This window comes from Schistosoma haematobium, chromosome 4 (genome assembly GCF_000699445.3).
Source record: "Schistosoma haematobium chromosome 4, whole genome shotgun sequence".
NCBI lineage: Eukaryota > Metazoa > Platyhelminthes > Trematoda > Strigeidida > Schistosomatidae > Schistosoma > Schistosoma haematobium.
Genome location: NC_067199.1, coordinates 10,580,326 through 10,652,414, shown reverse-complemented (window position 1 = coordinate 10,652,414; position 72,089 = coordinate 10,580,326). Strand labels below are relative to the sequence as shown.

The window sequence follows — 72,089 nt, the reverse complement described above, 5'->3', positions numbered from 1 at the left end:
TGTGTGGCGCATATGTATTTGGTGCCTCCTTATACTAATATCTATGTGTTAAAATAAAATAAAATAAATAATAGTAATAATAATAATAATAATAATAATAATAATAGTAGTAGCAGTGGTAGTAGTAGTGGTATATTACACTTTTCAGTTGTAGATCTTCAGTTACATATTGATCAATATATTAAATTGTAATTTTTATCATTATACATTTAATTCAATTAATATTAAACAAACAGAACAGTAGAAACAACTATTATTATTAATGTTACCAATGGTAACTGAGATGACAAAAAGAAATATTGTCTTTATTGTTCTCAGTAAATTAAATGTCATCATTAATAACACCTGATCGATTTAATAATTAACAATTTTATTCACTGAATCCTGATTTGGTGTGTATGTTGATATAATACAATATAAATAAATTTATGGTTGAACTTATGTAGATGGGATCTAATAATAATAATAATAAATCTTTATTCAACACCGTATATTTGTCTACTGTAACGAATCGTCAGAACAATGATAATACTACTTAATTGACATAGATTCTTATTGGCTGATTTGTATTGTACAACGCTGTATACTGTAATATTTACTGAATTTATTGTTATTTGTGAGATAATAGAGAAATTCTCTTGCAAAGTCCCATCGATTTTCTAAATTCAGCGTTGAAGTAACATTCTGAATTATTTGTACGATCTATCTAGCGATATTAGATCGTATATTGTGTTAGAATTACCTTCTGTCATCAGCATTATGTACTTCATCTTAAACAACTCATAACAATGTTTCAACTAGAAGTATATTTGGAGTTGTCTTTTTAGATGTAATAGATTATAGAAGGATTCTTGATCATCAACAAATACTAATCTATGAAAATTCAACCAAGAATAAAAAGCTATCATGAAATACACTATCTTCCAATAATTCTACTTTAAACAGTCTAAAAAAGGTTTCAAGATGAACAGTAGTTGTGTTTCTAATTAAATATTCATCAGGTCTTCCTCTAATACACAGTAATATTCATATACTCCTTTAATATGTCTTTATAAATTCAGCCATTCTTGTGAAAATAGCTAGATTGGGCATATAATAAAGCAACTTAAACAATCGATGAGTGAATGTCTTTCAGCATAGTTTCGAAAGGACCATACAAAGAGAATAAGCAGCTCCATTTTATCATATTTGGTTACTGTTTGCCATGCGTTAGATAAAAATAAACTGTCTCGAGTGATCGACCGTATACCTTTGTTGTTTCCTAACAGGATTCAATCTTGTCTCTTACATATAATATAAGCTGTGTGAATTCCAACATACAACACTAATCTATGTATTCAGATAATATTTACAACACCCTTATCTCTTCCTTGGCCTGATAATCCTTAAAAATTGATTTTACTGATACCTGTTATTGGTGTTTTCATTATTATTACTATATTCAGTATCATGTGTTCGATTGTTCTTCTTCACATATGTTCCTCGCTATCTGACTACTTGAAGACTTCATGTTACGTCATTTTGGTAACCCTTAACGGTGACTTTTTTAATGTTTATATTTTTTCAAGTCTCGATCTGCTTTCCATTATGAGACATTAATTCAAGGCCTTATTATTCAGATCATGGCCAGTACTTATTATGCCTACCTATGTAATCGATTTTATTGTTATCATTAACTAACAAACTACCTTGATTGACTTAACATACTTTTTAGTATACGCATTTAAAATCATTACATAATAATGTTTGACGAAGATCTAGCTGACAACATTATGGTTCACCCATAGGTGTTATTCTAATTTTCTACAATGGGAATTTTTTATATCTTTATTCCTTATTAAGTGGATGACAAAACAATATTCACTTTCTGTATACCGTACTTCTCTTATCATTTTCATGATCCAATCTCTTGTTGGCCAACTGCTTTGTTCAAATGCTTGATATTTCTAATAAGAAATTACTCGTTTAGTTAGTAAATAATACAGTTGCAAAACATTTTCTTCACTGAATTGTATGTACTTTTGTTTCAGTATAATTAAATTACTTACTTACACCTGTTACCCATCGTGGAGCAGCATAGGCCACCCATTAACATTCACTATCCAACTCTGCCCTGAGAAACCCCTTTCAGTTGTTTCTAATCACTATTCATCCTTCTCATGTCTGCCTCGAATTCCCGACTGAATGTGTTCTTTGGTCTTCCTCTTTTCCGTTTTCCTTCAGGATTCCAAGTTAGCACTTACTGTGTGATGCAGTTTGATGGTTTCCATAATGTATGCTCCATCCACCTCCAGTGAATTTCCCTAATTTCCTCATCAACTGGAACCTAGTTTGTTCTCTCCCACAGTAGGCTGTTACTAATGGTATCCAACCAACGGACACTGAGTATCTTGAGTAGACGATCGCCTATAAATATCCGTACATTTTTGATGAAGGTTGCGCCAGCTTCGTACTGTAGAACTACCTCGACGTTCGTATTGAAGATTCCCAATTTGATATTGGCTTTGAGATAGTTGTTTTGAGTTCCATATGCTGTTCAACTGTATGAATTCTGTCCTTATTTTGCCAATCATTACATTTACATCTGCATCATATTCTCCCTGTTCATCGATGATGCTTTCCAGGTACGTGAAATTTTTTACCTCTTCCAGAGTTTCTCCATCAAATGTGATTGGGTTGGTGCTCTCATTGTCGTATTTCAAGATCCTGACTTTTCTATTGTTTGTGACATGTCCTACTACTGCAGTGGATGCTGCTACACTGGCTGTCTTCTCCTGCATTTATTGCAGCTTTATCTGACACCGGTCTTCACTTGGAAACCATATGTCATCTGTCCTCCATGCACGACTTTGTGATGTAGTTCATCATATGAATTCCGCCTGATGTTGACGATATTCCCAGGTGCACCATAGCGTCGGAGAGGGTTATGTGATATTTTCCTACCCACACTGTCGAATGCTTTTCCATAACTAAAATGTTGACGTATTATGATGAGCCCCATTCATTTGACTGCTCAACAATGGTCCCTAACGTCGCGTTTTTATCTGCACATGACCGATCCTTACGGAACCCACATTACTGGTCTCGAATTTGAGCGTCTACTGACGAAACGTTTGTGTATCCTTGCATGATGCTATCTCTACCCAAACTGAAGTAGGTTGGTCTAACATCGTATTTTGATAATATTGGTTTAACTACTTAAACGTGTTAAAGTAGTATAAAATATTTTGGTCAGAATGGTTATTTTTCAATTATGGAGTTTTAAGTATTCTTTGTATGAACTCCAGAAACTAGTATTATCTATAATAAAACGGGATCGTTTTCTTTCTAGATCCATTTTCATTGTTTTTAATATTGTGCTATTGATATTTACTTGTTTTTATTACCAGATTAAATATTCAATATTTGATTTTAGGGGGGGAGAAAATTGCTATCATTTTGTTGAATATTACAAAGAAGCCATATCTGAAGTATTAATTTTCGATTCAATGACGTTTTTAATTTATATCTGGCTATTTTTTAGCCAAATAGGCAAGTTAACTGGAACGAAGTTTTCAGAAATTAAATTTTTCGGCCACATATATCTGTAACTTGTGATAAATGAAAAACCTATAGAAAAATTCTCTACATAGTTCTCATAGCTTGCTGATTGTAGAGAGAGAATTGCTGAAAATCGGGAATCAATGGGTAGCCGCTTCTGTCCTATTTTCAACACTTCAAGAGAAAACATGGGCGGCTACTTATATTATAAATGATATGGAGCGAAGTCAATTCACAATGAACCGAATATTGTCTTCAATGTGAGAGGTTATTCATAGAATCACATGAAAAGAACATATGCCTGGTTTATGCTAGTAGATAAAGGAATGTTACTACCTAATAATCAAATGAGACTTAATTTCAATCAAAGGTTGTTCGAATACATATTTATGACATTCCTACTGAATGCAATCAATCTGTTTAATTTACGCTTCTCATCTGGAATGAAGAACACGGTACGTTGTAGTTTCCTTTCTCATGTCTCATAAATCTACAACCATCAAACTTTTGAGCATTTTAAATGAAGAACATCTTTCTATAAGTTTTTTGTTTGTTTATTTGTTTATAACCTCGAAATATGAACATACAATGGTAATAAATATGTACTAATGTGGTGAACGCTACTCACAAGAATATAGGTAATATGCTGCGGAACGTAGCGTCGAATTTACAACAACTGTCAGACAATGAAAAGTTTACGTGGATAAAAAGCTCGGCGTTGGTTGAACACTTGCAGTCCAGATAAGAAGACAGTTCAGATGACAAAACAGAACAAAAGATCCGAATGGACGATTGAATGCTATGTGTATATATTATGAAAATAATTTGTAACTAGCCGTCAATGTTTACTCCAGTATATAGTAGTTTTTACGGGGTCGAAAATCTCTTTACATGTAATTCTTGGTCTCAACAATTAAGTTTTTTGTTAGAGATAATCCAAAATGTAGTAACCCAACCAGATTTACTGCATGCTATGGAGCAAAATCAGGCAATACCTATACTTGCTGATAATCGCTGAATGAGGGTGGCTTTATATAAAGATTTATACTGTTTGGAAAGAACTCATCTCATCGACAGGTTTTCCATACAAAAACTTCTAATTCCTTCATTTTGTATCCATTTCTCTGCGTTCGATTCTTTTTGTTCGAAAGAACCAGGTTTGATTTTCTTTGTTTGGCTACCTGGCCCATTAAACGTCTACTGAATGACCCCTACGATATTTTGAGTTATTAGTTGGACGTCAAAATCTACTGTCCTTATTAGGGGACAAGTGCATCGGATAAGTCCCTGAGATGCTAGATGACCAGATTATTTTCAAGACCATCGTGTAATTGGATTTATTTTTTGTCAATCTTTGCTTTTCGGTATCTATGTAGCATGATGTAGTGTGAGACATTCCTAGTCTCGCAGTTTTTTCAGTTGGGGTTTGTACAGTATAGAATATTTATAAAGTATCATTTGGAAGTAAGGATCAACTGTATGTTTTATTTGAACAGGTCACGATGAAAAATAAAAAAAGAAACTCCACAACCAGGTAATGTGGTTTTTCCGTTTACTGGCCTACGTCTGGTTGATAAGACGAGCAGATTTTGGTATTGTATTAGGTCAGCATTGGAACGTTTGTGACAACAAATAAGCACCACATAAATTTTAGTAAGTGCGCATTTAGATAAGTTTACTATTTAACGGATGTGACGATTGGTCTTCTAACTCTTCTTTGTAAATTGAAAACCGTGTCTTACTAACAGTCCTTCTGATGACCGCGAGTGACATTAATTAGTGTATAAATGTCAGTGGGATGGAGAATCTTGGTTACTATATCTGGGACGTATAAATAACCGGTATGTCTGCCAGCTGCTGTCAAAGCATGTCGGTTGAACAGTTTCTCGGGGTTTTCGTTATTTTGGCAGTTTCGAGGGTTGTAGAAACCTCTTTTCTGTAGATTCAGAACGACTTACCATAGTTGCCGTGGTACTAACATTGATCATGGTTATTTGTTTCTCGTGGTCTGGAAATAGATCGTTAATATATTGAATTCTTTCGAGGAACCCTAAATCGTACGCAGTTACTTCGAGTTTTAAAGACACTGAAGAGATCTGTAGCTTCGTTCTGAGTCGACTAAGGCTTCCCCTTAACAGAACTAACCTGCGTGCTGAGGGTTTTGGTGATTTCCGAAATCTGATCTGGGGAGGAAGCTGGTTCATCAAGTGCGTTACAGGACGGGAGACGAGAAGGTTTTAGTACTTAGAACTTTGTGTGCGCGTCCAGACAAAATGAGAAAAGTTACACAAATATGTGAAAAACTAAAAACAAAAGTCATAATATATAAAAACTATCCACAACGTTAAAACAAGGAGCAGACTTAACACAGATAGTTTGGTGCACCAGATCATGTCAAGATCACCGAAAAGGAAGTCTTACATACTGTCCGAACCCTCTTCTTATGAAAGGATTCTAAAGCCAACGATATAAGGAGCATCATTTCTGCAGCGGCAAATAAATCCCCAACATAAATAATTCTGCAATTCTTTACTATTGTAGATCACCAGCGTAGATGATCTATGTCGAATGATCGGGGCCTACTGGAGTTAGACAAAAATGTTGTGACGAACCAGATAACATCGATGTCATACCTTGCGGTCAACACCTTACGTGGATTGCCCCATCAAGCTACTACAGACTCTTTGAAACCTATACAACACAAAGGATGTTATTACAGAAGTAATATTAGTTAAAGTAGATACAAACGAAAGTAAGACCACCACCGTATGGGCCAGTCCATAGAGTACAATTAGGTGGTGCGCGTTGTTTGTACTTGACGTTGACAGGGGTCGATGATCTGTTCGATATTCGGTGATCCAACTGCCGGGTGACCGGAAAGACCCTAGCTGAAGACGCTCGGGCGCACATCTACACCATGTCACGAGTGAGTACTCCGTGCTATGCATTCTGAATAACGATTAATAAGCTTAGCTCATATGCTTCTCGATAAATCAAATATCTTCCATCTCCAGAACAAACTCATCGCGAATCACCAGTATGATAGTTTTCCAGTGTCCAGAACCAAAAGGACAGCTCTAGCTACCGAGGTATCCCCGTCCTCATTGATGATAAAATGTGATGCAACTAACTATCTGCAACAGCCAAACCAAAACTAATGGATGAACAGTGAGGAGGACCACCCAAACCTACAGAGACGAGGTTTATTATGTCAAAGAAAAACCTCATACGACATAAAAAACCTTACAGACCTTTGTCATACTCTCAATTGTCATCCTAATATTCATCACAATATTGACGCTTCCCAACTCAGTGAGGAACCCGTTTACAAGGAGGATCATTGGCAAAGACCTGCCACAACACAGCAGTCTACTCATCAACACGTGCAAACGTAGGTTAGAAGACGGAATCGCCAAATTATCTATACGTGGAACTTAATTTACATGTTGAAAGTTATGCCCAGTCACTGCTAAGCATTTAATCGGTGCATAACTTCCACGGACACCCGATAAGCACGCCGACCCTTAGAGAAACTCGACCAAAATTACCCTGAGCATCCAGCAGTGTTACGTACCACATCACAAATACAGGACCATATATATTTTTGAGAGCGCTCCGATTAACTCCCGAAAAACTAGAGTTGGCCGAAACTGAATTAGAGCACATGAAAAACCTGGAAATTGTCCAGCAATCGAGAGTGGGGACTAACGGAGGCTGAAAACAAAAATCACCCACGATAGCTACTTCCTGCCGCACACCCACGATCTGAAGTTACTTCAAAGGTTACAATTATTTTCTCACAGATCAATCTGCCTAAAGCATACAACCAAGCTTCAATGGCTGTACTCAATATTGCTAAAAAATTTGTTATCATTTCTTCGTGTACGCGTAAGTTGACGGCCGCACGTTCGAACAAAGAATCTCATACCCAGCGTCTAGATCTTGCTTCCGAACCACTAAAAACATGGCATCACTGTAAACATTCGGATATGTCGGATCTCAGCCGACTCCCAGGGCTTTCTGTGGCACATCATTACTTCGCAAGGTATTCGGCCTCTGCACATTAACGTGGCAGCCGTTGCATACTATTCTTAGCCGACCAAGGTCAAGCAATTAGGCACGCTCTACAGTCTGGTAAGTTCGTATCGACGGTTCATACCGAACCGCGCGTCTCTCATAAGACACTCAACAGACCTACCTTATGGAAATACGAAATCCATCAATTTGGACGACATCACGAGAAAGCATTCTCCACAGTTAAGGATCTTATCGTCAAACCAACGTTTATCGCACTCCAGGACACCGAAGCACCCACTAGTATCTCAGTAGACTCATCCAACTCGGCAATCGGAGGAGTCTTATAGCAATGGATCAACCACAACTGACAACCTTTATCACTTTTATTGAGACGACTGTAGTTCACCGAATTGAGGTATCACACTTTTGGCAAGGAACTTCTAGCCATGTATTGTGCCATGCGGCACTTTCAACACTCTGTAGAAAGTCGAGAATTCACTCTGCTTACCGACCATAAACCTCTCATGCTTTTTCTAAGCTCATCTTCAAACAAGTACTCTCCTCGAGAGTCTTGACAACTGGACTACATTTCGCAGTTTACTTCAGACATACAACACGGTTCTGGAGCGAACAACGTAGTTGTGGACTCCGCGCCTCACATAACGTTCTTGAACAGTTTCCAGGAAACCGACCTTCTTAAACTCGCCCAGCTTCTAAAAGAAGACACGGATCTTCAGCACGAGTTATATTTAACAACCGTAAAACTGAATATAAAACAGATGAGAGCAGGTGAGGAACCTTGAGTTTGTGATACAACTACATGTAGGGGTCGTCCAGTCGTGCCGAAACATTATTGACGCAACATCTTGAATACATTGAACAAACTTTCTCCGCCAGCTGTTCGTGCTACCATCAAGCTCATCGCAGAAAGATTTTGTTGGCCTGGTAGGAATGAAGACGTGATGTAGTGAATGCGCTTCTGTTTAGTCTGTCAGAAGTCTAAAGTGATTAGACACAACAAACGCCCTTAGTCTCTTTCGCAACTTCCAACGATATTTTTGACCATGTTCACCTGGAAACAACTCTAACAACCAGAACAACAATTAACATACGTACATATAACGTCCAAAACAATGTGGAAGATCAGACAAATAGCTACAGAAATGAAGAGATGCAACTTAATGGTGGTCGGAATGAGTGAAATCCATTGAACCTAAGCTGAAAAGAAATGGTCTGATCAAGGAAAGATGCTGTTGTACTTGAGTCACGAAGAAGAACATGCTGAGCACACAGGGAGTTACTCTGATGCTGTTCGAAGGAGCAAGAAACGTATTTGTAGGTTGGAATTCTCACGGACGCAGGATCATCAGGGAATCCTTCAAAACAAAGAGGGAGAGAATCACATTGAATGTTATAGAATGTTATGCACCCACTAATGATAACAATGTTAGTCATTCAGTTACAACGTGCGACCAGGCACATACATGTATCGGTCCAAGTCGCCACACCTCATTAGCACAGCAAGACGAACATCGGATTCATAGGAGAAGTTAATATATAAAGGAAAGATTTTATGTAAGGATATAGTACAGAAAGAAAGCATTAGTTCGTAGAAAGAAAGATATGAAGCAATTTAAATTTCATAGTTTAAGGGTAGACAAAAAGTGAATACACCTACGCCATTGTGATCGATTCTGAGCCATGTCACTAAGAGTCTCCAACCATTGGTTACGATAGTCATGCGGACCCCAACCAAGTAGTCTGCATCTACCAACATGGCTCAGACTAGAGGTTAGTGTCTTCAAGCACTGATGCCACGTTTTGGTTTGGCCGCCCCTAACGTTCTTCCAACCATCTCCAACACTAGTCAGCACTGCACGTAGTGGTAATCGGTGTTCAGGCATGTGTTACACGTGGCCCAACCATCTCAGTCGATGAAGATTAACAACCTCACCAACTGACTTACCATCATTACCTAATACCCTAAGTCCAACCTCACTATTACTTACCCGGTGATCCCAGTAGATGCGAGCAGTGTTTCTAAGACATCTGCGATCAAAAACTAGTAACTTACGAGTACCGTCTACTATTAATGGCCACGCTTCGCAGCCATAAAGTAAAACAGAATGAACTACTGCTCAGTATACTCGTCCATTAATTGATAGATGGATATCTCGCCTTCGCCATAGGTGATAAAGTCGGCAAAAGTCAAACGAGCTTTTTGAGTTTGTGTAGGAATTTCGTCATAAACCTACTCAGTAGGGCTTATCAGACTTCCAAGATAAGTGAAGTTGTCGACGCGTTCGACTACTTCACCCCCTATCCATAATTCAGGTGTTGACGCAGGCCAGTACTGAGACAACAACTTGCATTCAGATGAGAAGAAACGCACCCCAAACACCCTGGCATTGTTACTCAGTGCTACCAAAAGACGCTGCATTTTATCAGCGTTTTCACCAAACAGGACTACGTTATCTGCGTATTCTAAGTCGATAAGTGGACTTTTCTCGTGTTTGCAGTTCACGAGTCTCTGTTGGGCACTCGGCAATTATTTAGGCTATTATTTTAGACGGAGTATCAGTCAAACTAATCCCTCTATGTTTATCATAGGATGATTTTGACCCCTTCTTATATTGGAACAATCGGTGATTGTGACCAGTCAGATGGGATTACGTTCGATTCACGAATTTTAGCTAAAATATTAGTCAACTTAATCGCGAAAATTGGACCACCATACTTGAAGACCTCTGGAGCCAATCCATCTGGACCAGCTGCCCTTCTTGATTTCGGATTAATTTAACACCTTTCGACTTACTTACTTACTTACTTACTTACGCCTGTTACTCCCAATGGAGCATAGTACCGCTCTAATAATAGACCTAATTATAGTATTCTGATTATCGTACGAATTAGGAATTCCAGGATTCACGCAATTGAATTAAGAAGACACAGGCACCAACGAATGTATTGTATTTAGAATTCGAAATCAAGCATTCAACCAGTACAATGGTATCATTAGTCCATTCAAACACCACAGCCGCCACAGCTTAAATAGAAGTATAAGTGTTTGTAATAGGTTGTACGTCTTCTTGTTAAGTTCATCCTGAGTCTGTCCGACATAGTATAAGATAAAAACTTTGTAGTATCTAAAATGTGCTCAGTTGTATTGGAATTAACAGACGAAATCGGAACAGACTCACCTGGAATTGTATACAACCAGCATGTCGGTTTTGTAATGAAATCATTAATATCTAGAATTCGAACCATAGATTTTTCAACACTATCCTCCCCCACGAAATAATGTTGGATCTTTATATCCCCAAGTTATGAATAATGTGGCTTCATTTAAAACATATTTCTCACATTGTTTAGAGTAAACATTAGAACTGTTTTTGTGATAAGGGTAAACGGCAGTTGATATGAAATCATCCGAAATGTAGTCAAACTCGAGGTCACTTAGTACTCGTGCTTCGCATTGAGCAGGTTTTTCACAAGGATCAAATGCATTATGAGGATAGGTAATATATGATATGACATCAGGATTTGATTCTTCTGAAATATTCTTATGAAATTCATTAGGACTGTCGGAAAAATCAGCATCTAACCAAACCACATCAGGTTTTCGATCATGATTAGGTTCATTAACATATTTTCTTCAGAATTGCAAGTAATTTCATTAGAAATATGTGAACCATTAGGAAAAGTCATACCTGGTACAATAGCATGAGAATTCTGATAAATCGGTTGATCAGGAACTGTTGTCTCACAAGAATTCTGGATTTCATCTAACTCTGAACTGCCATATGACTCTGCACTGTCTTTTGAAATCGTTGACAAAGATAAATGATCATCATGAATACTCGACTCAGTAGAATCAGAATTACAGGACTTAATATTAGTTGCAGTAAGATAAACAGTAGTATTACAGACTGACTGAATATGTTCAATATCACCACATTTAAAGCATTTAGAATTATGAAATTTACATGAATTAAAAGAGTAGAACTTGCCACAGAACAAACATTGACCAAACTTGTGCCCATCCTCGTGAACTGCATCGCAACTCCTCAATGAATTATCTGCATAACCTTGAGTATGCACTGGGTCAGGATGACGTAGTAATGTAGTAGAATTTTTTTATATCCTCATGAGTCATTTTATGAGATCTTCCTCCTTTACCGCATTCGAAATTTGTATAATTAACATAGTCTATCAGCAGTTCCTTGAGAGTTGTAAAAGGAAGCGAGATAGGCTTTTCCGGCATAGTCAGAATTCTTAATAAGTTGTATGCTTCTTTTCCAATGAATGTGAGGGAGTGTACCACAATATTAACATCCTCATCATCTTCCTTGGTCATAGCCCAGATTTCGAACCTTTCAAAGTAATCTTCGAAAGCTTCCGAAGTTGAATGAATATCTAACTTTTCCATTACAGGCTCCATCGCGACGCCAATATAATATTTTGAATAATTTGAATTGTATTATGAACTAGGAATCCCAGAATTAACGCAATTGAATTAAGTGAGACACAAGCACAAACGAATGTATTGTATTTGGAATTCGAAATCGAGCATTCAACAAGTACAAAGGTATTATTAGTTCTTTCACACACCACAGAACGTCAAGGTATAAACTGAATACACTGAAGCAAACAAGCAAATGAAGAAGATCATTATAGCCGACAAACAGAAATACGTGAAAGATTTAGCAACGACAATGGAGAAAGCTGCAACAGAAGCAAATATCAAACAGCTATGTGACACAACGAAGAAACTGGTAGGAAAATATAGTAAACCAGAGAGAACAGTCAACGACAAAGAAGGCAGGCCAATCGTCGAGATTCAGAAACAGAAGAACAGATGGGTGGAACACTTTGAGGAACTCCTGAACAGACCAACCCCACTAGACTCACCGCAAATCGAAGCTACACACACAGACCTTCCTATGGATGTCACCCCACCAACAATCGAATAAATCAGGATGGACATCAGATAAATCAATAGTGGGAAAGCAGAGGGACTTGACAATATACCAACCAAAGCACTAAAATCATACATATCAGTAAAAGCAAACAAACAAGATTTAAACTTCGCAGATAACCCGTCTCTTCTTTCCTATACACACGAACAAATGCAGATGAAGACAACTAGTGTGGAAGCGGCTTCTGCATCAAGAAGCTTCAGTATACACAAAGGAAAAGGTAAGATTCTGAAATACAACACGTAGAACACTGACCTAATGGCAAAACTCTGGAAGAGGTAAAAAATTTCACGTACCTGGAAAGCATCATCGATGAACAGGGAGAATATGATGCAGATGTAAATGTAATGATTGGCAAAATAAGGACAGAATTCATACAGTTGAACAGCATATGGAACTCAAAACAACTATCTCAAAGCCAATATCAAATTGGGAATCTTCAATACGAACGTCGAGGTAGTTCTACAGTACGAAGCTGGCGCAACCTTCATCAAAAATGTACGGATATTTATAGGCGATCGTCTACTCAAGATACTCAGTGTCCGTTGGTTGGATACCATTAGTAACAGCCTACTGTGGGAGAGAACAAACTAGGTTCCAGTTGATGAGGAAATTAGGGAAATTCACTGGAGGTGGATGGAGCATACATTATGGAAACCATCAAACTGCATCACACAGTAAGTGCTAACTTGGAATCCTGAAGGAAAACGGAAAAGAGGAAGACCAAAGAACACATTCAGTCGGGAATTCGAGGCAGACATGAGAAGGATGAATAGTGATTAGAAACAACTGAAAGGGGTTTCTCAGGGCAGAGTTGGATAGTGAATGTTAATGGGCGGCCCATGATCCTCTACGATGGGTAACAGGCGTAAGTTGCCAGAATTAATTGGGCACTTTTATCCCTTAACGTATTAGGGCCGTTTCACACGATGGCCGGAAGCATTAGCCATCAATGATATTATTGTCGAAACATTTACCCTCGCCTTCATCGAACGATGGGTTGAAAACTTCGGCTACCTCTGAGCTGTCACTGGAGACCGTGGACGCCAGTTTCAATCTGAACGTTTCCGTTGTCTTACTGCACCACTAGGAGTCATGTGATTCCGAGAGACTGCCTACAACACACAAGCTAACGAGTTGGCAGAACGATTTTACCGACAGTAAGAGGCTTTTCATAGTGGACTGACTGCCTTCCACTGATGTAACGTGATGTTTGCTATGCTATAAAAGCAAACACTACGGCTGAACTCGTTTGTTGCACGACACTCCGTCTTTCAGAGAATTTGTGGATCCTTCATCTTATTCAATGACTATGGTGTTACGTCCAAGTTTTGCTCGTCCCGTTATTGAAGTACGGTATATCGATCTACTTGCGATTTACGAACCTAAATTAACAATAAAACCAAACTCCAATTTGGGTAACGAAGTTTATTCGCAATTTACCAATAGTCCACCCACATGTCGTTCTAACAATAATTATAACAATTATAGAAACAAACCTTCAATTTTGTAGGTTCCCGGAGCAAACGTTCCCAAATACTAAACCAAAGACAAACCAAAATATCTGAAAATAACGGTATAAACAAACAAGTTCAGAAGTCGAGTAAAACAAATACATCCAGGAACACAGTGAAATTAAGAATATTTAACATAAATGTTTTAATCAGTCAAATATCTTCAGTTCTCCCGTAACACTATGGGTCTGAATTCTCACGCAAACAGGCTTACAAACTCCACGAGTTCAGTGAAACCTGATATAAATCGACTTACATCATCTGGTGTTTTCATTCAACCTGCTTCCCGATACAGTATACTCGTTTTTGTACGTCGTATTTCATTACGACGACCCCTCGAAACGGCATACGAAGAAACCCTCAGAGTCCTTCGTCGCAAACGTATATGCTATATAATCAATAAAACGAAAACAACAATAGCGTAAGCATTGACTACCTTAAAGCCGCGTACTCAGGAGGGAACCTCAATAATGCTTTTAATCGTATATAATCAAATAACACGAACCTCACAATTACTATGCCTTCCCTAATAACCAACAATCATGACCAAACTTCATCGCTATCCGTAAACCGGCTCACAACAGCGTGCTCTGAGAGAGGGGGGAAGTTACGGGAATACTTAAACCATTACTGAAGGTGGGATACGGAATGACATTTTGTTTTATCTCGTTTGTTCCTATTGATATAACAATGAAACAAACATTGTTTCTTTATTCACACGTTTTGTATCCTTACTCATGTACGAGTTCATTTCAACATGCATCTAATTTTCTTCTTCCTGAGGAAAGTTGGAAAAGATGGAAAACCGACGAAGAATACGATGAATAGAACTTTTCATTGTACGTTTTTCATTTCTGTTTTGAACCACATTGAGAAAAGACGACCAGATGCTGCTAAACATAGCGAGCTATCAGAAAAGTGTTTAACAACGGCAAGTTCGTTGGATTTAAACTTTTGACTGGCTACAACTTACGGTCATCACTACTCCACTAAGGGCGGCGTGGGCTGTAGTGGTGAATAAATTACCAAAGTAAATAGTTCTGTTAGTCTTCGACATTGATGCTGACTTCATTAGTTTTTCTGGACAAACCTTTGCTGCAGGTGATCGGTCACCCATCCGCACCAGATCACGAGTGGGTACCTCGTGCTACACATCCATTGCAACTGTTAGTCAGCTTAGACCAAGCGCTCCTCGATATATAGACATCTTGTCAAATAGATGTTTGAACCCCTCTATTTCTGACTCCTAATTTAACTGGGTAGGTATCCTTCGATTACAAAGATGTTGTGTGTTAATTGATTGTCTAACTCTGAATACCTGTGGCATCTTCATGTTAGACTGAGATGAAATATTAGGCAGAGGGTGACAATAAGCCGTCAAAACTAAAAGTTTGAAAAAGGTGACTTGACTCTGTGTAATTTTTCATGGAGGATATTTACGCCACTTGCCACAGATACACACTAATAACTCCTAGTGCTTCAAGTTACGAAATTTCGCTAGAAGTATAAGAAACAGTGTCAAATATGACCTTAAGACAAAGTGCAAAGTCTGCCAAAAATTCACCGAGTTTCTTTACATTGTAATGTTGGTTGAAGATCATACTTAACTGTTTAAGCCAACAATATACTGATGACTGATTTAAGCGGACTTCTTCATAAGACATAACAATATCAACTGCTTAGATAATCTCCAGACTATAGGACATAAGTCTTTGGTTAAAGTCACTCCATAATCAACATAACCTGTTTCGAACTTATTTTTGGTTTAAACCAACGTGCGTGTTGTTTAAATTCATACTTTCCTCAGTAGTTAGGCTGGGTTGAATTCCTTGGGGTTGTTTGGATACATTGTTATTATGAGCAAAATTCCCAGAAAAGGTGAGGGTTTAAGAGATCATGTGAAGTGTTTTTATGTATAAATATATTTTTAAGACTTCGTGTACATGTACTCACATTCTACCTGATCTTTCTTTTAGTCGTCGCCCTACAGAGCAAGAAGAAAAACAAACAAATTAAGAAAAATGCCCCGAAAGACAAATCTATTGGAAACAAATGGTAAGTTTTGTCCCTGTTTTTACGATCTTACTGGGTGGTTTTACTATCGGCATTTTGGAACGTCGTGGAACTACGATAACATGTCCTGAATAAAAAAATCGCATTTTGTTAATAATACAAGATACATAGTATCAGATGACTTATTCTACTGTGTTTAATGCGTTTTCCTTTGTAGTAACGGTGCCGTAGAAGACCGACTTCAACCACAGGACGACTCCACGCCTAAAAATGAACAGGAGCCAACATATTGTGAGTACTCACGAGATGAGGAAGTTTTAGAGGAGGAAGAAATTCTCGGCAGTGATGACGATGAGCAAGAAGACCCTCGGGATTACTGTATAGGTTGGTACTCTGTTTAATTAAGTTAATACAATCTAGGTGGATATCATCCAGTTAAGATCGGGCAGGTATACAATTCACGTTACCACGTCGTCCGTAAGCTTGGTTGGGGTCACTTTTCCACTGTATGGTTATGCTGGGATTTATGGTTAGCTCAATATTACATTGTACTAACATCTATAGTTCAAAGCGTTTCGTTGCAATGAAAGTAGTCAAGAGTGCTCCGCACTACACAGAAACAGCTCTTGATGAAATAAAGCTGCTATCATGCGTAAGTTTACGGTAAAAAGATAATTTGGTTAGGTCCGCGAATCTGCCCCAGATGACCCGTTCCGGAAAAAAACAGTTCAGTTGCTAGATGATTTCAGAGTGTCTGGTGTAAATGGGAACCGTATCCTTTTATCTTATTGCTCATTTACTCGTACACATCGGGTTTCCTAATAACGGCATACATTTTCACCATCTTTATTATGTGTAGGGAGACACCCTAACCATACATGGTCATACCCTTAGATGTTGAAACTGGGTCCATCCAGTGACTCGTTACAATCTGCCAATGTATGGGATGCTGTACGTAAAATCACCATGGTACCAATCAGCAGTAAGGTCTTGGCAGTTTTTGAGAATATCTGGCTCATCGCATACCTTCTGCAATATGTGCCTCCATCTCGCGTTGGCAAACCACTTGCCATAAGATCTCCATTCATTTTGCCAATTATATAAATCTTATGCACAGATTTCACAATGAAGCGCACTGATAAATTCCAACACTTCACAATCCTGGGTTCTCAGTAGTCCATGCATTTGGTTTGTATTTTAATTGCCACTTGTCGATAGGAAGTTAAATTCAAGCTACTTTGTATCAGCATATAGGAATTATCGTGTAGTAATTATTTCTAAGTACATGCTAACAACCACTATGTTTAAGCTCTTATGTTTTGTTTTTCTTATATGAGGTCTTCATGCTATGGATTTCTTAACCATTACTTAGATGTTTGTATGATCTTTGAGGTTCTTGGCCATAATTTGTTGAAGCTAATAATCAGGTCTCAGTACCGAGGCATTCCACTCGAAAATGTTCGTTCTATTATTAAACAAGTAAGTATAGATTATCTTATTTCCCCCTAATGTTCGTGGCTTCTAGGTTGCTGTCTGTGTCGTTTTCACGGTTTTGTTTTTAATGTGTTTTTCTATTATTGATGCTCAAGCGAAATTAGCTCAGGCTATGCCGTTACATATATAAGTAACTAGTCAATACACACACTTCGTTTCAAGCATCCCAGAAAGTTACACAACCGGTTAACTGGATTGTCAGTATAGCAAGTATTATTTTGCAAATGACGTTCTTGGAAATTCACAGATTTCATTAAGAAATATTAACCATGGTAACGCTAGAGCAACGTAGTGGCTGTATTAAATAACTGATTAGAAAGATGCGTGAATTAACTGCTGGTTACTTGAACCATGAGACTTATTTATTTGAGAAGTCAGAGTACTTCGGCACGTTTGATAAGCTAAGCGTATAATCATCAAGAGACTAAATCTGAGTGATATTCGGAATTTTCCTCATAGATAATCCTTGATAGAAAGTAGACATTTGTTGTTTTCAGCGTTCATTTTTTGAGGACCAGGTGTACTGAAACTGGTTTTAATAAGTCTCAGTATTTTGTAAAACAATTGTATCATTGATACAGGACGTGAAATAAGCTCTACTCGCAGCATCAGTAAAAGGCCACTAAGCGTAAGCTTACGAAGCGTTTGTGCCTCCCTGTAGCTTGTGACAATCACTAAGTTTATGATCCTAAGTTAGGAAATTTGCAGAAACTCAGTCCTCGCTCCCGAAGTATCAATACCATGTAAGCTGTACTGAGCGAGTCAAGCAGTTCGTCATGTGAATTTTCATCTTTCATTAATGTATGCAATTCTATGATAATTGCTCTCAAAAGGCAGTATTAGGTGAGGTTTAGGAACATTTGTGGAACTTTTGTTTATTCATCTGAACACAAATATTTGTACAAATAAAAATGCGCCACACAAATAAATGAAATTGTGAAGTGAGAGTGAATATGATCGTGAAACAAATGAGTAAAAATAAGCAAACGAGGATGTATCATAGGGAAACAGTTCATTTAGGAAAAATACAATACTAAGTCCTAGTTATAGCAAGGCCGCCACTTGCTCCTGTCCTAAGCTGTCTGATAATCTCAAGTCACTAAGTTGCATTGTCTATCGGACCCCAACCAGAGAGTCGTGATGGACCGAACACCATGGATTCCAACACCATATCATACAGTGAACAACCCAGCTTTTTCCAACCATTTTTGATATTGGCAAATAAAGCACGGTATTTTATGTTTGGTCATGATGTGTCCCGACCGTTGTTGCTACCTTGACGTGGTGGTCGGGCTTGCCTATCGTGGTGAAGCAACCGAGCTATACTGACTGGAACAACTGTTCCTCAAGGTCCTACGTCAGAAAGGTCGGTTGAAGAGCGGTAAGACTAAAAGCAACAAACCCAAGGTCCGAAGGCGAAGTCGTACTGCTGACTGTACAGAGGTGTGACGGCAGTAAGGTGTTTCCTTCAGACAACCAGCATGACAGCGATGCTGCCTTCCCACAAGGAGGGGTGGGGTTAGAAAAGGTCGACCCTAAAAACACACACCCACGAATATCCGTCTCCGGCGGTAGGGTCTCAACATGTACGAAGCTCACACAAAAACTACTCACTAAAAAGGTCTGTTGTGACCTACCTCAAACAGTTGTCCCTTGGCCACTGCAGTCACGCTCCCAGACTACCTCTAGACCAATTTCCTTTTCAGGTACCTCCAGAAAAACCCTTCCACGGTGTGGGCAGCCGGGAAGTGATAACCGCCCTCATACCTCTAACAGCACTCAAGATCACTGTATTCATGATCAACCTCCCTCTTCAATTCCTGTTATTCCTCCTACATCAACTTAAAACTCTAAACTTCTTTTTTCGGCTTCCCCCTCAAGTGTCACTATAGCCAACGATTCTAGTGCTCAAAACACTCCCAGGTCTACTGAAACCTCGCTCCACACTACACATTGGAGCCTTCAATGTACGCACCCTATGTCAAATCGGTCAGCAGGCTTCCTTGGCTAAAACCCTGGAATCTCGTACCATGGATGTATGCTGTGTTTCCGAAACACGCATACAGGATCCCAGTGTGGTCATTCACTTGACCTCACCTCGGCAAAACGGAGAGCCAACGAGATACACCCTACGTGTATCTGGTGACCCGACGGCCAGCTCTCGTTGACTAGCAGGAGTAGGGATAGCACTAAGCATGAGGGCGGAACAAGCACTGTTAGAGTGAATCCCCGTCAACAGTCGTCTATGTGCTGTTCGGCTAAACGGCTCAGTAAGAACTCGGAAGGATAGGGACACACGTCGTTGCTTTTCGTCGTTTCTGCCTACGCTCCCACCGACTGCAGCTCAGATGAAGTGAAAGATGAATTTTACAGAAAGCTATCTGAACTTCTTCAGAAAGCTAAACGTTCAGACATAGTACTCGTAGCAGGCGACTTTAATGCCCAGATAGGTAGCTTAAACCAAACAGAAAGATATTTAGTTGGGTATTTTAGTATACCGGCACAACGAACAGATAATGGTGGTCGTCTGCTGCAACTATGCTCAGACAATCGTTTATTTTTAACAAACACAAATTTTAAGCATAAGGAAAGACATCGTCTAACATGGCGACCCCCTACACCAAACCAACGATGGACTCAAATAGACCATATTGCCATCAGTCATCGTTGGAGAGGGTCGGTAGAAGATTGTCGCTCATTCTGGAGTACCTGCTTGGACTCCGCGCCCTAGTACGGGCACGCATCTGCTTGCGCCTCAATGGACGCAAAAAAGCCACATTAAAAAGACCCATTAGAACTGAGTTGAGTAACGAGAAAACCAAAAGTAGGTTCCAGGAACAACTGAGGTCACATTTACGTAGTTCTGAAAACGAGGCTGTTGCTTGGAAAGATATACAAACAGCTGCGGAAACAGCAGTGACATCTATTAGTGATTTAAACCAAATAGTTACAAAGAACCAATGGATTTCTTTCAAGTGTAGTGCACTGATGGATTCTTGTAAACTCATCCAATCGGGCTCTGAACAAGATAAAGAGCGAAAACAAATCAGATCTAGGTTAAGCAAAAGTCTAAGAAACGACCGTGAGCAGTGGTGTGCATCGAAAGCAAAGGAGATGGAAAAGACGGCAACTATAGGGAACACAAGACAGTTTTATAGACTAATAAAAGAAACTGGAACTAATAATTCAAGTGTAAGTAAGATTATTTCGGAAAAAGACGATACTCTCATCTGCTCCCAGTCCAGATGTTTGGAACGATGGGCGGAACATTTTAGGGAACAGTTCAGCTGGCCTTCAGCGACTCTACAACTACCCATCATCCCCAGACAGTGTGAATGGAACATTGAAGTAGGTCCCCCAACTCTAGCAGAAGTTCAAAAGGCTATAGTTAACCTGAAACGAGGAAGGGCAGCTGGTCCAGATGGATTGGCTCCAGAGGTCTTTAAGGATGGTGGTCCAATTTTAGCGATTAGGTTGACTAATATTTTAGCTAAGATCTGGGAGTTAGACGTTATTCCATCTGACTGGTCGCAATCACTTATCGTCCCAATATATAAGAGAAGGTCAAAATCATCTTGTGACAACCACAGAGGGATTAGTTTAACTAATATAGTATCTAAAATACTAACCTCGATAATTATCAGACGCCTAAGACTCGTGAACTGCAAACACGAGAGAACCAAGCTGGCTTCAGACCTGGTCGTGGCTGCATCGACCACATATTCACCATTCGTCAGGTTCTAGAACACAGGCATACTTATCGACGTCCGACAATGGTGGTCTTTCTTGACTTAAAAGCAGCATTTGACTCGGTAGTAATAGTGAGGTTGGACTTAGGGTATTAGGTAATGATGGTAAGTCAGTTGGTGAGGTTGTTAATCTTCATCGACTGAGATGGTTGGGCCACGTGTAACACATGCCTGAACACCGATTACCACTACGTGCAGTGCTGACTAGTGTTGGAGATGGTTGGAAGAACGTTAGGGGCGGCCAAACCAAAACGTGGCATCAGTGCTTGAAGACACTAACCTCTAGTCTGAGCCATGTTGGTAGATGCAGACTACTTGGTTGGGGTCCGCATGACTATCGTAACCGATGGTTAGAGACTCTTAGTGACATGGCTCAGAATCGATCACAATGGCGTCGGTGCATACACTCCCTATCTTCCCTTAAACTAAGAGATTAAAATCACTTCATATCTTTCTTTCTACGAACTAATTCTTCCTTTCTGTACTATATCCTTATATGCAGTCTTTCTCCTATATATTAGCACCTTTGACCTAACCACTCCTATGAATCCGATGTTCATCTTGCTGTGCTAATGAGGTATGGCAATCTGGACCGATGCATATATGTGCCTGGTCCTACGTTGTAGCTGACTGACATGATGTGTAAAGTCACTAAAGCCTAATCATCGTGGGATTCTCAGTGTCGTCGTTATCTAAACTGTTAGCCCATTAAAACGTATTATTCTTTTATGGTCGAAAAAATATATATTGTTTTAGGCCTTTAATAATAAAGTAACTAATACTTTGTTTAATAAATGATTATCTTGTCTTTAGACCCTTCAAGGACTTCATTACTTGCACACAAAGTGTCACATTATTCATACAGATATCAAACCGGAAAACATTTTAGTTTGTATTTCTGATTCTCAAATCCGTAGAATGGCAGCGGAGGCCCTCGATGCTCAAAGACGAGGTGTACAGTTGTCAGGTTCCGCAGGTGAGATTTGCTAGTAACAATTTATTAATTGATTAGAAAATGGAGCTTAACTGTATATATGTACGGAATAATCTAGCGAGTCAATTTATCATATTCAGTAGTATCCTAAATCTTCTGGTGGATTAAACTACAGCTCTTAACGGGGTTGTAATACTGCGATTCATAAGTTTCAATACCTAACTTTTCACTATCGGTAACACGTCTAGTTCATGTTTTAACTATGTATATTCAAATACGCGATTGATATAATCGTTTCAAAGCCATATACACAAGCCTGTATTTAATTACTAGACCGTAACATATTAAAATGGGGAGAATTGAATCTTAAGATAAGTCATTTTGTAGTATACACTAACTACCAAATGTTTCATAAAGATATTCTAGTTTTTCATGATTCGCATAATTAAGTTTTATTTTCTCACAGATTCACTAGATTGTGATAGCATTAATTATTAAACATTTTGTATAAGCCGTTATTGTTTGTTGCTTATAATCACTAACAATGAGTCCATTAACGTAGATATTGTGTATGTTTAACAATCATTAACTCACATAATACTCATCCGTCCCCAATCTACTAACCATAACTCCGGGATGGTCGCTTGTATTTTATATTACTGAAACCTCAAAAGTCACGTGATTGTATTGTGCTGATGCGGTGTCGCAACCTGGACCGATGCACATATGTGTCTGGTCCTACGTTGTAGCTGACTGACTGACTGACGTGATTGTATACGTAAAGTATGAGACCATAAGTCACCATAACCAATAGATTTCAATATACATATAACTGAAGTATGTTTAGCATAAATCTAAGTAACTGCTTTATAGTTAATTCACCAATTTATGAATGATACGAGATGTAATAGTTAGTGAGCCAAATAGTTTAAAATTAGGATTTTATACAAACACCGTAAACCATTTATTTAGTAAATGTCATTGAGATGTAGACTAAGTCCTCAGTGAATAACTCAGTTTTATGATTCAGAGTTGATAACAGTAGTGCAAGTGCATTCATTATTTATCGTTCCTTGAATTCATCTCCGAGTAGCATCATCCATTGTCTTGTCTTTCTCATTGTCATTATATTGACTTTTCCTTTTGTTAACTTGGTCTCGTGGTGTCAACTTGGTATTGCATCTAACTCATACTTGTACTAGGCTCCATGGATGATATGGTTATCCTCACAACCCTAAATTACTGTTTGCTAACTATTCCTCAAATGAACTTATACACTGTTCACACTTTATTGAAAACCGGTCACTTAAGTAGATCTTAGGGGTGATTTTATCCAGGGTTCTCAAGTTTGTGTTCACTTACTGATTTTCTCTGTGGTACTGTAGAACTCTTGCGTTGTAATTTTAATTCATCATAGCGTAAACTTTCAGGTCACGAGTTAATTTCGTTTTATCTATACTCTTGCTGTCCTAACTTATGACTACTCTAATCGTTCCAAAAATTTGCGCATTTCGCTGAATATTTAAATGCTGACATAATGAGTAACTCATTTATTGACACCTACAACTGTTCAAGCTGTTCGATCATCGTTGTCTCCGAAGGGTTGCTGACATCCAGTGGCAACACCATGTTAGTAATGCAGAGGTTCGGCATCGTGTGTTCGGGCACAGGCGATAATGCAATTGGTGTCACCATCTTGAAACACCGACTTCGGTGGCGTGGACATGTTCTACGAATGTCGTCCCAGAGAATTCCACGTCGTGCATTATTGGGAGGGGTGGTCAGTCTATGACATCGTGTCGTGGCATGAAAGAAAGCTGCAAAGGACTGGCTTCTATTGGTCCTTCACGACTCCCTGGTTGGGGTCTGAGAGAGATGGTGCGACACAGTGGCTAGAAACGTTATCAGATATGGCTCATAATAGAAGCCAATGGCGATCCTGCTGTAACGTTCTTTTACTTTCTTCATAAAAATGGTTGCTTCTTTCTTAACTGAAAGATTTCTGATTGCACCTTTTCTTTTCCCCTATTATTATTATTATTATTATTATTATTATTATTATTATTATTATTATTATTATTATTATTATTATTATTATTATTATTATTATTATTATTATTATTATTATTATTATTATTATTATTATTATTATTATTATTATTATTATTATTATTATTATTATTATTATTATTATTATTATTATTATTATTATTATTATTATTATTATTATTATTATTATTATTATTATTATTATTATTATTATTATTATTATTATTATTATTATTATTATTATTATTATTATTATTATTATTATTATTATTATTATTATTATTATTATTATTATTATTATTATTATTATTATTATTATTATTATTATTATTATTATTATTATTATTATTATTATTATTATTATTATTATTATTATTATTATTATTATTATTATTATTATTATTATTATTATTATTATTATTATTATTATTATTATTATTATTATTATTATTATTATTATTATTATTATTATTATTATTATTATTATTATTATTATTATTATTATTATTATTATTATTATTATTATTATTATTATTATTATTATTATTATTATTATTATTATTATTATTATTATTATTATTATTATTATTATTATTATTATTATTATTATTATTATTATTATTATTATTATTATTATTATTATTATTATTATTATTATTATTATTATTATTATTATTATTATTATTATTATTATTATTATTATTATTATTATTATTATTATTATTATTATTATTATTATTATTATTATTATTATTATTATTACACTTCCTTACACTAATCTGTACGTTATTGTTCTTTTTCTTTTTTTACGTTCCCTACCTTTTTCCCTACTCTTCAAATCCTCATTGTTTTGTGTGGTGCATATGTATTTGGTGCCCTCTTGTACCAATATTTATGTGTTCAAATAAATAAATAAATAATTTTTTAGTTACATCGGACTTATTCATTGGTAAGTCACTGCTAAACATCAGCGAAATCTATGTAGGGTTTTGCACATCTTTTTTAGTCTGCTACCCAAGTTTCTCAATTATAATGTGGAGGAATTAAGTGGTTAAGACATCCAAGTTTCCGCACTAGATCTCAGGTTCGAACCTTCTCTGTTCACTTCAGTCTGGGCACCCGAATAGTATCATTATTCATCACAGATAAAGTGTAACAAGTCGAGTACATGAATCTACTTAATAAATTAAACAAATCCATGAATCTCTAATTGATTGATGATTGAGTTATAACCAATGCCATGTACGTCAATTTTTTTAGTGCTGATCGAATTATATTAATCAAGTTCATAAATTTTATAGATAGGATAATAAATACCCTTAGTAGGTTTTAACATATGCTCTTCAAATACTGTTGAACTCCTATCCATTTTCTTATACAGTGAGCACTGCACCCAAAGAAAAACAAGATAACACGAAGATGACAAAAAGTCGCAAGCGCCGTCTAAAAAAGCAACAACGAAAACAACAAGCACTTTTAGAACAGGAACTTGATGAATTAGAGGAATTGGAATCACAGGAGCATGAACGTCGTTTGTTGGATATGGGACTGATTCCTGCTGACAATGAACAGAACCATGAAAAGCCAGAACAAGTAGATGAAAAGCCTAAAAGGGACTCAGAAGTATCCCCAGAACAGTCATACTCGAATGAGGCTAATACTACTCCCCCAACAGCAGACTCATACAATGCCAGTCCAAGCAAAGATTGTCATCCTACTACAAATAACACTGGTAAGTTACTGTTTTATTCATTCTATCTGTAAAAGACAACTAAGTTTCAGTCGTTTCATAATTGTCGAAGAAATTACTTACGGCTAGATTTTAGATTTGTAAAGACTTCATGATAGTGACTTGCTCTATGGTCGTCTTAATAGATTCTTAGTGTATCATTTTAAGCTTTCAGTTGGTTCCTTCTATGTATGGTGTAAATCAGGTGTTACGTAGTAGACCAGTTTGAAAGCTGATTTACATGTGTTTAATAACCATAAATTCATTTTTTAAATAATTGAAGATTAAGGGTCTCTTGTGTAACTGCTGAGATCAATGTCTCCACCAGTAAAAACAGTGAAAATAACAATAGGTGGACCGAACTGAAGTAAGACTAATGTCCTGGTTTTTAAAATCGATAGATACCATCAAATTTAATTTTGGAAACAACTGGCCATTGAAGTGAGCACTGATGGAGGAAACTTTTAGTTGCGACTACTTCATTTTAATTACTAATTGCTGTTAGCAAGTTAACTCATTTGTTTGTTTTATTTTTCACTCAATTTCCTGATGTAAAGCTTAACAACCTATACCTAACACAATGTTCCTTTACACCAATGTACTGTTTAAGTCGGGTTCGTTTTAGGTTTTAGTACTGTGTTGTTCTAAAGTAGAACCCAAGTATTAGTCATCGGAAATTTCACGAAGTTTAGTCCGGATTCATCTGTTTATCTTCAAGTCTAGGATCGGTTCTAACTATTGATCGACTGTTTACTTTTAGCTTTATGACAACGACAAAATTCATATTTAAGAGCTAATTGTTAGCCATCACAGTTTAATTAATTAATCTGGCAGTAAACGATCTCATTGATGTCTTATTTGTTTGTCTGTATATAATTTTTTCAATGAAAAGTAATGTTTGAAATGTCTACGTTAAAACTATTGTGTTCATAGGTTTTTGTATATTTTGTGATGTAACAGTCATCATATAGATTGTTAATAATCTATCCCAACTTTTGAGTCATCTTAAAATTGGTTAAACTGCTGGTATCATGAATTTACTTTCAATTTTTCGGAGGCTGTCACGTTAAAAATAAGTTGAATAATTAAATTTATATCTCCTGACAAGTGGCTCTTCTCACAAATCAGTTCTATGACTTAACTGTTCATTTTTTCCTTGCCTCGACGATATCTAACAGTTAGTAATGCTGTAATATCTAAGTCCCAATATTCGTTCTGTCCTATCCAGCTGAAGTATTATTTTGCAATCAAACTTAATGGTTTGCATATCCAACCGAATCCAGCAATATAATCCGGTCTAAGAACAGCCATCGTGGTTCACCTTACACCAAAGATCTCTGATATTTCGTTAACTGGTTAAGACCATTCATCTAAACTATTTGACGATTTCACCTCATCAGTAGTTTGAGCAGTTCAACTTCGAAAATTCTTGTTATCTATTGTTAGTTTGGATGTGTAATCAGTTTTCCAACTGTTTTACCGTTATTGGTGGTTTTTGTTATTTCTTTAATCGACAATTTAGTGTACATGCATTACGTGCAAATAATTTATTCTTTATGATGCCCACCTATTGCCCATTTTACTGGATCAACTGTACTTAAAACTTGTTCGCAAGGCTTGTTACTGTGAACACTCATATTACAGGAATCAAAAATACGTTCATTTTCATAAAGTAGCTGGCACTCATATAGTGCTGAAATATGCAACGCGAGGTAAAAAATTAGTTTTCGACCTCCTTTAATTCCACATAAACCAACGAAATCACGTAAACTCAAGTCCCATGACAGAACTAACATTCCCAAAATCAAGTGTTCAAACAAGATCGAAATTCTTATTATCAGCCTTTTTCAAAATAACATTCGAATCGCTTCACACCTCGTCTTATTTCAGTTATAGAAAAACTCAAAAATCCCATTAAAAGAAACTAGTAATAAAAAGATTCAACAGGTATATTGAGGCATATTTAATGAGAACATTTTCTCTATCACCGAAACTTCTTGTCAATAACTCAGATTGCTTAACCCTTGATCAGACCACTTACTAAGACTCCATCATCATGTCTACAATGTAGCCGCCTAGCATACAAGTAAAATACAGACCACCTAGTCATCTGGTTAAGTGGATATTTAATTACGGAATATAAATCCCCGGTAATTGATTGGATAGTAATATTCAAATTTTTAGTGCATAGCTTCATTGTCTCTTACAGATCTGTAGGTCGTGACCGTAAAACAGCAACGTCAAGACTTGCTTGCTTAGATTGGGAATGAAGATTGCAGCTATATCACTAAAAAGTTCATTAAAAGAAATAAGTCTAACAGGTGCTTTAACAGAACAACGACTTAAAGTAAGGAATACTACTTGATCGTCTATGTAACCCATTAGAGATGATAGGAAGCTCCCTTATTCTGTAACAATTTACTTCCATGATATAATGATAAGCAATATGTGTTTCCAAATCTGTTCGTCGCAATGTTCGTATAGCAACTACCCTCAGGTGTTCCAAGAAATCGATTTTTTCTCCTGATAAGCTTCCTATTCCCGTTCGTAGAAAAAGCATAAAAACCCTTTCTTTCTTTGTTTTCGCCTGTTCTGGTAGTTGGTGCAGTGTTTATGGATACTGCGCGTGCTGTTGTCTCGGTGTTAGGCTACGCAACCTCCATCCCATTCAAGGCTTGCAGCAGTATTTTGGAGGACAAGACAGCTCCCATTAATAACCCTCCTAAGATATCGTCCACTCAAAACGACGAGCAAAATCTTTCATGGTTAGGCAATCAGAATGGTGTCCCAGGTTTCATCAGTTATGGAGACCCCAAAATTAAGATTCCTAGCCCACTTCAACCTGGACAAAAGCGTACAGCTTCCATTTCTGTCGACTTCACTCCATCTGAGTCTTCAACTGTCTCCCATGCAGATGTTTGCAGTTCTCCGCCATATCGCTTATTTGCCCACCTTGCTTTCTCTCCTCTGGCTGATCGACTAGTCCGGAAGTTATCCTGGCCATTTATCTTCAGTGAGTATTTTATTCCACATGTACATCAATGCATCATCTGCTTGCTTCACAGTTGATGATCCGATTCCGATTAGTTGTTTTATGTTACCCTGGTAAACTGCGAATGCAACTCGTGATATCGCTTCAACAGTTCTCCTAGGTCAGTTTTTCTAAGCACGCACAACAATACCAAAGGACTTGACGATAAGGTGTTTTAGTCCATATTTCAATACTATCTACACACAGAATATAACGATAAAATGGAAATCAAAGTGAAGTTATTGAGAAACTACAGAGGACTAAATGTTAATAAGAAAATCCAAATAGGGAATTCAAAACAAAGTGGTTCGATATTCAAGATTTAGCAAGATGAAGATGCAACTGCTCTACTTTAACTGATCCCTAGTCAAAATTTGAGTTTTCTCCTAACAGATTCGGAAACTTCATTTAATCAACACTGATAACATCAGTTGGTAAATTTGTAATACGTTACTAATGTGCAATACGTGTAAATGAATACGATTAACAACTTCGATCACAAGAAGTATCGACCGGTCACACTACACACCATACTTTTTAATTCTCACTATTATTTCCACAATATAGTGCTTCTCATGCGGATTAGACTATTCAGTTTTTCCACTCAATTTGGTGCTTTGTACTTGTTTATGAAAAGTGAATACCTCACTCTTAAAAATTTTAAATCTGTCGAAACATTGTCCATTTTGATCCTCAACAGTTCATCCAAGTTTGTTAATCACGACACTCAAAAAACTTTTATTCTTCAAAATTACTCCTGTTGTGAGGTTATTCATCTGATTTTAGTTGCCTATCATCCTTACATATTGATAGCTTTCGTTCTTATGATGGTTATTTTCAGTGCCATCCATTGCCCATTTTTGAGATGTTTTATGTTCTAAGCATTACAGCTCTGATATTATTGGTCAGACTGTCGTTTTGATGTTCAGAACATTCCTTCGCTAACCAAATATTAGTTAACTCTTACGGTCAGCATACTAAAAGCTAACAAACTGTCTCCTGTTGATTATCAATGCAGTCGTGTTTTAGGGTTTTTGTAACCTTATCGTTTTCCCAGCAACCAGTAATATTTAGTTATATGTTTGTATTGAGGTTTCCTCTAATATTTCCTTTATACAATAATACTCGTTAAATTTTAAAATTAATGCTTTGTCTCTTTTTGCATATAATTACGTCAACTTCCCATGTTTTATTTTAAAATCCTAATTTTGTACTTTTTTTGCTTTGATTAGGGTCACCCGACGTCTCTACAAAGCCACCGTGTAAAAATGACACAGACGAGTCAAAAGATCATACTAAGCATAAACAGAATAAGGGTCCAACTGACTTGTCGGAAGAAAGTGATCAAGTAAGTCTTATAATATTCCTTATCAATTGTGGTATAATCTTCACTCTATCAGATAAACAAAACATTCATCTCTGTAGCTTGTGATGCAATTTTTGAATATATATCAAAACTAATCACACTAAATGTCAAAAGTGCCTCAGTAATGCCTGTTACTAAATCACTGAATATCCAATTTTCTAATTTTTAATAAGCGGTCATATTTCAAACATTCTCCTACTAAACTGGTATCAAAAGTCATGTCACAATCTTATTTGCAACTGATTAGTACAGCAGTGTGCCAAATTTTGAATCATATCATAGGATTTCCGTAATTAACTCATGGACCTAAAACCAGGTCATATCTTACAATTAAAACTACAACCCTTGTCACAGATGGTTGTAATACGTGGATACATGTAGCTTGTCATGATTATTATTCACCACAAGGCAACCACGTCTACTCAAATCTTTTCATTCGCTTTGAAACTGAACGAAAATTGTGTTAAGCTAATGCTTAATGTCTTAAATTTAATCTATTTATTCTCTGAAGAAGTGGCTTACCACTGAGTCACGAAACGTCGGAAAATCTGATTTTTCTTCTACTCATTTGGGATATTACAAATATGATAACTTATTTATAATGCCTTCAGTGGTTTCAAATTTGTGTATTCAAGTTTATATCTATTTAAGAAATCAATGACCCATGTGTTGATCCCCGTGGTAGATGAGAGAAACTAAGATCACGTCTCAGGTTAGACGAATAAAGCTAGCCTCACACAACAGTCACCCATAGAATTATATATAGAGTTATACAAGATCTATCAGTCATCTTTGTTGTCTCCTGATCAAATCTATATTCTATCTTCTGAACTATCCATCTAACCGTCGATATCTTTGTGTACTTTTAATTTACATACAATCGATTATTCGGCTACAGTTTATAAGAAAAATGCGTCCTTGCATCTGAGGTCGAAACGTTAAAATAGCTAAAAACACTTTAACTAAATACCAGTTCCTTTTTAGAAAATCTAAACGATATGGACTTTAAACAGTAAAGTATTAACTGGGGACCAAATACAGTAATTATCTTATGTTGTAAATCTATAATTTTATATACTCATTCAACTTACAACGTAGAGTTAATCATTTAATTATTGAGTAGTCAAAAAACTTGGATTTCTTTCTCTGCTCTTAATGCAGTACCTATTACTTACAACTTATTTTCAGATCGAGGTATTGCTCTATTTTGTGAAATCATTGATTTATTGATTTGTGTTGCATAGTGAATTTCGGAATTTTTGTTTGATCTGTGAAATATTTAACTGGATATTGTATGATATTGCCTTAAATATTCGATTTAAGCACATATTCTTTAACATTCTGATAGCTTTGAAGTGTCATCCCTTTAGCTTCCCATTATAATAATAGTAGTAATCATCATTATTTCCACTTCTTTGCTTTTATCCTCGACTTATTGATACGAAGTCTGGGATTTTAGTTTAATGCTGCACCTAGTTCAGACGTTTTTTATCTAACCATTAATCCATAGACGTCCAAAAAACGTGCTAATTAAATAAAGTCAAGCGAATAAATAAATAAAAATTTTGAGCTCACAAAACTTTAGTGTGCTTCAGATTAGTCAGGCATTCTGTTCTATTTGGCGTATGATTTGTTGATTGAATGTTTCAACATACGGTTAGAAATCGTATTTAGAAAATGCTTCCACTTGATCCATAAGTATTGAAGGTGTAGGCTGTGGAGATTTTTAGCGTTAGTGTTGACAAGGATAGACTATGATGAAGGAAAAAGATAGTCCATTGTAAGAATTAACATGTTTCTGAATTATTGTGACTGGTCACGCTTGGTTTTTTTCATTTTTATAATTATCTTCAAATTGGTTTTCATTTAGTTTATACAAGAAGACAACGAAAGTGGAGTGGCTGTTCGTCGTCGAGTTAAAAAGCTTCCAGATCATTCTGGTGCTGCCGATGATAAGGCTGATATTCCACTGGCTCCTGTGACTGAACCACAGAAAACGTCAACTACTGGTAATCGTAGGTCCGTAATCATTCAACCAGATGGGCTTTTGGCAGCAGCTGCAGCATCAGTGATGTCTAGTACTTCTCATTCTCCTCCGGAGTCCTCAGCAAAAGATGATCAAGGTCAGGTCAAATCGAATTTCACGAACTCGAGGTCAAACGGAACTGAAGGAAATGAAAGGAAACTTAATTCGGAGTCCAAATCAAGTCTGACAGTAAACAGTACTGGTGAAGGTAGTTCCAAACGGTTAAGTTTGGTTACACCATCTAATAACAATGCAGTTTCTGGTCAAAGTGTTTCAAACAAACGTCGATCACTGCTTTTCGAAACTGTGATACATGAACCTGATGCCAGTAAAGAGGTGAATTTTCCTAGCAATCTTTCTTCCTCAAGGAAATTGGTTGTAACTGAAGATTTAGTATTTATAATACTGGAATATCCACATTTAAAGAGCAGATGTTTTGAAAAAAATTCTAAACAAAATAGATTGTTTTAGCACTTGAAATTTAATACAATAGGTTTGTTTAAAAAATTCATTACGACAGTCAAAATATACTAGGACCCAAAACAATTTTATTACATTAAAATCAACTGATCTAAGTTAGACAATCATCAGTTAGGTACTCACAACGTAGAACCTAGTACGTTTATGCATCGGTTCAAGTTGTTATGCCCCACTAGCAGAAAGGGATGGAACTGCCAGGCCAAATTCCAGGATGGTGAAGAAAGTAAAAGTATCAGTGGTAATACAGAAGATTAGAAATCGGAGATACTATTCGAAAAGGAATTATAAATTAGTGAAATAAAGACAAAAGTTTTACGAGGATTCCGAAACTTAGAATTGAGAGGAAAATGGATACACCTGTGCCATTTCAAATAAATCGAGCGATGTCATTCAAAGCCTCTTACCACTGGTTGCAATAATCACACTGACCCTAACCAGGTAATCCATACCTATTAACATGGCTCAGTCTAATTGTCAATGATTTCATGAACTGATGCCACGTTTTGGTTTGACCACCCCTCGCTTTCTTCCAACTTACTCCTATACCAGAAAACATCGCCCGTCGAGGTATGGAGTGGTTGGGGATACGTGACACATGTCCCGACTACCTCAGTCGATAGAGATTTACTACCTCATCGATCGATTTCCCATCTTTACCTAATATACTATCCCTAACACAGACATTACTTACTCAGTGGTCCGAAGACACCTATGATCGAATATTAGTAACCTACAATTGTCTTCTGTGTGTAATGGCCACGTTTCGCAGTCATAAAGCAGAACAAAGCGAACTGCTGCGCATCAAACTCGCCCTTTATTTGTAAAACATATCTCACCTATTCCACAAATGACGCAAGTTGCCAAAAGCCAATCGAACCTTTTCAATCCCTGCCGAGATTTAGTCAGACACCCGACCACCAGTACTGATACGTCCAACTACTTCAGTCCCTATCATTAATTCAGGCGATGACGCAAGCCAATCCTAATGTAAGATTTTACATTTGGAGGGGGAGAACCACATATCAAACGTACTTGCGTTGTTATTCAAGTTGATCAAACCGCATCTTGTCATCGTCTTCAAATAGAACTATATCATCTGCGCATTCGAAGTCAACAAGTGAATCTCTTGGTAGATGAATCTTTGAAAAGTTAGACTATAGAGTATTATACCTAATAGCATATCTGTGATGTTAAATAGAAATGGGGAAAGCGAACAACCCCAACGAACACCAATTTAAGTAACTAATTCCGATAACATTTCTCCATAAGCTCTGAATCGACCAGTAGTGTTCGAGTAGAGTGAGCCTGTCCAAGGTTTATGTACTTATTTGGTACACCGTTGAATGACAAACACTGCCACAGAACCTGACGATCAACGGAGTCAATCACCACCTTAAGGTCAAGGAATACAACTACTGTTAAATGTCGGAAAGTATGTCTATGTTCCAGAACCTAGCAAAGAGTAAGTATTTGGTCTGCATCCGCGTTCAGGTCTGAGACTAGCCTGGTTTTCTCTTCATGAGCTCTAGTTGGACGTCGAAGTATTATTGAGGCTAAGAGTTTTAAACACTGTATTATTAGTATATGGTTATGGAGATTAGGTTGAAGGCGTTTCAATATAATAGTTCACAACTTTCAATTATCTGATAGTTGTCAGCTTGGGTTATGGTTGTTGTTACTCTTGCGCAGGTGAAATGCCGACTCGTTCTTTTAGAGTCATTTATTCGACTTTATTCATTGTACTGTGTTTTGTTTATTCCGCAGCCGTGTGATATTGAAGTGAAAATCGCCGATTTGGGTAATGCATGCTGGACTTACCGTCATTTTACTGAGGATATTCAAACTAGACAGTATCGAGCCTTGGAGGTTCTCATTGGCTCCGAATATGGACCACCCGCTGATATTTGGAGTACGGCTTGTATGGTATGTGTTTTTTATGTTTCGTCTAAATAAAGATTTATATCAGTTCTTTTTAATAACTCACTATACAAGTTACATAGCACTTCAGACGTACTCGTTTCTGCTCATTACCGGTACATTGAATCTGTACAAAAGTACTCGATACACTTGTGGCAATATGACGAACTTGGGTGTAACTTCTGTAATTAAATTCAAATTTTACCAAACAACCAGTTTTCAATTTATTCAAATACTCTAAATCATCACTATACCCACAACACAATTACATTTACTTGGTTATCATCAAACTGAAATATTATGTAAACTTGTGGGAAGAAGATTTGCAGTATCACTTGGGAGAATGATCTTTTTACACATATTCCAATGTATAGACAGAACGTAATCAAAAACAAATACATTTCTGATTCAAGACAAAAATCATTTTTCTTATATTTATTGTTCTAAAGATGACGTACTATTTCAAGGCGAAACATAACGTCACGTGGCTGTCCATCGTGACTGGATTAAATCATAGTATACAACAATATTCTGGCAACAGGAATGGTCAGCTGATATATATATATATATATATATATATATATATATATAACGGCTTACCAAAACCTATTATTAGGTCAGGGATTCAAGTCTATTTTAGAGTATCAGCAGGTTTTTAAGGCATCACAGATATAAATAATTGAAAGGGCCGTCACAGGTTCTCCCAATTCTATTCAGTTCAGGTTATCCATATGATTCAAGTGAACCGTCAACTACATCATCGACTAATAACATTAAGTCACATTCCTGCCGTAAGGTCACAACGTAAAGTGACCGCCATACTTAATTCAATGATTACATGCTCAGTATATGCGAATTATCTCGTAATACATCTAATTTCTATTGCATATATCTCACAAATTGCTAGGACTGTAAAGTTTTGCATTTTTTTAAATTTATCCTCTAAAATCAATAATTACGATCAGCGTGGTATCAGCGACCATAAGCAAACATTATTTAAGCCTTTCAAATTCTCGCTATCGAATCTAATCCATCCTTTTTTCATCAAATAATCAACTTAATGTATTCTATCCGTGTTCTACTAATCAAACTAACAATTCAATATAGTTTATATCCTTGATTGATTCGCGTCAACCATCTTGTGAAAATTTTGCTGTAAGTCAAATATCCATCAAAGCAGAAAGAAGATCCTTAGATATTCCAGAAAGCCTTTGCCATTACAAGAGTTGATTATGTGTGCATCCAGTTTGCACAGAAAACTCTCAATCCGTAAATATTGCAATCAATATATATATATATATATATATATATATATATATATATATATATATATATATATCAATACATGCCACAGATAGTAAATATCTCGTGTCTGATGTTAACACTGATTTCAATTTTGTTCTCTGTCAACGTACGTACAAAGATCTACGTTGTTACTGACTGACTGACTTTGTCACCCAGTTTAATTACAGTTGACTTCTCAATAGACTATATTGATATATAATACTTCAATTACCTTTTTCTATTATAGGCTTTTGAATTGGCTACCGGTGATTATCTTTTCGAACCTCATTCTGGCGAAGATTATACACGAGATGAGGACCATCTAGCACATATCATTGAATTATTAGGCCCCATACCTAGAAATATTGCTCTTTCAGGAAAATACTCCCGTGAGTATTTCGATAAACGAGGTACGTTAATGAATTCTCTTTGCCAAACTTAAAAATAGTTTAGTATCAATATGTATTTATTTTAACTGCTCACTTTAGATTCAACCTGTTCTTAACAAAAATGAAAAAAGTTCACATAATTGTTATTTAGTCATTACCGTTTCAGTTATCCATTAAGACGATGGATTAGTGTTTAAAGCACTTTGTTTTCAGTTATCAAGTCACAATACCTACTTCTGTTTGAACAACCGCATAGTATTACTAACCTCCACAGACAAACAGTGGGATTAAAAACCGAGTACATTATTCTTTGCTTGGTCGATAAGTTACATTAATCAGTACTTTTAAGTAAACCATGAGGTTATTATCTAATTGCACAAAAGAATAAAGGTTTGTTTAGTTTTATTTTGTGTTCTTGTCAAAGGTTAACATAAAAATTGAAATCACAATATGAACTTTCCTTTGATTCCAATCATCAGCTTGTTTACGTCATATACATCGCTTGAAACCTTGGAATTTATTTAATGTCCTCACTGAGAAATATGATTGGCCACCAAGCGAAGCGGCTCTTTTCACCAGTTTTCTGGAACCAATGCTCGCGTATGATCCTAATAAAAGAGCGTCCGCGTGGGATTGTTTACAACATTCCTGGATAACTGGTCAACCGTATTCTCCATCAGTTGAGGAAGGCCTACCAAATCATATCCCATTTGGAGTGAATATACCAGATCCATTGATGGGTGACGTTTTATCTAATCCTAGTACATATTACCATCCACATGTCAATCAACCAAATATTGTAGATCCCGCAAACACTGCTGGCTTGTGTTACAGTCAACACCCACACTTAAAAAAGCAATACCCGACAGTTCATTGCGTTGCTCCACAATCTAGAAACAGTCGTTCTGTCAACTACATACCACCTGAACTATCTTTCAGTGGAAATGTCAACCCATCTGAATATCACTTATCTTATGGTTCCGAAATGGTTGTGGGTGGGGAAAGTGTGCCGAATCGTAGTATGTGTGTACCAGATTCTCACTTTCAACCGTGGTCCTCAAAACTCATGGGCTCAAAACGACTAGATGTTGTCAGCAATGTGGACGGCACAATAAATTTAGATGTAAGTTTTTTTTACCCCCCCCTGATGTATTTCTAGTTTATACTTAACGTTGAACAGGATTCAACCATTTTGATTGAATGCCGATTTATTTCGTTCGCCTAATCTGTAATCCTAAACCTTGATATTATCCACATGGAGGTTCTATTGACTACAATGGTCATTTTATCCAAGTTAATAGAATAAAATTACATATTTACCAATTCTCACAGCTTATGACGCAAATTAAATAAATGCCTAGTATAATGGGCTGTTGAAAGTGATTTATGAAAGTAGGAGATATACAAGTATAATCATAAGAGGCTTCGAAACATTGCTCAATTATAATAGGACCACTACGTAAATAATCCTGAGGTGAAATGTAAGGGTATCTTGTAAAAACGTACCAGTTGATAAAGTTGTTCATCCTCATCTCAGGCACCTGGTACCTGTGTTACATGTTTAGCTATCTACTATGACGCGTATTATTGGCTATCGTAGGCACTGGTTTGATGAAGGTTCGAGAAACTAAGCAAAAATGTAGAACCAGTTTTGAAGTTACATTGAGACATGAGGATAGGTTCATAATTCTCAGGTAAGGTCCCACCGAAACCGGGATCAAGATTCGTCCCAATTGGCGTAGCTAGATTCGTTGTTTATGTCCCAAATCTGTTATTCCACACGCCCCATACCCTTTCTAATTTCATTCGTTCCCATATTTTTGTGTTTAACATTTTACAATCATGGATATTACCATTATCTTGACACCGCTCCTAATCTCGTTAACCCCTTCTCTCCGCGCTGTTATGAAATGTGGTCACTTACACTAATGGATGCCAATACCAGGACATATTCTGTTGATTACTGGACTGTTTGTTCTACACATGTATTCCTTGCTTAAAAGCTTATATCTACAGAAGTCGAAGAAATCATATTGTAAAATATTGTTAATGAGACAGTTCGGGACTGATAAACAACTCTTAGTAAGTTGTTTTAGTATTATTTATTGAAACGTTTGAATAATTCATTACCCCCAGTAAGACAGTCAAAATAGATTTAGAGAAGCCACACTGAATGATTTTTTGATTCAGTGTTTTAATGTCGATCTTAAAAGTATAACATTCATACTGTTTTCTTTAAATTTTACACAGTTAAGATAATGTTCTAACTGTAATCGTTGTATATTTTTCAGACACGTTCAGATATACTAAAAAAGGAATATGATAATCGGTTGCTACCATTTTTATATATAAAAATATTTCGTCCCATTGATCGAATACTTTTGTTTCACTGTACTTGAAAAAACTTAGTATTTACCTAAATCCATGTTTACACCTATTAATTTCAATGACTTCATTGAATCGAAAGTATATAGAAAGTTCAGATATACTCCTATACTTCCTACAAGAAATCACCATTTATTTGATTGTTCAGATCTTTGTTTGACAGCAAACCAGTCATTCCATGCGTTTATTTCCATGAATATATTATTCTTTTGTCTAAATCCATGTCACTAGGTGTGTCCGTTTTTTCCCTTTCTTTTACAAGCCTGTTCATGTTGGAAATTTCATACACAGTCTACCAGATCTCAGTCCTGCTCCTAGCGATGACGATTATGACGAAGAAGATGACGATGACGACGACGAGGATGATGATGATGAGACCAAAGAAGGTGAAGAAGATGAGGATGAAAGCGGAGATGATGAGGATCCTCGGATGCATTCGTTACACCATCATCATCGTCAGCATCATCATCATTCTCATTATTATGGACATCCATCTAATGCATCATCTGTTTATCAATTTTTGGATCCCCCTCATATAATGCCAGTAGAATCTTCTGATCATTCTCATTATGCTGACCCTTTAGCTATGGCAGTAGCTGCTGGACTACCACCTAGTAAAGCTGCTATACTAGCTTATGCAGCACAAGCTCTTGGACCAGATACTGTTTGGGCTGGTTTAGCTGCAGCAAAAAAACGTCAACAACAACAGCAAGCGCAACCAATGAATAATACAGAAGAGACAACTTCCGATTCACTTACTAATAATGATCATGTAATATTAACTACCTCAACTATAAAAACTGATGATGATGGTACACCACGTAACACTGATTCGTTGCAACAACAAAAGAAAGAAATAGATAATGAATTACATAACAGTGGACTTGATGTAGAAGATGTATCTAATTATTTCTCAACTTCACTTGAAGTACGTTCTGCTACAAGTTCTACAACCGAAGATATATCTAATACCCCCGACTATGTGAATAATATATCAGATATAAGGAATTTTGATTCTGAATTACAACGTACAGTGAGTGAAAATATCACTCATCAATATACTGAACCGACAGAAACACTTACAGAAGCTTAGTTTTCATATTCCAATTTATCTGATCTCTATCTCCTGTTTTGTGAGAACCACCTATAGGCTTTCATTTTATTACTCTTATCTTAAAGCATATTCACTACTATCTCATAAAACAAAACAATGACGTTTGTAATTTGGATGTTCTTGTTAGAAAAAGATTTTCATCTTATTTAATGATGTCTATTATTATTATCATCATCATCATATTGATATCCATAAATTGAAAGTTTGATGAACACATTCACTAAGTAGTAATGGTGGTGTATCTGCCAATTATGTCTTCTTTTTTGTTTTTAGTTTACATTCATTGTTTCCCTCGACACGTGGTTGGTTTTATACATCATATAAAACAAACAGCCTCGTAAACTTTCTCTTATATATATATATATATACAAAGATGTTTCAATGTACTTTTCGCTTTTATCTAATCCAACATATCTACCCTCTCTCATAATTTATTTGAAATATATTGCACCAAGATCAGATATAAAACCTGATATATATATATATATATATATATATATTGGTTTTACTAACTACTGTACTATTCTTGTCAATAATTTTGTCATTTCTCTTCATTTTTCCCTTCATGTACAACAACCTGGACCTCTAATTGTTTTAACATTGCGAAATTTCCAGTATTTGTAGACATTTCTATCGGCATAACCTAGGCCTTATCTGTACCGATATATATATAATTCTCATTTAGGTTAATCATTTTGATCCTAAACAAGAAAATACCCTTTGCATATTTCATCGTTACAAAGCACCGCCCCACCCTTTTAACAGTCCAATTGTACGTTTTAGTTGCTCAAATTCTTTCTAGCAACTTCATGCGGACTGTATTGTAAACTATACTCTTGTCATTAGTTTTTTTGTGTGCTTCCATTTTCACAAAAATCGTTTTTTGTTTGCGCGCGTTTGTATATCTATGAACATATAGCCACTGCTGCGCATGCCGTCCCGTCTATTGTGTTATCAAGCGAGAGAGAGGCAGTCAGTTCTGTTTTGGAAACTTTTAAGATTTAACAACTATTTGCTAAAAAAGATTATTACTATTATCATCACTATCAATACTATCACTAACTGACAGCTGATATCATTTTCTTTTTTTCATTATTCCTATTTCTGCAAAACCGCTGAACTATTCATATTTCAACATTAGAAGACTTACTCAAATAGTCATGTTATGCATTTTGAAATTATGTGATTTGTTGAACATTACACTAAAACTAATGTCATAAATAGAAAATATGTGATCTAATGCCAATTTATGCGACTCGTGTTTATACTTTGTTCTTGTTGTAAGTAAATATTCATATGAATGCGAAAATGCCTTAATTCCACTGCTATTTCATTTCTTTATTAATCCATACAATAAACAACCAATGATAGTAGTGGAACTTATTATAAACTATTTGAAAATAATTGGTCAGTTTTTGTTCCTAATTTTCATATATATATATATACTAAGTTATGCACATACACGAGTACTCATGTTCCACCATTTGTCCCATGTTTGAAATCGTGTTATATTGCCGGAAAAATTGATGATAAATATGACTTCGAAACTTTGTTAAGTTAGGTGTAATTGTTTTTTTTCTTGTGTGAGTGTATCTGTGTACCTACATTATCGACTATCCTTAAACAGATGTTCAAACGAATTCAGTTGTACAATTTACTTGGTCATAAGATTTCATGATAATTGATAACAACTCTGTTGCCATTCAAGACTTCGTGATTCGTTTTGTTTTCTCTGTTGATTTTGTGTGTGTTTGCTCTATCTTAACTAGTCAATTGTTACCCTAATAACTATACTCCAATCAAATTGGTTCGATCATTAAAATACGTCATTTCCAACTGTGCAAGAAATAGATACGTAAATCTGTCTTCTTTTTATGAATCTGGTTTTATGGGAATACTTATTTTTTTAGTGGATAATGGATACATGTTCAAGTTCAAACCTGGTTATAGTTATCAGAAAAAAATGGATTTATATTGTGAATGCTTTTAAAGTGGTAACGGATTTTTAGTTCTATACTACGTTTATTCTGCTGTCTTTGGACGGAATATATATAATCTATAATTATAACATGATCAATAAAGCCATCACATCGCGCTTGATCAGAAATAAAATTAATTCAGCTAAATCGCCGAGTACGCGCTTGTAACCTGGACGTAAAACAACTTTTACTGTAAAGGCAAATAATGTTACTTATTTAGTTTCCTCTGACATTCCTCGTAAAGAAGTGTCAGCCCCCCCAACAACATACTCTACCGGACCCTGTTCTAGACAATCCTTTCCAGCTGCTATTTGTCCTGATGTCTTCTTCCTCTTCCGGAGGCCGTGTGCCGTTCGGTCTTCCTCTTTTCCGTTTCACTTCAACATCCACTATCTCCGTTTTTGTTCAACTTCACAGACCTACTGCTGGAAATAACATTCTCGTCGACTGAACTCTCGGCCATTGATCTCCTTCCAGGAGGTCCACTTATGAACTAGAATACGCAGATGACATAGTCTTGTTAGGTGAAGACCCTGATAACATTCAGTCTTTTGATAGCACTGATCAACAATGCCAGGGTGTTTGGGGTGCGTTTCTTCCCATCTAAATGCAAGTTGTTGTCTCAGGGCTGGCCTGCGTCAACACCTGAATTACGGATAGGGAGTGAAGCAGTCGAACGTGTCGACAACGTCACTCATCTTGGAAGTCTGATCAGCCCTAATGGGTTGGATTCTGACGAAATTTCTACACCAATTCAAAAAAGCTCGTTTGACTTTTGCCGACTTGCATCACCTATGGCGAAGGTGAGATATCCATCTATCAATGGAGGGACGAGTATACTGAGCAGTAGTTCATTCTGTTTTACTTTATGGCTGCGAAGCGTGGCCATTAATAGTAGACGGTACTCGTAAGTTACTAGTTTTTGATCGCAGATGTCTTAGAAATATTGCTCGCACACAGTCACTAACGTCAAGTCTTAGCCATGTTGGTAGATGCAAACTACTTGGTCGGGATCTGCGTGACTGTTTTAACCTATGGTTGGAGACTTGGTGACATGGCTCAGAATCGATTACAATGACGTCTGTGTCTACACTCTTTGTCTTCTCCTAGACCGTGAATTTAAAATTGCTTTATATTTCTTTATACGAGCTAATTTTTTCTCCCTGTACTATATCAATGTACACAATCTTTCTTTTATATATTACTGCTATTGAAGTAAGTACTTCCATAAATTTGGTGTTCATCTTGTTGTGCTAATGAAATTTGGAAACGTGGACCGATGCATATATGTGCCTGGTCCTATGTTGTAACTGACTTGTGAGTTAATGCTTGTTTTGAGATGCTGTTTGGTGATTCCCACAATGTATATCCTAACGCCTCCACTGTCTTTTAATTTCCTCTTCATCTAGAAGCTGGTTTGTTCTCTCCCACAATAGGTTGTTGCTGATGGTATCCAGCCAACGGTTATTTCGCATTCTGTGTAAAGAATTGTTTATAAATTCTTGTACCTTCTTGATGGTTGTGCTAGTTTTCATAGTTTAGCTCCGTACAGTCGGACTATCTTGACTTTAGTATTAAAGATTCTCATTTTGATGTTGGCCTGCAAACAGTTGTTATGGGTTTTATAATGTCTTCAACTGTAGGAATGTTGTTCTTGGTTTACTGATTCTTGCCTTCAGTTCTGTATCGTGTAGTTGCATACAAGCTGTGCACTGTATTCATTGCTTCCCCTGCATGAGGTTTTTTCAACTCATTCAACTACTAAAAGAAAGAAATGTCGAGAATAAGCAGCCCTGTCTGATACCCATCCTCAATTAGAATGCATATCAGTTGTCCTTCGTGCACGACTGCGGAGTGGTCTGTTTTGTATGCTACTTATATTGACAGACATAAGTAGTATGTAACCAGTCCGAATTGGAAAACGTAGGAGCAGAAGGCTAAGAAGATACGGATGGGATTGTGAACTTAAAGAATCATACAAAATGTGAAGAATGAATAACGGAAATTTGCGAATGAAGTATTCACTTTATGGTTCATATATGCTCTGTACTTTTGTAATAAAACGCAATTGCTTATCCCTATCTCTGTTGTTGTTCACAACAGTCCGTCCTATGAATATTGTATGACGTTCATAATCCTCTATAAGTTTTCCTATCCATACCGCCAAACGCCTTACCATAGTCAAGAAAGTTTGACGAATTCCATTCACGTGATTGTTCAACGATGATCCGTAATGTCGCCTTTTGGACTGCACAACCGATCCTTACGGAATCCTGCCTGTTACTCTCGAAACTGGGCATCTACCGAACCTTCCATCCGGTTCAGCAACGCTGTTGAAAACGTTTGTTCAGATCGTGTTTCTTTGGTATCCGGGTGAGGTGTGTTTCCAGTCACGTCGGCACGTGTTCCACCTCCCAAATCTTCATGAGTAGAACATGGAGCATGTTTGCATTTATTGATATGTTTGACTCTAGTGCTTCCGTCGGCATATTGTCAGGTCTCTGCTTTCCCGCCCTTGATTTATCTGATGTCCATCCTGATTTATTCGATTGTTGGTGCGGTGATATCTATAGGAAGGTCTGTGTGTGCAGCTTCGATGTGCGGTGGGTTTAGTGTAGTTGGTCTATTCAGGAGTTCCTCAAAGTGTTCCACCCATCTGTTCTTCTGTTTCTGAATCTCGATGATTGGCCTGCCTTCTTTGTCGTTGACTGTTCTCTCTGGTTTACTATATTTTCCTTACCAGTTTCTTCGTTGTGTCACATAGCTGTTTGATATTTGCTTCTGTTGCAGCTTTCTCCATTGTCGTTGCTAAATCTTTCACGTATTTCTGTTTGTCGGCTATAATGATCTTCTTCATTTGCTTGTTTGCTTCAGTGTATTCGGTTTATGCCTTGACTTTCTCTGTTCCTGTTCGGCTGTTGTAAATTGTTATCTTCTTATTCTTCCTTTCTTGAATCTTGTTCAGGGTTTTGATAGAGATCCATTCCTTATGATGATGCTTCTCGCTGCCCAGAACCTCCTGACACGTTGGAGTTAATGCTTCTTTGATCTCTTTCCAATTGTCCACCATAGTAGTTTCCTCTTCTTCTTTGAGTAGATTTTGTAATGCTTGGTATCTGTTGTTGAGAGTTATCTAAAGTTGATTGAGTTTATCAGTATCTGGAAGGAAGTCTGTATTGAATGCTGTTTGTCTAGTTTTCTAGTGCTTATTTCGCTTCAGTTTCATCTTGGCAACCACCAGTTGGTGGTTATCTAAAGCGGTGTAACTGAAATCCGCAATTTAGACATAGTTAAAATGAATTGGTTATTCTTTTTTAAACTAAATACTTATTAATGCAAGAGGATTTGTAGAAATCGTAGAATTTCCCTAGTTTATATCATTGAGTTTATCTTGGTTAGATCACTACTGTAGACTGGTGAGGTTCAACCATGGGGGGCCCGGATTGCTCAGTGGTAACGTCTCTGACTGCGATGCTAGGTGACACGGGATGGAATCCGTCAGGGCGCACCATTTCCCTCAAGATTACAGGTATACCTTGTTGACGAGTGCCAAATAGCACGAAAACCGGGTCCAAGGTTTCCGGTTGACTACCACCAACCTATCTCAACATAGTGCACGCAGCGTCCAGTCACCTAGACCAGTGGCCACATTGTAACTTGGTCGATAGCATTCGATCTGCACTAAGAAGGACTTGACACACATGACATTGATCACCACACAGTGACCAATCAACTGTGATTAGTCCTATTATTTGCCCCCAAATGCTCTGGTATGACCGAGAGCGGGTTGGGCTCGCCCTCACTCTCGAAATACTCTCACACGGCCACGCGTATACAGCCTCTGCCAGGGAAGTCCTACTCCCTGCCTTCTCGTGCCGGGGGTGTTGTTTACGAAAATGAGAGTACGAAAAGCGAAACCACGTGCATTTTTCGTGGTATGAAAGAAATCTGCAAAGGGCTGGCTTGTGTTGGTCCTTCACGACTCCCTGGCTGAGGTCCTAGAAATGGAGCAACACAGTGGCTAGAAACGTTATCAGACCAGAAGCCAGTGGCGATCCAGCTGTAACCTTTTACTTTCCTCGTAAAAAGTGGTTGCTTCTTCCTTAGCTGAAAGATTTCTGATTGTACCTTTTCGTTTCCCTCATTATTATTATTATTACGCTACCTTACCTTATTGTGTTCGTTATTGTTCTTTTTTTAACGCTCCTCACCTTTTTTTCCTTCTCTTCAAATTCCCATTGTTTTGTGTGGCGCATATATATTTGTTGCCCTCTTGTACCAATACTTATGTGTTCAAATAAATAAATAAACAACCATGTGGGATGTGAGGCAGTTATCCACCATAGGCGATAAATGAGGGTTGCGAAGCACTGTAAAGTGATTGCAGTTATACTTACACACTATTGAACGCTTGTTCAGTGGTCTAGAATTTAAACGTTTGCATGAGACCAAATACACCGGGTTCAAACACCTGATATGCAGTCGTGAATGAACATAGCTGAAGAGTTCCATACTAGTACGAGATACGAAGTACGGCGTACCCAAACACGATCGAGTGCTGATGCGTCACTGAGCCCCTTCTCCTGTGGGTAAATCCAGCAAATCTAACAAGATCACTGTCATTCTCGATGACTTAGAGATCCTTTTATCCGGGGGATTCGTGTTTATCAACACAAATAGCAAAATACAATTCCTAAAGTTTAGTTATTTTAATTGGAAGGTGTTAACATCTGTAAATGGTATCATATCACGTACTAATATCTAATGAAGTACTTTTGAAAACCACGGTAGCTAGTAACGTTGACCTGTAAGTAAAAAATTTTCCATGGATTTTCGCTGTATCTCCTACAAACGTCTCACAATAAACATAGTCGTTTACCCATTAATGTTCAACTTCAAGATGAGTTTACTAAGTTTTTAATAGGTAGTCATGGATGGTAGAGTTCTCCCACAAATCCTAATGCTTGTTCCAACTAGCTATCCTAAAGTAGAAGTGTTTCAGAAGTCCCAAAAATATCTTTTAACGAGGCCCAGTAACAGACAACTCGCTGTCTGATCAGCGTTGAATAGAATCTCCCCAGAAACATTTAGACAATACATAGGGGTGTGCTACGGTTTTGATTGGATAATTAACTATGTGGCTACTACAGCTAGTATGGTTCGAGAAGATTCTAGAACCTCAGGGCCGTTTGAAAAAGTAAAAATAGCCTCGCTTTTCTATACGTTAACGAACTTTGGAGTAAAGCGTCCCTTCACACTTTCCACCTTTTCTCTTGTGTTCAAGTTGTGTAGATTTAGCCTGCGGTTACTAGAAGGGCTTAGAAAAACCGATTCAAACGTTCAGTTGGAAGACTTATCAACAAGACTTTTATTCCCAAAATTTAGTGGAAGTGAATATAACTCATGGGTTTAATTGTGTGCGTCTTCACTGACTCAGACAGGGACAAATAGACTCTAACATAGTTCGAATGAAGAACTCACACAGTCACTATGGCGTACCCATGCTTGAAGTCTTACCTACCATACGGCCTTCAAACATCATGTGATCTGCCTGGCGTCGTCAGCACTATCACTTCCATCTTTAACTGTAAGTTCTACTCTATACATTCAATCGAGGTGAGGGCACATCACATATTTTCTTCTTATTCAAATAAAAACAATAAATGGAGTTGGCAGAGGCACATGATTTCAGACATCAAGTTTCATTCAAGTCATTTTAAGCCTTACAATTCCTTTAAAATTATTTATCACACATCTTTATCATTTTACATTAGTATGAATCGTTTACAGAAAAAATATTCTAATCGAATTTATCTTGGGAAATTCCTCTCGGATCATTTTTATCAACAAACTAATTTCCACTGCTTCATTGCAATTTTTTAAATTCCATTTGTCACGAATTACCTCAGTCGAAGTATTATTGTAAGCGAATCTCAACTGAAATCATTTAGTATCGAATGCAACATACACATTCCATAACTCTTCACAACGCCTCATCAAACAAACTTTTAAAGTTAGCTGATTAATGCTTTGCGTCAAGTTGTTACTAATGTCACTGAATGATCGTTGAGCTAGATGGCAAACTGATTGAAGTCGTAATTGTGCTATGGTATAACTAATCCATTTGTCTTGATGTTCCAAAATTCGATCTTAGGTTTGACCTATCATGAGTGGTCTCATAATAAGACGATGCATCTATCCAGTGTTCTCTGGTTCTTCAAAATACCCAAAATTAAGTTATTACACGAAGAATACAATCTACAAAGATGATCAATATCCGCAAAACTCAAAACAAATTGGAATCACGTAATATTTTCTGAATTCATTTATTATTTTTAGTTCGCTCGTTTCTCTTCTCTCTTGTTTTTCTCAAACTTTGTTTCATTTATCAGACGACCGTCCGTTGATTGTTTTTTTTATCAGTTCCTAATTATAGTAACAGTAATTATAGTAATTATTATTTATTGTAATTTTATCAGTTTTCACAAGTGATACGAAAGTGTGCGATAATATCTCCATTTTTATTTGGATACATTTTTTCTGTCATTGGTCTATTTCAACTAGTCGAGGAACTTGCGAAAAAATAATTGGGGAAGTTAGTATCACCAACTATCTAACGATGACATTAATAAATCCGACTATAATATATGATCGGTAAGGATGGTAACTCGAAAAATAAGTAACATTAAGAACTGAATTTAGCTAGAAACAACTATTGAAAACTAGGAAGTACTGAACAGCATTTGATTTGGTCGGTAATTAACACACTAGTAAACTGAAGATTCTTGGGTCCGATTTCTGATGAACTACTAGATTATCAACTCTTGAGGACTTTAATACCAAGCAGGGTGAAGCAGGTGTCTAGTGCTTCTTAATGTTCGACCATTTTCTCGGTAATAACAGTTCATGATGTACACTGTATGTCCATTAACAATAATGATAATAATAAAGCCTCTAAATAATTTGAAACCAATTTTTATCAAGAAATGATATCATTTGGATAACTACTGTAAACAATGATGTACTTGATATCTTTTTCAGCCTTTTTCTGTAAATCACAAGGATATTCAGTCAACACTTCACCAAGTTGGAGTTTGGAAGTTTTTAAACTCATTATTGAATAACAGCAATCGTTTTCAGTCAAGAATTATATATTCATTAGTTGAAATTTTATCTTTTCAAATTCTATGGTAATTCTGAGAGCAAAGTACCACGAGGTCTGCTGCAATTCCACCTACGAAAATAACCTTATGTCCACGAGCTCTAATACTGTAAACTCTGACTATTGGTAACCCGCCCTTCGCCAAACTATCAATCAGAAAAACAGATAGACTAACCAATCTGCCTTGAATCGGACCAATGGATTATTAATTTGGATTTATAATTGTAGAACCCGATAAGAAATTATTGAAAAGAATATTTTTCGTTCATACAATCGTGTTTTAATATAATAGGCATTTTTCGGCGATTACAATCTGATATGAATGGTGAAATAAAGAAGCCATGACAAACAACGGAAGCTGTTGTTGAGGACATTACTTCACTTAATTCAAGGCTTGTAAAATACTTATATTTAGTTTTATCCCTGGTTTATTCTTTAAACCTTGAACTTTCGTTAGACTCATGATTCACTGCCGTACCCTTTCCTATTCCAAAGGTATTGTAATTTAAACGTAACTTTTTGTACTCAATTTTTCTACCCTAATGCTTAGTTTGGACATAGTTGTATTTTTCTGTTTGTGCGTAGTGGTAGTTTTAGTCATCTATGTATCTGTATATCTTTTTACACTATTTGGAACTAGGAATAAATCGGATAGTGTTTCAGTTGGCTCGTTTTCTCTCTATCTCTGGCTTTTCAACCACTCATTTGAAAGATTCAAAAGAACAATACAAAATGAATTTAAACTTCACCCCATTGCACAAGCTAGTGGCTACCAGGACTCAGTAGCTAAGTGGATTTTGAGATGGTGTTTGGAGCAAATGGTACTGGGTTCGGGTCCCAGAGTGTACATTAACTCTGGGATGGAAGAATATTCGGCTGATGAGTCACAAATAGGACGGGAAGCGCATCCTGGATCCCACCTCTAGCCACCATCCATCATTGCTTATAAGGCTTATGACTTAAGGCAGTATCGCGGTAATCCGCCAATAACAGGCTGATCAATTGCAGTCCTAAACATCAATGGAAATATTTAAACGAACAATACGAAATGAATTCATGTGAAGAATAGTTTTATTCTCCCTGACTCGAGGTTGTTATCCTCGATTCGGACTCACGTATTTCTAGTCCAAGGTTGAGCCAGTTATCCTATTGTGTCAAAGTCTTAACCTAGATAGCGACGAGTGTATTATTGTGCAGACGTATCAAGGACGTAACACAGTGACGTTGAATTATCTTGTATCATTTAGACTCAGAAAATCACGTGATGAAATACAAAAGGCGGGACTACTACACACCATAAATAGATCACGATAGTTACATAACTAGAATGCCTGTGATTTAACGTTGAGCAACGTCTTTATAGTTGACTAACTGTAATTTTTACACATGAAAAAATATCTAAATAATCACTGAGCTAAATATAAGCATACAATTAGAAAGTATGAGCAATTTAATTTCTCCAAACATTTTTAAAATGAGTAAATGTCTTAGACAGTATATATTCATCCTTCAGAAATAATATATGTGCCCTAATCATTAGTACTAATCTAAATGAAACTTAGTGAAATTCAGTTTCAAGTTCACATACATTCAAACAGTATCGTCAAAATTCCTATCTAATTATTCTATTCATTATAGAATAGTAATTTCCATCTTTTTTTGTAGATTGTCATTGACGATTACTGTTTACACATTACTTTTTCTGTGTATTCTTTAAAGTCTAACTTCAATTGACCCATGATTTCAATCTGTGAAATTTCCAAAATCTCCACAAACCCCCTCTGATATTAATTTACAGATAACCACCATAGTGACTTATTCAATTTTTTAAAAAAAAGTCTATTAGGATATTTTTGATTTGTTTAACCACACCTTGATAAATTTGTAATTCATTATTATTATTATTATTATTATTATTATTATTATTATTATTATTATTATTATTATTATTCTAGACAAATGTATCATGTCTTCAGAAAAGCCATCGTGTAACTTTTTACAAATATCTATTCATTAAAGCGAATTAAATGATACATTTATCATCATAGACAGGCGTTGCCTGAAACAATCATTATAATAATGGACCGGAAAAAATGAATACTGAACTGTTGTTGTATTTAAGCTAAGTATTCTTCATACCACCTAACATTGAAATCTATTGTATACAATATCATGTCATTTAAACTAGCGACCACATTTTAACTTACTCGATAGAATTTGGTTAATGTCAAAGGACTAGATAAATATAATATTGATTACTACTTAGTAATTAATTATTTTTAACATTTAATAATTTAATGTACTCAAGATATCAACTTTTGGTTTCGATTATCCGATTATATTAACCTCACTCACCTGTATTATTGTAATGCATTGTTAATTGCCTTCATTATTTAAATGTAAGTAAATCCTTTGTATTTACTGATTCGTCCGTTCATCTTTTCGCTTGTTCTCCTCTCTTCTAGATTGTCTCACATAAATTGCTTTTCACACTTTCCCTCAATACACAGTATACCTTCAGGCTAAATGCAAATGCACTAAAGACTAAACGTTGCAACAGTAGCTTTATTTCATCTACTCTTGAATATTCAAATAAGCACTTGAAGAATGCACATTTTTTGTCGGCTTGTGAATTAAATGATAGGACATTTCCTTCCTTTTTGTATGAACGAAACGCCTTAGCATTATTTTGATTGTTCTCTAGGATTCACGCGAAATATGCTGCGCCGCAAGTCTTTGTACTTGAGTTTTAATTTAACTTCGAAAGCCATCGTCCAGAAGATACAAGTGTTTGTTGACAGCTGTCTACGCAAAAAATACTTCGGATCCGTTGGTCAGACACTATCAGCAACAACCTATTGTGGGAGAGAACAAACCAGATCCTAGTGGAGGAAGAAATCAGGAAGAAGCGCTGGAAGTGGATAGGACACACATTGAGGAAAGCACCCAACTGCGTCACAAGGCAAGCCCTCACTTGGAATCCTGAAGGTCAAAGGAAAAGAGGAAGACCAAACAACACGTGACGCCGGAAAATGGAGACAGACATAAGGAAAATAAACAAAAATTGGACAGAACTGTAAAGGAAGGCCCAGGATAGAGTGGGTTGGAGAATGCTGATCGGCGGCCTATGCTCCATTAGGAGTAACAGGTGTAAGTAAGTAAAGTAAGTTTAACTTAACACCGAATGATATAAAGTGGATCAGGAGTATTCGAATATTTAAGTACCAAGAATAAATTAAGAACGTTAGTATTTTAGAATCGAATTCGATTGAGAAGCTCCATAATAACTTACAGCTTCTTTCACGGACTAAAGTGTGATATATTCAGATTTCTCCGTTGTGTTCGATATTATTCAAACACTTAGTTGAAGTTAACTGATCCACTTTGTTGAATATGTCTTATCAGTCTATCAATTTATCTAATTTTTGTATGAAAATATTATTTTATTAGTCCTGCTTTCTATTAAATTGTAAATACTTTTCTTTTTTCATAATCAATATGTCCTTGTATCGTAATGAGTCAGCGGTATTATCCTAGACCTTATATTTCTGCTATGCTTGAAGAGGTTACGAGTTCACCAAATCTGAGAACGGAGGACAAAGACTCTGTGACACAATGACAGATAAGTTAGTTATTCCGACACGTCGTAGCCCCTCTAACTAGAGAGAGAAGTTCAAGTTCGGAAGAGGGAAATATATTCCACAAGCAGTCAGAAGTATGAACAACCACGACAAGTCTATTCAGAAATACACTCATTTATATGTTGATTCATACACTCATTTCTGTTTAATAATTAGAATAAAATTACATATATGAAAAATAAGAAATCACATGTTGAGTATAGTTCATGTTAACCTAATGCAAGAATATCATATATCATACGGGAAAACAAAAACAAATACTATACTGAGTAATCAACACATTGAATTAAAACGGAATTAATGTTGAACAAAAATCATAATGATCAGAAGGGCTTTGTGGAGATTTTAGAAATTTCACAGATTGAAATCATGAGTCAGTTGAAGCTAGACCACCATGGAAAACCTGGAAGCTTTGGACGGCCGTTTCGTCCTAGTATGGGACTCCTAATGAGTAAATCAATCTAATTTTGACTTTAATTCCCATCATATCAATTTCATATTATTCTGACTTGTTTTATAATTGGTCATTTTTATCTCTAACCAGTTATCCCGATGGTTATGATATTTGATCATAGACATTAATTAATTTGTATCTTGATTGTGAAAAACCTATACTGTTGTTTTTTTAACATTATCTTATGCTGTGGTTTATTCTCAGTGTTTATCAATCAATGTGGAATTCCATGGATAATCTCGGTTTCATGATGTTCAATGAACATTAAATATCACAGTCCAAGGTTGAAAATTTATTATTATTATTATTATTATTATTATTATTATTGTATTTATATTTTCAATACGTCGTATTTTGTAAAATTTTTAACATTCTTGTTTAGAATTTACTTGGAATAAATGACAGTTTGATTTATTTATATTCTAAATTTGTACGTAGAGCTGCTCTCAGATTGAATATCACTGAAACTGCTTATCATAATATATTTGTACTGATCATTTGAATTTTCTCATCGATGTTTAGGACTGTAGTCGATCAATTTCTTATTGGTACATGTGCATCCTATGAAGATTGCTTCGATGTTGACTAGAGATGCTAAAAAGAAAGTGATCAATTGCAGTCTTAAACATCAATGAAAAGACTCAAACAGTCAATACAAATAAATTAAAACTCGTCCCACTGAACAAGTCAGTGGCTATTTGGATTCACCAACTTAATGGATAATATGTTGCTGTTTGTAGTGACAGTACTGAGTTCGAGTCCTAGAATTAACGTTATCTCTGAGGTTCAGGCTTGTCCAGCTGATGAGTTCCGAATAGGAAGAAATGTTTGACTGGGATTTCACTGCCGACCACCACCCAACTCTGCTTAGAAAGTATTTATCATAATTTGTTCACCTTTTCCCAGTTAATTCACTCCACTCGACGGCTACTACTCGGACCGGACCACTCCAACCAACGCCTCCTCCCTAGCCCCGCAACGGTGTCCACGGAACTGCTCACTTTCTGCCAATTCTGTCAGCGACATGAAATATAGAAGACTACAATAGGCACGATGCATGTGTGTTTATTAGGGGATGTTACGAACTATTTAGATAATAAATTCACATGGCCTTCAGGCGTTCATTTGGATCTTTCAGTGTGTTCTGCCATCCGAACTGTCTTCTCGTCTGCTCTTTAAGAGTTCTGCCAACGCCATGATTTCGATGCATTGAAACTCTTCACTTCATTTGACAAATGTTGCAAATTCGACGCCACGTTCCGCTACATACTACTTATAAACATCCTTGTGAGAAGCGTCTACTACAATAATGCGACTATCATTTGTTACCATTAGTAAGAATTGATTTTAGCCTTAACCTGACCATAGATTTCTTACTGAAATGTTTGTTCATCTAATTTGAGTTGGTTTACTACCAATCACGAGTGTTCACAATGATTATCAAACTGTTTAAACCTTCATAAACCACTTAACAGATTGATATAAACACAGCCAATCGCGGCTAGACTATTAAATTAGTGATGTTAGTAATTTGATTGTGAAGTTTGCTTATTGATCATGGGATTGATATATGTTGCAGAACAATTGAAAAATCAAAGTGTATTCGTTTTATGTTTCATCCTAATTTGCCACTAATCAACAGCGCTCTAGAATGATCTTGAGAGGGATTATGATATACATGCAGCTCATTTGGAAATCGATATTTTAAGTCATTATTAGTCAGTGAAATAGAAATCCTTTCCTACTTCAGATTTCGATTCACACTATCACATGGTCGGAATAACCTTATTAGGCAATCTATTTTGAGAGAGCCTATACAATTACGGACGAATTTTGAGAAATTCCACCCAATCAGAAGACAGTCGGTATAGAGTGAGAATATATTATAGTAAACCAAAAAAATTAGGGTAGATACACTTCTCTAACATGGTTTAGGAACTTCTCAAGTTTAGAAAGAGGTTCTGCAGTTCTGAAATCGTAATCCATACGGTACAGGGACTCATCCGTGTGACTCTATAATAGTCGACCTCTGGAGTCATGATAAGGTCGCAAAGATTCTTTTAGCCTCGACCACAGTGATTCTATATTATTGGTGTGTACTCCGGTGATGGGGTCTACAAAATGTCTCTTGTAAACGACGGCACGATGTACCTATTAAAGTGTAGATGGGCATCGATATGCTTTCCAGTCGTCTGTGTATATTGTGGTACCCGGGTCCACACGCTCTTGTATAATTGGTATTATCGTTGTAGCCTGTTGGTTACTCACACTCTGTAAGTGTTCCTTTTGAGATAATGCATCATATATACCAAAGGCCTGTTAAGCATATTTAAGGAAGTACTACTTACCCAGTCTTCTCTAACACCCCGTCCTCTTTTGGATCTGCGTTCTCTACGGCACTCCCGATTCCTCCAAATGTCGGGTTCAAGCTTATCATCTTCATGGAACACAAATCTCGACCGCACTCACATCATTATTGCTTACCAAAAATTAAGTCTTCATAGTCATAGGTCAAAGTTTGTTTTATAATATTCCCCTAGTTAGTCAGATATAAAGTTCTCTTGATAAGGGAGGTGGGTAGCAATTCTATTTGTTCTTCATATGTGCTTTATCTATCTATCTTATAAAAATTCGATCAGTTATATCGGTTTGAATTTAAAGTCTTTATGTCTTCTATAGTGGGCTCAGCAACTTTGGATCACATAAATGAAACTTGGTAGATTGTATTTTGAATTTTAATGAATGGAAACAATGTACCTACCATATGCGACAATTATTCATGGTAATTGATTGATGTTGTTCTAGTCTAATTCAAAGTTAGTCTTTATCATAGATTTTGGATATTAACTAAAAAAAATATTGAAAAACAATTTATAGAATTTCTCATTTCTGTTATTTGAATTCATCTTTGTCTTCACTTCCTGTTTTCTTTTCAAGAAAGAAATGATATTTAATTAATTCTTTTTAGTTTCTTTAAATCGGATCTTTTTTATCAAATATGAAAAATTAAAATGAACTCTACTGATTGATGTATTGATTAGTTGAAGTGGTTTTGTATAGATTGGTTTGATCTATAGGTTGAATTTCTATGTAGATTGATGTCAGTTGACATTAATTGTTGGGGACGTATAAAGTAGATCATTATTGATTTAGATGAACTTCCGTTATATTATATTATTTAGTATGAACTCTGGTTATCGTTTTTGAACACAATTTTACTATGATTTTTGTTTGGTGATAACTATCTCAAGCCTGGATAAAGGAGAAGGGTTGGGCATGGGGTTAGCGACCCCATCCCGTAGAAAGCTGACTCGCTAAAAAACGTTAACCAGAAAAAATTATTCAAACAATTTAAACTCTGTGCTGAGAGTCAAAAGGTCTTCATTTAGAAGAGTTATGACGCCTCATGGTGAAAGTCGAGTTCCTTCGGAAGTCACGAGGCTGATGCCCCTTCTGACAACCAGAGCAACCATTTATCTAGGTACATGGAATCCTCGTACAATGTGGAAGAGTCTCCCAAATTGCTGCAGAAATGAAGAGATACAACCTGGAGGTGCTTGGAATCAGTGAACACATTAGACACAGGTTGGACAACAACGACTAACTTCAGGGGAACTTCTGTTATACTCCGGCCATGATGAAGAAAATGCCCCACATACACAAGGAGTTGCATTGATGCCTTAGGATGGAAATCTCATGGACCAAGGATCATCAAAGCCTCTTTCAAAACGAAGAAAGAGGGCATTTCAATGAACGTCATCCAATGTTATGTACCTACCAATGATTAAAATGAAGAAGTTAAAGATCAGTTATAAAATAGGCTGCAGTCAGTCGTTGAGAAGTGCCTAACAAAGGACTTGACCATTCTGATGGGAGACCTAGATGCCAAGGATGGAATGGAGAACATCGGATATGAAGACATCATGGGACGAAATGAACTGGGAGAAAGGAACGAAAATGGTGAGAGATTTGCAAACCTGTATGCCTTCAACAAACTGGTCATAGGCGGCACTATATTCCCACATAACCAGTAACAGTAAGTAACAGGAGTAAGTACGTAAGTAAAATAACTATCCAGTTTATAAGTTTTGATCATTATGACCTATATACTGGGGTCATCATCAAATTACTACACTTACTAAACTGGTCTTCTTACTCTGGTTAGTGTAGCAAGAAAAACGAGAATGGAAGTAATCTCGTTCACTGTATTAAAGTTGGCGTTGAAAAATATTAACATAGTGCACGAATACATCAGTACCATTGTAAACTGGAGAACACTGGACAGTTTTTTGTCGTAATGTGGGGCTCATCAGAAGTGAGGAACTACAACCATAAAAGAGATCTAGCCCATAAACTAGTTTCTTGGTAAACCCTTGACCATTAGAACTATTGAGTTATTGTCCAGTGAGTGGTACAGCTTCAACTTCAACCAACTTGAAATAAAAAACAAAGATAATTCAAAACCATTGGTAACCATTTTATTCAAGGAATTTCTGAAATACACTGATCACGATATCACACTAAAAGTTCAGGAAAATTCTGAAGTTACTAGTGAGTTAAATATCATATTTGATTTCAGGAATGTTATATCCCGATGTGAACAATGAATGGTAACTGTTGGAATATATTTCTGGACTATTACTATACATATATTTTTATTGTATAATTGCTAAGTAACTAAACTATGCATATTCATGTTCCTCTTACCATAAGCTTTATTTTAACTCATAGACTATTATTATACGATTTACCATTCATGAGTTATGCCCAGTCTATCAATTACCATCTCCCACATTCACAGCCACTTTTGGATAAATCTTGTACAAATGTTGTTTCCTATTTTATGCTATGATGTGGTCTCTTTGGTTTGTATATAAACAGAGCATGTTTGAAATACATGATTCATATCGCAGAGGCTGAGATTGGTGTTCTGGACTTAACAGGTAGGGCTAGGCAGAAAGCAGGACCGATAAGGACTCTAGACTGCTCATACAAGTTCTATGCAGCATAGGTCCGATCGATAATTCACTGTTCTCTAATTGGTGGTGTCATTACATTATACATTGATAGGGGCACAAACCCACAAGTTATAACAAAGAGGTATTGTGAAGACTGATTTAATCAGTAGATTTTCTTGTCTCAGTTGAGGATACCATTGAGAGTTATGGAGCACTGGACAGTTTTTTCATCTTAGTATTGGACTCTTTAAATTAAGACAAAACAGCTGTCCAATGCTCTCTAGTTTTCACTGAAGTATTTATTACTAAAATCATATCACCACAAATTATGTACAATAATTTACCTGTCATTCGACCATAATTCCTGAACATATCAGTAACCACCTCCTTGTGTACAATGTTGTTATGAATAGAAGTGGTTTAATTAGAAATCAATATTTAAGTTATTGACTGATAAGTTAGAAATTCTCTACTTCGAACTTTGATTCATACTATTACTTAGGGTGAATAATCTTATTGAACAATTTTTACAAGAAACAGATTAATCAATATAAATCAATCAATAATTTCTGCACTGTAATTTTAGATTGATTAGAAACTTAATTCTCCTAAATAATAATCTTTCAAATTTCACGCTGCTCAGTTGTTATCGATTGATATTTCTGTAGATCAATGAAATACAAAGATACTTATGGGGTGGAACTAGCAATCTTATTTACTATTGTTCAACCATTGTTTGTAGAAATTCATTATTTTTATTTTACTAATACAATGGGTTATATCACGCTTAGTTTGATTCCACATACTAGTTCAAAATTCTAGAACGAGTGTGAGATAATGAAAGCATTGACAGTGTACTAAAATGTCTGTTGTATAGATTCCCATTAATAATCTATTCATCACAGGTAAACAAACTGTGATTGTCTACTATTTTCTTTCTGAAGTTCAAGTATTCAAAGACATGTTCGAAGACAATACTGATAGTCGAGAGGTTAGACAGAATTTATTATTAATGACTTACAATAATATAGTGATATTCATCCGTTATTCGTAAACCAGTAATTCAAATACAAACAATGCTATCAAAAATACATGAAGTTTGTGTTATTCTGAATCTAATAATAATAATAATAATAATAATAATAATAATAATAATAATAATAATAATAATAATAATAATAATAATAATAATAATAATAATAATAGTAATAATAATAATAATAATAATAATAATGGTCGAATAGTGCTTATGATACACAAGTTTGTTTTCCTGTTTGTTTGTTGTTTCACAATAAAATGTGTAATTTTGGATCTCTCCTCTATGGAAGATTACCTCTGTTCTGAATCAAAATGTGAAAACATACAAAAATTGTTATAATTATATGACCCTGTCAGGAGCTCTTTATAATTTCCCCAATGGACATTTAGAACTGTTATAACTTGTGGCCTGTGTGCCCTGTTAATATATAACGTGATAATACCGCCAATTAGAGAACAGCGAATTATCGATCGGACCAATGACAGATAAAACCCGTGCGAGCAGTCTAGAGTACTTATCGGCCCTACTTCCTGCCTAGCCCAGCCAATTAAGTGCAGAACACCAATCTCAGCCTCTGCGATATAGATCAAGAACCCAGGAAAATGCTGAAAATACTCCCATAAATTAACATTTTTCGGAAATTTCCAAGGGAATTCTAGAAAGCAACAAAGTAAATTTTGCAGAGACCAAAAACAAAGATTGACACCGATAGCCTAGAAGATGAACTAATCAGTGTCAACAAGTTTTTGAGAGAAGATTAACACCCATAGAAATTTATTGAGAAATTCAGAAAATGTGATAATAAAATGCCCAAAGAAACTACAGTAAACAAAAAGCCTATTTTCATTCAACTTAAATCTAAAGGTGAAGATATTACAGAGATAATCAACATAAGACTAAAAACCATACTAACAAGAACAAATCCTGCAACTAGACTGATCATCTTGTGCAAAACAACATGTTCTTTAGCTCAATCAAAGGTCGATAGGTATCCTTTTCATGTTACCATTAACTGCTCATGCGAAGTCTATCTGTCTTTCGAAGCATTTACATTGGTAGGACAGAAAGAAGGGCCTACCTTTAATTCAGAGAACATATTTCAGAAATTCTGAGGTCAAGCGAATTAAAGACATTCACTAGTACTACCTCGAGACACCTCCCTGATACATGATATCAAGCTGATACACTGATGTCTTTCAAGGTGATTAATAAATAATTAAATCCCGATCTTCCGAAATTTTCTAAAGCTATAGCGATCAAATATCTAAAACCAGATCCATGTATCCGAAAAGAAGCAGTAATAAGTTTTTCTTTGCCCTGGTGACACTACACCCTTTTATTGCATCATTCATCATTTCAACTCTCTCAAGTTTTGATTACATCATTGTTATTTTTCTTTAATTCATAACTGACTGATTTCAACTCATATTTTTCCTTATCATCCTTAATCTATTTTCAGTTACTTTATTAGACAATCATCTGATGTTTGTTAACTCTATGATTTCTAGTCATTATCTCAATGTTCTGGAACTTTTCTTCTCATATTTCATTTATTTATCTGAAATGAATCTAAGATCTTATTAAGTTTATCGGAATCTTTGTTATATCATCATATACATATTCATATCGAATCACCATCGTATTTATAAGTATGTCAATACCTGTCATAACTTTGATTGTAAGCATCTGGTCAGAATCTAACGAAATAGAATGAATTCATATTATTCTGTATTAATCTTTGTTTTCTCTCCCTTCAAGATAATAAAGAGGTTTATGCATATAAAATTAAATTTTTATTCTTTTAATTGGGCAATTACCAAATTTGCTAAGAGTTTTACCATGATTTCCAGAAGTTAATAGAATCTCAATGTTATATTTAGTTACATAGATACTATTGTTTTCTGTAATGTAAACTAACGTCAGATTTAAAATGCTAAAAGAGAATAGAAACATGAATTTACTCTTTTATTGATTATTATTCTTGTTCAATGTTACTTCTATCTTTAATTTAGTTTCATAATTGCAAAGTACAGATATTTCAATGGTTGAGATCATGAGTCAGTTGAAGCTAGACCACCACGGAAAACCTGGAAGCACTGGACGGCCGTTTCGTCTTATTGTGGATGCGCCCTACTGAAGAGTCCCGTGCTATGATAATAAAGACTAATTATTTTGATAGCACAGATTCTCTACTTTTAAAGATGTAGTTGAACAGATCTATTCATTATCAGTATTCAATCATTATGTATTATTTAATTATCAAAGAATTTCAACACAAATGTAAATAAAAATCTTATAGGTACATGCATTCAGTATGGATATGTCAATCAACCAATTGTTAATAACAGTAATACAATCATTTTCTGTCCTCTCATTTAACCGTGAAGGGCAAATTAAACTCACCAGGGTAACAATGCGAATATCATCAACCCAATCATCCATGATGGAGTTTCTTTTCTTTGGCTAACGACAGACTTATTAATCATGCTTTAAAGTATCTTCTTTTATAAAAAGTGGTTTTGGGTATCCCTTTATTCAATAATTAAGGAAAAGTATATGTGTAGACAAAAAAAACATGTGAACATAACCACCGAAGACAACAGAATTTGGTCATGCAATACACCATTTGGATCCTGGCTCAATGATTTAAAGGTTAAATGCTCGTTTGCGTAAACGACTGTTTTAGGTTCTATTCTCAGGACGCGGGGTCATATGTGCGCACTGATGAGTGAGTGTCAAAAGGTGAAACTAAATGTGATATGAAATAACTCAACTGGGAATTCCAGAAATTGGTGCGTTCTGTGAAAATGAGTTTATGATTTCTAATACTGTGATGGATGCTACTTATATCGACAGACATAAGTAATATGTAACCAATCCGAAGTGGAAAACCTAGCAACAGAAGGCTAAGAAGATGGAGTTGAAGAGAATAGTAGGGAAAATAGAAAGGAATTGTGGACTGGAAGAAGAACACAGAATATCAAGGACAAATAACGGAAACTTGCAAATGAAGTAATCAGTGCATGGTTCTTATATTTTATAAAGATTCTCTGTAAGTTCTGTGTCGTCAGTAGGTTTTATCAATTCGTCAACATAAAATACACGAAAGAAAAAGAATTAAACAGCAAGTAACCATCTTAACATTTGTCTAGCTCATGCAGAAGAATACGAGACGTAAGTTTGTTAAGCACGAATCTATACAGATTGAAATGAACGATACGTATTATCCTACTAACTACAAAATAGATTATGTGATAAACCTTAGTCAAAATAAAAAAGATACAACTCAGAACATGGACCATACTAAGAAATAAAGAAAAATACTTAATCAACCGGTTATTCCTACAATTTCTCCAGACTAATTCTTACCATACTTTTCATTGCGAATATAATTAAAATGTGGAAACCAACAATTAAATATTCATGTCATATACGAATACGATATCAGAGAATCCAATTTTGATTTATAAAATAACAAATCACTCTAATTGCTGGTTTAAAAGCCAAAAGATACGGTGGTAAGAGAAGCCAATCCATATCATATTTGTGAAATAAACTGCCTCAATCAAATGACATTGAAAAAATCGGGTGCCATCTGTCATATCTTCTGAGCTGATATCAATTAGTTTATAAACTTCGCTGGTATCCGTGCATGTACATAGTAATTTAGACTGATTAAACGTTGAAATCTTGGACAGAAGTAGAACAAAAAAGACCAGGGAATATTGATTAGCTTGACATTTAGTAATAAATAAGCATATGATTCAGTTTGTCAATCAATTAAAAACAATGTAAAACGGCTCAAAAGTCAAGAGTTAAGTCAAAAGGAAAAACAGTCAATATCATTTGTTCACTAGTGAGGTAATTCCTGGAAATCTAGTATGAAGATATGACCGGTGAAGTTCAGTGATGTCAAATTTTTTACTGTTAACCATCAACGGTATTAAACGGCGGTTGCTCAATACCGCGGATTGATTGAAGCTAGAGATGTAAATCACTAGGTCCCGACTCAGTGATTAAGATGATGAAAAGCTAGCTCCCAGTCTTGATAATCCTCTGTTTGATCTCCTGTTAGGTCGCTGATGTAAAATATTGACAAGTGCTTTTCAAAAACAAAACAATTGTCAACTGCCTCATAATTTTCAGTGGTTGACTAACTAAGATTAGTTCATAATGTGAACTGTAACAAATGAGGGAAATATCCAGAAAATACTGGCACTATTGTTATCAACAATCAATCAAACTAGCTGCCGAACAAACAACGTTGATAATTCAAAGTGTTCGTTTCTTTTGAAGTTTGTGCTAATTATGTTAAGTGGGAGGATAATGAAAGATTCACGACTAAACTATTTATTTCAGAAAATTAAACTTCTGTAAAATGTTACTTTACTATTCGTCATAATGTTCTTATTTAAGAATCCAGTACAATCACTGATACAAATTTCTAAATTTTGATTAACCCACCATGAACAGGGATCATGTCAAAACCGCATGAGAACCGTTACCTGCTAGACTCCAATTAACAAGCTGTTTACAGCTCATATATATATAAGTCGTAGGGTTGAACTTGACATGAGTATTTTTAGGTGATAACATCGGTGAAGGAAATAATCACAATATTTCACCCACTCAACTTAAGTCCTAGGGACAGTATGATCTGTCTAGCTTCTCCCTACATATCAGATAATTGCTACGATACCATTTATTTTTAACTATCACCGCTATCAACATCAATAGCGTCACCAGCATTAGTCATTTTTTCAGTTTGAAAAATGGCATAACTGATTGTTAGTTCTATTAAAAAATATCTCTCTTCTCACTACTATACTAATACAATAAATATGACCATAACAGGCCGTTGCTACAAAAGAGAAAGTCAATGAAAGGTATCCAGGGCATGGGAAGGTCAGTCGTATAACTTTATTGAATGTAACTACGTTATTTGGTTGGCCTACTTTACTAATACTATCATCATTTCCATTATTATTATTATTATTATTAATATTATAATCACCAGTATTAATAGTTATTTCCAATCATTTACAATAAAATATCAACTTGAGACAACTGGACTAACTTATTTTTATCGATTAAAATTATGTTCATTCGTTTGTCCAACTATTATAGTGTAAGAAATTAGGTCGTATGCATGGTTGACAGGTATTCGATCAACAACTGAAATAATTGATCAGTGGTGAACAGTCTACAAGGCAGATAAAAGGGTAGTTAAAACCCAGTAAAATCATTTAGGATCATCTATCTCACTCTACTTTTTTGATTATAAAATAACATTGTTTTCTTTATTGAAAGTCCGTGATTATGATCATTATCTCACTCAACTAGTCCTGTATTTTCTCTATACATTCCATACACAGATTTGTGGAGATCGTTAACTTATGTGGTTTACACTATGAACTGATCTTAAAAAAAATAAATACTGAAACCATGAAACGTTTGACAGCTATTTCAGCTTAGTATGGAACTCCTCAGCGGTGTTCGCCTATCATCTGACAGTGAATCAAACCTAGGGATTTCAGGTCTCGTGTAGAACGCTTAATCACTTAAACTATTAAATCAGCATCTAACAGTTTACATTTATAACTTCAATCATCTCGCTGAATTGAGCAAGCAAAACAAAACACATGAAAAAACCTAATCTTTTTCATACCTAACATAATTCAGTAAGAACAAATTAATCAAATCGAGAGTAAAGATTTGTGCAAAACCATACTTTTTCCAATGTTCAATAAGAGTACTATATCTTGCATTTCTGAACGTTTTCCCGTTCATTTAGTATGTTAGAGCTGCATATAAAAACATACCGTTCACTGAGGACCTCATTTTAATCACCTGAAGTTATTGGTATGTGCCTTCTATGAACATGATACCGTAAAGCATCTCAACTTGGCAGATGATAAATAGCAAAAAATTTAAAAGTTAGGGCTTGAAATGAAATTACCATTGAAAATTGTGCTCTTTTACACACCATCTACTCACTAAATGAATAAAACAATTCTTACATATTGAACATTAAGAAGCAGATACGTTACAAGCTCAAAGACACTCATCATTTCCCGAGTTTATCATTATTATTTATTGATAAGAAAAAAATATCAATCACTTAAAACAATCAAAAATTAATTTCACTATTTAACTATCAGTTACATTATTAAGTATTTACAAATTTTCAGAAGGGGTTTTGTGGAGATTTTAGAAATTTCACAGATTGAAATCATGAGTCGGTTGAAGCTAGACCACCATGGACTCATGATTTCAACTAGTGAAATTTCTAAAATCTCCACAAAACCCCTTCTGATATTAATCATCTGCTCACTAGTGACTGACTTCAAGAGATACTCCTGGAGTTCTAGTGAGAAGCCGTTACCAGTGGAGTTCAACCAGATCTGTTATGAGATATCAACTCACTGAAGACAATGGTGTACGGTGGCACAACTTCGTGGATTGGTTGAAGTTAGACATTAACACCGTCGGATGCCGGCTCAGTGATCTAGTTGGTTAAGCGCCTGGCGCGAGACTGGTAGGTCCTGATTTCGAATCTCGCATGGTGCGGGATCGTGGATGCGCACTGCTGAGGAATCCCATACTAGGACGAAACGGTCGTTCAGTGCTTCCAGGTTTTTCATGATGGTCTGATTTCAATTGACTCATGTTTTCAATCAGTAAAATTTACAAATTTGCTAAATAAAAAAAGTTTATAAACAATTTACCGGATATTTTATTAAATTTCTTAATCAACTTCGTTCATCATGTTAACCAACTAACTATTTCCTCTACTTAGATATTATTCAAGACAAAAAGTACAAACACAAAATTTAAAAAAAAATAATTTTCCTAAATGAATTCGAAATTCTATCACATTCATTTATTTAATCCTAATTAATATTTAATTGAATTATAATAAATCAATAATCACATGAAATCATTTCGAACAAGTTTTATACATAATGAATATTTTGGTATGAAATCAATTATTACATAATTATATATATACAGAAATGAACATTTATCCTAGTTCCCACTGTTAGCCTCTGTAATCACATGAAAATATGAAGGTACCCAACCAATAAGTTATATATATATATATATATATATATATATATATATATATATATATATATATATATATATATATATATATATATACATTCTAATAAGCCTTCACAATAAAGATAAAAACAGTTATAGTAATACAATCATAAAATTCATTTTAACAATAACTACATAAACTATGAAGAAACATCTCAACTAAATGATAGCACAATATGTTATGATTGTTGAAATGTTTCAGAAATCAAGATGATCATATGCACAAATTGACTGTTCTGTTATCACGAAGAAAAAATATAGATAAGAATAATATATTGAAAGCTTTTAAGTTATTGTTCGTTGACTGAGAATAGTCTTTAGGATACATTAGAAGGTTATTGGTTGATACCTACAAATAAAGTATAATTTAAATCTTCCGGAAACTAAGGCTATATGAGATGTCAAAATCCAAGCTTCACAGTCTGACACATTACTACCGGACTATACATTAAGCGATTAAAATATTTGCACGGATTTAACACAGAGTAATGAGAAATGTTTAGTTATTCTATCGTCCAACTTCCGACTACGTCCAAACACCTTTTATCAAAACATGGTGTTCTCAATCTAAAGTTACTTTATCTGGTGACCCTATTGTAACTTAATCGCTAGAATCCAGTCGGAGATAAGAAGTAAACAAATACGAGATTAATCATTACTCGGTAATTCATCAACAATTCTGAATCATTGTAAGTGAATCTATTACTTAAGGCATTTCAGCTGTCATTTATAAAATCTGACTGTAACATATGTACATAATAATATACATACTATGATCATAAGACGAATCAGTTGCACACTTTTACAAACATGGTTCAAGTCACAACAATTAAATGAACAGAGTGATACAGATCGATGATTATTACTTTGTGTCTCAGTTGACTTTTAAATTATCCTGGTAATGTTCATAACACTATCATTGAGCAAGAAATTAGACCCTAAAACTAGTATATACGACATTTCGCACACTTCTAACAGATTAGCATAGATTTCTGATAGATTGCATGCGAACTACTTAGTGAAGTAAATCATCTTTATATAAAAGACTAGTATTTGAACGAAGAATATTCTTTTCGATAAATTCTCATCAGGTTCTACAGTTATATATCCAAATTAATAATCCGAAAAAATGGCCAGGTTAAGGGCAAAATACATCGTTTAGAGCATGTGAATTTAGGATTGTGATAAACAAAATACAATAAAATTGTTAATGTTAATATGACTCATATAGAATGTAAACTTGAATCAGCTTATATGTTAAGTAAAATTTTAAGATCCATGATCAGAATAAATAAGGGTCAAATAGGGTGAGACAGAAATAATAGTGCAATTACAATTCGATCAAATAAGTAAGGCTCTGATTGAAGCTGTTTGTGTAAAATCTAGTGATATACTCCTCTATTACTCCAATCAGGAATAGATGGAACAGGGTTCAAACCCATAACCTACAGGTTTAAAGCCTATTATTATAACTACTACATCAGCGCCATGGCTTTTATTATTACTCAAGATGGTACGAAGAACACCTAATTCGTGTATTATTTCACAAGTGATTAAATTTTTGTGTGAAAAGGATTCTTCCTTATTTTTAATTCAGTTATTTTCAGTGTAATTTAATTAGATTTTTTCCCCTAAAAATGTATCCCATAAGAGTTAAATTAATATTGATAAATGAAAACAACAGTATTTCCCTATCCCGTCTGGTTTGAATGCATTGATTGTATTATTTAATAATGGTGACCTTGAGCGGCCTCCTTATTATAAATAACCAATCAAAATACACGTTTATTGTAAGTGGGCTTATTTATCGAATAGTGAATTAAGTTACTGTCTATATAAAAAACTTACAAGTCCTTTCTGTTTGGAATAGAATTAAGTACTTTATAAATATTCAATTATAAAGATCTACAAATGTCAATTATTTAGAGTCAATACGTATTTATAAATAAATACTTTCTTTAACATACCATCTATTGACGTGGTTATTAGGAACTTTAGAATCTGAATGAACAAAATACTTTTGGTGTACTGTCACTGACATGTGACAATGATCAATCGAATTCATGGAATTGAACTTTTTATCAATGAATTAAAATTACTATAAAATACTGAGAACACTATTTACTCTAGCGAAGACTATAATGTGACAGTTTATCTTGTGATTATTGATTATAGATAATATTGATTGTAATTTTATTGAAAATAAAATAACATATTCTAGAAGTAACTTACAGAATGGACACTCATTTACTAGAATGATTAAGTTGGTACAAAATGAGAGGGAACATCAATAAAAATAATGGCATATTATTTAAAAAGACTTTTTAATTGAATATTTATTACAAAAATTTTAAGAATGTAAAACATACTATGTTGATGAAATGCATAATCTGAGGTATATTATTTTAATGTACAACATTATTATCGTAGTATACAACGTAATCAACATCAATCTTGTAATTATAGATATGTCTGTAATCAAGAATGTAACATGGAAATATGTTCAATGGCATTGTCAGAACTTTATGAAAGTTTTGTAATGATAAATATCGCATACAGTGCGACAATCAGAAACTAGTATTTTCTTGATACAAGGATTGCTATGTCATGTTTGAAAAAGTGTAGTTTAGTGATGAATGATTCCAACTCAGTTAAAGGGTACTTATAATCATCCATAATTAGAAGCAAAGTCAATGAAAATAAAAAAACATGGAATAACAAGGAAAATTCTTGTGATAGGTCTATTGTCATTACGTTTTTGATTGTTTCATAAAATACAGATCTGAACCAACCAACTGTTCTGTATATATCCTTACAAGAACGAAAGGTCTGTTATAGTTAGGATGAGGTCTGGAATTAACCAGGAATAATATAACCTTGTAATAAAATCAGCATGAAGGAAATTTTGACAAGTATGCTCCATGATAACAATTTCCACCTATAACTTCACTGATGAAGTGACACATATTCTTCAATTTAAGGACTTTTAAGTTAGTATAGGAAAGGAGGAAGTTATCGACGTGTCGTTCAGACGTTGGTAGTGAATTCGTTTCATGGATAAATTATGACAAATTATTCCAGACTTTCAAACATAAACTAATCAATTAACTGGTATATAGAGTAGATTTAGAATGAGAAATTACGCACGTTAGATATAGAATCATGATAATTGGATGGTTTTGTGATACAACAATTACAAGCACATAAAATGTTTAATCATGTGTTTTACTTTCTAACTACAATTTATAACAGATAATTAACTTTCATTGAAATCGTGAACCGACCTAAGTTGAACCACCACCGGAAACCTGAATCGAACAATGTTAGATCACTATTGAAAACCTGGGAGTACTAGACCACCATTTCGTCTTAATATAGGACTCCTCAAAACTGCACATCCACAATCCCACATACATCACTCGAACCCACAACCTCTGATTTCGCTCAAACACTTAACATCCAAACCACTGAGCTGACATTAATGTCCAACATCAATAAATTCACGATATTGTGTAGTCGTCTCCCATTTTCGTCATTGAGTAACTACCTCACATCCGACACGATTGAACTCCATCGAACACAACTTATCACTAGAACTCCGTAAATTTCTGCTCAAAGCTAGTCACTAGTGAGCCCATGATAAGTGCCAATATGGAATTTCGGAGATTGATAAATTTCATTGAAATTGTGAACCGATAATTTATTATTCATCGCTCTAACTCCATCGATTAATTTCTATCTTTCAAATTTATAATAAAGTCAAAGAATGATTGTTGAGGATTATTTTTAAACACTATAACAGACAAAACACACTCGACGAGATGTTAATTCATTTAAATCATTGACCGCATTAATACTTCATTGTTATAGTACAGTCATCATCATTACGGTTTATGCAAATATCTCAGTCCTACTGATGATACGTCACAGGCAAAGTTTCTGAGTGACAATAATCAAATATTACAGAGAGTATCATTTCTCTCAGATTTACAGATAACTCTTTCTGATGAATCCCAACTAGAACGTAACCTAGATTCAAGTCTTCCAATAATCAAACTCTACACTTTCGAATGTAAATAAACCAGAAAACTATTTGTCTCAAACAACTTGGTCGTTTGTTTTATTTTTCTGAGAAAGACAAACTGTACAAATATCTATCAATAACAAGTAATAACCAATGATAATATTAATAATGATAGCAGTAATAATAATATTTTACTCGAAAATAAAATCGATGTTATTGATTTCACTTCTTTCTTTCTTCACTTAAATTTCCACCTCTTACCTTTGTTTTTCTCTAATTTCTACCTCTTATATGCTAGTATGTTATGATTCATTCTTGCTACTAAACACATATGTATCTAATTGCTTTTTTTCTTTATATCGAACACTGATTTCATTTTTAATTGGTATATCCATGTGTTCACTGTAGTTGTTTATGATGAAATTATCTAATTAATTATTGACATTATATGAATTAGATTGACTACAAACTGTTATAATTTATCTATACGTTATTATCATTTTTGTGTCTGGTGCAAGTACATTATAGGGACTATTCTTTCAATGGCCGTGTAATGTGAAAGCCATTTTTCAATTAGTCAACAGAGATACTGTATGAATCAGTAGTACTTCGTAACCGAAGTAAAAAAATTTGTTAGATTATAATGGTTTAAAGCAACTAACTCGCTTTTAGATAAATATTATCATTTTTTCGATCTCAGTATTATAGAAATAATGCTAAATAACATCTTTAATCTGAGTGTAAGCTTACTCACACTTAAAGGTCTACTTCTGAATCTTTCTTGTAATCATAAGTACTTTAATAGAAAAATTTATCATCGTCTAAAATTTTTAAAAAATAAATTATCTAAAGAGTTAGCGATATGATATCATGATACCGAACAAGTGATCTAAATGGTTAAATGCATATTATGAGATCTGAACAGTCCTGGGTTCAACGCATGCTGGAATGGTGGATAGTTACTTCTGTCAAGTCCCATATTGGGATAAAACATCCGTCTAGTGCCTCCTGTTTTTCAATGGTTGTGTAACTAAAGTTAGTCAGTGATATAAATGAAAAACCTTCTTGTAATTTATTAAACAATAAATAGTAAACATTTAGGTTAAATCACTATTGATTATTTATTGGCTTAAATCTAACTCAATCAATAAATTACTCCTAAAAAGTACGTATAGCAACAGCGTCTCAAAAGGAAGTTTTTTTAAAATTCAACAATTTTGAAAGGATTTTAACTAACCCAATAAAGTAAGATCTTTTATTTGATCACTCGCTAATGTGTCGTTATTTTCAAAATATCTAGATAAAAATGCACCCAAACATACATTTTTATACTTTTTTCATTTAATCTACTGTAATAAATGAAAGCACTTATCGTGAAATATAAGTTTAGACACTTATTATGAGAGAGAAAGAAGGAAGGTAAGAAAGATTTACTTTACTTGGGTGTTTTATACTGACCCCCATAAGATACATAGACCATTTTCCAACGAATCGTTTCTTTTTGATCAATCTTAAATTGATATTCCCCTCCCCACTTCTTGTAACTTTCATTGACTCAGTATAGTTTAATATTCAATCCTTTTTATTTACGCCAAGTGTTGGTTACTAATTTAGGGTAGAACAGTTAAGTCTCAGAAGTATTTCGCCATCAATTAACTATACACAAATCAATTTTATATAAACTAATGAATTTCCGTTTAATTGCGTAGAGTCGT

At 35.4% G+C, this 72,089-nt stretch overlaps 1 protein-coding gene across 2 annotated transcripts; it reads left to right on the top strand.

Annotated features, from left to right (window-relative positions):
- The first annotated feature begins 15,701 nt into the window (after positions 1-15,701).
- Positions 15,702-58,777, top strand: SRPK2_1 (SRSF protein kinase 2). 2 transcript variants are annotated; one of them, XM_051215625.1, is made up of 16 exons: positions 15,702-15,825; positions 15,858-15,928; positions 16,027-16,105; positions 16,281-16,447; positions 16,484-16,592; positions 16,628-16,715; positions 16,748-16,835; positions 17,436-17,542; positions 22,120-22,282; positions 25,671-26,021; positions 30,282-30,397; positions 32,286-32,777; positions 34,686-34,844; positions 36,370-36,532; positions 36,991-37,634; positions 39,159-58,777. In XM_051215625.1, the coding sequence occupies exons 2-16, from the start codon at positions 15,907-15,909 to the stop codon at positions 39,987-39,989; spliced, it is 3,579 nt and encodes a 1,192-aa protein (XP_051066157.1). In that variant the 5' UTR covers positions 15,702-15,825; positions 15,858-15,906; the 3' UTR covers positions 39,990-58,777. The 2 variants fall into 2 exon arrangements, with proteins under 2 accessions (XP_051066157.1, XP_051066156.1); XM_051215624.1 differs by lacking the exons at positions 15,702-15,825; positions 15,858-15,928; positions 16,027-16,105; ... (4 more) ...; positions 17,436-17,542; positions 22,120-22,282 and having other exon boundaries at positions 25,064-29,031; positions 30,282-34,844.
- Positions 58,778-72,089: the final 13,312 nt, after the last annotated feature.

Bases quoted from the DNA above. Each gene is read 5' to 3' on its own strand.
- SRPK2_1 (XM_051215625.1), top strand. From the start codon at position 15,907: ATGAGCAAAATTCCCAGAAAAG. The intron at 26,022-30,281 runs GTAAGTTACTGT...TGCTTTGATTAG, and splicing joins TCCTACTACAAATAACACTG to GGTCACCCGACGTCTCTACA. The intron at 36,533-36,990 runs GTACGTTAATGA...TCCAATCATCAG, and splicing joins TGAGTATTTCGATAAACGAG to CTTGTTTACGTCATATACAT.